Source organism: Petromyzon marinus, unplaced genomic scaffold, assembly GCF_048934315.1.
Source record: "Petromyzon marinus isolate PM22_M1 ecotype Great Lakes invasive population unplaced genomic scaffold, UKy_Petmar_22M1.pri1.0 PM_G_Scaffold_9, whole genome shotgun sequence".
Lineage (NCBI taxonomy): Eukaryota > Metazoa > Chordata > Hyperoartia > Petromyzontiformes > Petromyzontidae > Petromyzon > Petromyzon marinus.
In genome coordinates this window covers 5,156,519-5,228,607 of record NW_027423046.1, presented here as the reverse complement: position 1 = coordinate 5,228,607, position 72,089 = coordinate 5,156,519, and the positions used below count along the sequence as shown (strand labels likewise).

The window sequence follows — 72,089 nt, the reverse complement described above, 5'->3', positions numbered from 1 at the left end:
AGAATTTAGCATTGAAATGGCTCATTGAAATAGCTAAGTTAAAGGATACTCATTCGCAGAGGCACCCCTTAACAAAGGAATTAGCATAGAATTTAGCATTGAAATAGCTGAGTGATTAGCTTGTAACTGGTCACAGAAATAGCTATGTTAAAGTCAGATCATATACATTCACCGAGGCACTTAGTACAAATCAAACAGGAGAATTTAGCGAAATACAACCACGCTCAGACCGCGGACCTTTAAACTGTGTGCGAGCAAACAAGGTGTCCTGACAAAGAAATTAGCATAAAAATTAGCATTTGATTGGCCGATTTTAGAAAAGAGGTGTTGTACGTGCCGGTGGACTTGCCGTTTGGCGCGGGGGGGGGGGGGGGGGGGAGAGTTTACCTATTGATGGTGTGAAAAGGGAATTTATAAGAGCTGCGAAAGTTTGGGGTACCACTACTTGAAAAATATACTGTACCATTGAAATTAGTTTAATGTTTAGTTCGATTTAGAACATCTTTCCAATGGTTGCTAAATTTGAAACCATCTTCTCGGTTGAAATTGTGTCTGTGTTTGTAGATCTGAATTGCCTCGTGAACAAATCTCTGATAAAAACCCGTGGGTTTGCAAAGAACCTTGGTATCGGAGAAAATGATATCGTGATCCCCCACAGCGTTGTAACAGTGATCAGCCACGGCAGAAAAGAATTCGTTTTGCCGTGTTTCAAATCTGATTTGTGGTCGCGAATTCGGTCAGAGACATGTCAATTTGTCTCCCCGATATAGCAATCACCGCAGGTACAACTCAATTTGTAAACCCCGGGGTACTGTAAGTCAGGAATGACATCCTTCACGGATGGGATCAGATCACGAATTTTGTGTACTGTATTGAACCGGACCTGGATCTTGTGTTTGTTTAGAATTTTGGAAATCTTTTTAGTAATGCCTGCTATATATGGTAGTGTGATGGTTTTGACCGGAGTATCAAGTGGTTGTTTCTGTATGGAGGGAGAAACAGCTTGGCGGATGGTACGATCAGAGTAACCATTCCTTTTGAGGACCAGTTGTACATGTTTTAATTCACTGGTCAGGTGGTGTTGGTCCGAAATGCAATGAGCCCTATGGTATAAAGTTTTGATGAGAGAATTCTTTTGGGTTGGGTGGTGGTGGGAATCAGGTTTCAAGTAGGAATCTGTGTGGGTGGGTTTCCTGTAGACAGAATGCCCCAATGAGCCATCAGGTCTCCTCTCAAACAGAACATCTAAGAATGGTAGCTTGCCATCTTTCTCCACTTCCATGGTGAATTTGATGGCGGGATGTTTGGAATTGATGTAGTGTAGGAAAAGGTTCAGAGCTGGGAGGCCATGTGGCCAAATCACGAAAGTGTCATCCACATATCTCTTCCACAGGGAAGGTCTGAGGGTGGAAGTCTGGATGGCGTCTGATTCAAATTTCTCCATGAAAATATTGGCTATCACTGGTGATAAGGGGGATCCCATGGGGGTACCCTCATTTTGTTTGTAGAAGGAGCCATTCCAAGTAAAGTAGGTATTGTTGAGGCAGGCCTAACCAGTGCAGGTGTGTCGGGGTCTAGTCCATGTTGGACCAAATTTTCAATTATTTCAATGGTATCAGGTACTGGGACCTTGGTGAACAAAGAGACCACATCGAAGCTGACAAGGATATCGTCAGGGGCAGTACAACGTCTTTGACCTACGTGACTTTACCCAATAGAACCAAAGAGTATGGATCCTTGCAGTCACGAAAGCTTTAAATCTAGAAGTGTACACACACACACTGTACACACACACAGTGTACACACACACAGTGTACACACACACACAGTATACACACACACAGTGTACAAACACAGTGTACACACACAGTGTACACACACACACAGTGTACACACACAGTGTATACACAGTGTACACACACACGGTGTACACACACAGTGTACACACACACACAGTATACACAGACACACAGTGTATACACACAGTGTACACACACACAGAGTATACACAATAATGTCCACGTTGTTGTTGCTGAGCTCACGCACCCAAGGGAGGGAGCAATGGAAAATGAATCTAAATCAACTTGAACTCCAATCCCGCTCTGTGACGTCACCACCCTGCATTACTTCATCGGCGTGAAACGCCAGGGGGAGGAGTACCTCGCTAGTGACGTCATGTCACCAAGGTATTCCCCCGTCCACCACGCTCTTGAGCGTGACGTCACCTCCGCTTGGGTCACTGCCGTTATCGGTCCAGTGGCAATCCTTATTTGGGCAAAGCTACGCCCAGTGACTGGTGGCTCATTAACATAATGTTGCCGTTAAAGCCGTCGCGAGTTTATTTCGACGGGTTCAGCGCCCACGCCCCCATCCTTCGACATATGGGCCGGCTTCATTAACATAATTTATTCAGTTGGAGAGCCGCTCGTGGGGGGGAAGTGACGTCATACTACTTCCTGCTGTCGCGAGGTAACAGGAAGCTGCCGTGTGCGCGCTTGCACTGAAATCCGAGGTGAGAAATTCTCATCGTTGTGGTGGTGGTGGTGGTTGTGGTGGTGGTTGTTGTTGTTGTTGTTTACCAAGGTAGAGCCTCTCTCTCTCGTAGGGATGTCAGTTGAGTAGCAGCGAGCATGGGAATCGATGTCCAGGTTGGAACTTTACAACGCGGGGCCTAGCCACGCGGGGCCTTGCCTCCTGCCCTCGCCTGATTGCATTTACTTTAATTATCTCGCTTAAGTTTAATTTGTCTTCACCCGGCTCGCCACTTTGTAACTTTGTTTTATTGTCAATATTCACGCAGTTTTTATTTTCTTTTGTTAGCAGGCCAAGCCCGCTTGAGCTGCTATACCACTCTTGTTATCAGAAGCAACCTGCCTACAACAACACAAGGTGAGGCTTTGTCAACGTGTGCGAATGTTTTGACTTTAAACTTTGGTGACTGCAGGAATTAATATTCTTGGTTCTTTCGGTAAAGTCACGTAGATAGGAAATACAATTAAAATAACATAATGAAAATAAATAAAAATTGTAAATAAAGCAAATAAACTCACTTTTTGATCGCAACACAAGTGGTCTTTATTAAATGTAATTGTATAATCTGTTATTGTTATTTTCTATCTACGTAACTTTACCGAAAGAAACAAGAATACGTGTGTCAATCTCTATCGGTCAAAGATGCTCAGCGGAGAGACACGCAAACTCCAACTATACAGCAGGCATCAGGGTCGGGATCGAACCCACGACTTCCTGTATACCAGGTGAGGTAGTTAACATCTCACCACGGAGAGAGACACGCCAACTCCAGTTAGCCTCGGTTATGTTCGTTGATCCTCAATTACTTGGTGTAGTGAGGAAGCATTCATGCCAAGCAGATGAAGGTGGCCAGGCGTTATTCTAAACACGCCACCGCCTGTTTACCCGGTGACAGTGTACAGTTTGTGTTTGCAGTAACGTCTATTAACTCTGTTGAACACGGAGGTTATATCATAACAGTAGTTTACTTTTGTTTTCCTCTGGAACTCTTTGTAAGAATGGAAACAGGAAGTTAACACAGCACACACATTCAGCTGAAGTCGGAACTGTTCATCCCAGCATTTAAGGACATCTGAGCCTGGATTCGCACCTCTAAGTTGCGATTTAACATTAATTTATGAATTTCTGCATAACACAAATAGTATTGTTTTCAACACCCTCTGCTATGTCAGCTGAATTGAGCTTTCATAAATATTCCTTTTGCAGCCAGACAGCTTAAATTGTGTGCTCGGAGTTTTGGGTGAACATTCATTTTGAAGATACGAGGGCTTCCCGGCATGTTTATAACCATTTGCCCTCTCATTGTGTGCCATAACAGCCCTGTGATGAATTTGGGACACTTTTTCACTACATCATGAATATATGAATAAGTATAGACGTGTAAGTCACATGTGACTATATATGCATTCCTCTGTGCCTCGATACTGTCGTGTAGATGGTGGGGATATTATTTTTTTCTGTCTGCAGCTGACGCTTCCTCTGACGCTTCCTCTGACGCTTCCTCCGCAGAATTGGTCTGATGGAGCAAATGCACGCAGCGCAGCTCGGTAGGGCAAGGCTCCAATGCGACCGGTGTGCATACAGCACGGATCGTACTGGAGATTTCACACGGCACCAGAGAACTCACACAGGAGAGAAACCTTTCAAGTGCAGTGTGTGTGGGAAGGCGTTTTCACGGTCATCCGTTCTTAAAGAACACCAGAGAACACACACGGGAGAGAAACCCTTCAAGTGTACTGTGTGTGGGAAGGCATTTTCACAGTCAACTGTTCTTAAAAAACACCAGAGAACACACACAGGAGAGAAACCATTCAAGTGCACTGTGTGTGGGAAGGCATTTTCACTGTCATCTGTTCTTAAAAAACACCAGAGAATACACACAGGAGAGAAACCCTTCAGGTGCATTTTATGCGGGATGATGTTTGCACAGTCACCACATCTTCAAGTACACCAGAGAACACACACGGGAGAGAAACCCTTCAAGTGCACTCTGTGCGGGAAGGCGTTTTCACAGTCACCACATCTTAAAGTACACCAGAGAACACACACAGGAGAGAAACCCTTCAAGTGCAGTGTGTGTGGGAAGGCGTTTGCACAGTCATCTGCTCTTGTAACACACCAGAGAACACACACAGGAGAGAAACCCTTGAGGTACACTCTGTGTGGGATGATGTTTGCACAGTCATCACATCTTGAAGTACACCAGAGAACACACACGGGAGAGAAACCCTTCAGGTGCATTGTGCAGGAAGGCGTTTGCACATTCATAAAATCTTCAAGTACACCAGAGAACACGGACGCATCAGAAGATCTGCAAGGAGTGGAGTCTGAAATCAGCTTGTGAAAGTCAAAGTGCCACTATAAGCCCATCCCTCATGAAACACGAACCGGAAGAAAATCCCAGCTTGGACACTTTTCAAGGTATCAAGGTGAAATATGAAGAGGTGATGGTGAAGAGGGAAGAAGTGATGGTGAAGAAGGAAGAAGTGATGGTGAATAGCGAAGAAGTATAGGTGAAATGTGAAGATGAAGATTCAACTCTAAAATCGGACCTTCATATTGATGTCAAGCAGGGGGTGAATTCTGACTGTGAGGCAGAGCGAGGCAACTCCCAGCAGTTTGTGGAAGTGTGGGTGGAGTTTCTCCTAGACAATACAACGTCAAGTGGAGACCCGGTAGATGTGTAAGCCAGAGACGATGTCGCTACAATAGATGCACCTTTGTCACAGGCCTTTAATGACAAGAATTTGAAGTTGAACACTCAATTCTTAGATTCAACCTGCAGAGTAAGAGTGGCCAGTCTTTGTGGACCTGTGGGTTGGGTCAATCTCTCACCAGGAGCGAGAGCCAATAAGCTCCCAAGCATTCACGATGTTCTCATGATAATTGCTTTTACGCTTTGCTCGCTTAATCGCCTCGGCAACTCGGAGTTTTGTATCTCCTGTGAGACGCTCGAAGAGCATCCCCAAGTACCAGCTGCCCCTGTGCGGCTCGGAGTGGTGGCCCTGCACCGGCCTGCATGTGGGCAAGAGCCTGTCAGTAGGGGGCGATGATTGATGCGTCATCTAGGTTGTGTAGTATGTCGGCAATCTTGATTCGAAGCTTTTGTGACTGCAGGAATCCACACTCTCGTTATTTCTGTAAAGTCATCACGTGGGTAGAAACATAACAGACCATGGCGTTTAGATCACAACACAAGCAATCGTCATCAGGTGGGACAACCACAGCAAGAAGAAGACGCTGAAGTAGTAGGCGCCTATTTCAGCAGTTTTGTCTTCTTGCTGCTGTGGTTGTCCCACCTGATGACGATTGCTTGTGTTGCGATCTAAACTCCGTGATCTATTATTTGTAGCTAATGTTTAGAATTTGCTACATTTTGACCCAGATGCCAGCATGCAATGGCCTACTCGTTTTGAATGACACTGCAATAGTACGGTGTACATACACTGTTAAGCAGGCGGTGCGTATTTTTAAAATAACTTCTTGTTAATACGATGTAACCTGATGCAGTCAATTTCGCTGCAGTAATTCAATGTTAATATGCCCGTCAATGATTTAGAATGAATACTTGTCTGACTGTGCGCGTACATGTAACATTTTGTCTGAGGGTCACACATTGAATAAGTGATGTTAGGACAAAGTGTGTGTGTTTGGAAGTAACCTGTACAGAGAACTCAGGTGAGACCCGTTGTTCTTGTGATACAGGTCAAAGGGTACTTTTGTGTTTCACGAAGCGTCTGCCTCTGGAGCAACTCATCGTCTTTGAAATAGGGAGCACGCCCGGATCATTCATCAGTTACAAGGCATACCACTTGAAAGTTACACGTATAGGAGGAGGTACATTCTCTACAACACGAATTATAGTTTTGTCTTACGTGTTGACGTAGATTTTGTCTAACTAGGACTAGAAATGCTCCTTGCTGATTCACGTCTGGATGTTCGTAACCATCGGTTGAAGCAAACCCCACTGCTGTTGTTGAGACGCTGTGCACCAATAATGGTCCAACACATTGACGGCCTTCAGGCCAGGAAAGTCACAACATTTGCACACGAAGGACGCATTCACGCAAGTACCCCATGCTCCGTTTTGAAGTTTTAAAATGAAACATCTTTGACTTGTGTTGGGTTTTGAATTAGATGATTTTATTTCTTCATTAAAAGCTTGCATCAATTTACATCTGGATGACTCTATTGAAAAGGACATTTCGTGTGAATTTTCTCTCGTCATTAAGTAGATGGCCTTGCCGGGGATTCGGTTCAATGCGGACACACACAGTGTACACACACAGTGTGCACACACAGTATACACACAGTGTACACACACAGTGTACACACTGTACACACAGTGTACACACACTGTACACACAGTATACACACAGTGTACACACACAGTGTATACACACAGTGTGTACACACACACAGTGTACACACACACAGTGTACACACACAGTCTACACACACACAGTGTATACACAATAATGTCCACGTTGTTGTAGCTGGGCTCACACACCCAAGGAAGGGAGCAATGGAAAATGAATCTAAATCAACTTAAACTCCAACTCTGTGACGTCACCACTCTGCATTACCTCATCGGCGTGAAACGCCAGGGTGAGGTGTACCTCGCTAGTGACGTCATGTCACCAAGGTATTCAGCTCTCCCCCGTCCACCGTGCTCTTGAGCGTGACGTACCCTCCGCTTGGGTCACTGCCGATATCAATCCAGTGGCAATCCTTATTTGGGCAAAGCTACGCCCAGTGACTGGTGGCTCATTAACATAACGTATCCGTTGAAGCCGTCGCGAGTTTATTGCGACGGGTTCAGCGCCCACGCCCCCATCCCTCCACATATGGGCCAGCCTCATTAACATAATTTATTCAGTTACAGAGCCGCTCGTGGGAGGGAAGTGACGTCATGCTACTTCCTGCTGTCGCTAGGTAACAGGAAGCTGCCGTGTGCGCGCTTGCACTGAAATCCGAGGTGAGAAATTCTCATCGTTGTGGTGGTGGTCGTTGTGGTGGTGGTGGTTGTTGTTGTTTACCAAGGTAGAGCCTCGCTCTCTCGTAGCGATATCAGTTGAGTAGCAGCGAGCATGGGAATCGATGTCCAGGTTGGAACTTTACAACGCGGGGCCTAGCCACGCGGGGCCTTGCCTCCTGCCCTCGCCTGATTGCGTTTACTTTAATTATCTCGCTTAAGTTTAATTTGTCTTCACCCGGCTTGCCACTTTGTAACTTTGTTTTATTGTCAATATTCACGCAGTTTTTATTTTCTTTTGTTAGCAGGCCAAGCCCGCTTGAGCTGCTATACCGCTCTTGTTATCAGAAGCGACCTGCCCACAACACCACAAGGTGAGGCTTTGTCAACGTGTGTGAATGTTTTGACTTAAAACTTTGGTGACTGCAGGAATTAATATTCTTGGTTCTTTCGGTAAAGTCACGTAGATAGAAAATAAAATAAGATAATAAATTAAAATAAATGTTTTTTTTAAATAAAGCAAAAAACCCACGACGTTTCGATCGCAACACAAGTGGTCTTTATCTTATTGAATTTAATCTGTTATTTTTATTTTCTATCTACGTGACTTTACTGAAAGAACCAACAATACGTGCGTCAATGTATCTATCGGTCAAAGACGCTAAGCGCGTGCCGCTGTTGACTGAATGTGTGGAGGGGAACACCTTCACCACGGGGAGAGAGAGACAGAGACACGGATAGCCTCGGCTATGTTGATGATCCTCGATTCATTACTTGGTGAAGTGAGGAAGAATTAATGCTGAGCAGATGAAGGTGGCCAGGCATGGTGCTGGTCACACCACCACCTGTTTACTCATGGCAGTGTGTGACAGGTTATATCAAAACAATAGTTTATTTTTGTTTTACTCTGGAACTCTTTATAAGAATGGAAACAGGAGGTGAACACAGCACACACATTCAGCTGAAGTCGGAACCGTTCATCCCCAGCATTCAAGGACATCTGAGCCTGGATTCACACCTCTTAAGTTGCGATTGAACATTAATTCATGCATTTCTGCATAACACAAATAGTATTGTTTTCAAAACCCTTTGCTATGTCAGCTGAATATAGCTTTCATAAATATTCATTTTGTAGTCAGACAGCCGAAATTGTGTGCTTAGAGTTTTGGGTTAACATTCATCTTGGAAGATATGAAGGCTTCCATGCATATTAATGACATTTCCCCTCTCATTGTGTGCCATAGCAGCTCGTGGAGAGAAACCCTTCAGGTGCAGTGTGTGCGTGAAGGCGTTTGCACGTTCATCAAATCTGATGAATTTGGGAAACTTTTTCACTACATCATGAATATATTAATAAGTATAGACGTGTAAGTCACGTGTGCATTCCTCTGTACCTGACGTGTAGATGGTGTGGATATTATTTTTTTATGTCTCCAGCTGACGCTTCCTCTGCAGAATTGTTCTGATGGAGCAAAGGCAGTCAGCACGGCTCGGTACGACAAGCCAACAATGCGACCGGCGTGCATACAGCACGGACCGGACTGGAAATCTGACACGGCACCAGAGAAGTCACACAGGAGAGAAACCCTTCAAATGTACTGTGTGTAACAAGGCATTTGCATGGACATCAGTTTTTCAGAACCACCAGAGAACACACACGGGAGAGAAACCCTTCAGGTGCACGATGTGCGGGATGGCGTTTACACAGTCATATAATCTTGTAATACACCAGAGAACACACACGGGAGAGAAACCCTTCATGTGCACTGTGTGTGGGAAGGCGTTTGCACAGTCATCTGCTCTTAAAACACACCAGAGAACACACACGGGAGAGAAACCCTTCAAGTGCAGTGTTTGTGGGAAGACATTTTCAGGTTCATTTGCTCTTAAAACACACCAGAGAACACACACAGGAGAGAAACCCTTCAAGTGCAGTGTTTGTGGGATGGCATTTTCATGGTCATCTGCTCTTAAAAAACACCAGAGAACACACACGGGAGAGAAACCCTTCAGGTGCACTGTGTGCGGGATCGCGTTTGCACAGTCACCACATCTTCAAGTACACCAGAGAACACACACGGGAGAGAAACCCTTCAAGTGCAGTGTGTGCATGAAGGCATTTGCACAGTCATCTGCTCTTGTAACACACCAGAGAACACACACGGGAGAGAAACCCTTCAGGTGCACGATGTGCAGGATGGCGTTTGCACAGTCATATAATCTCGTAACACACCAGAGAACACACACGAGAGAGAAACTCTTCAAGTGCAGTGTTTGTGGGAAGGCATTTTCACGGTCATCTGCTCTTAAAAAACACCAGAGAACACACACGGGAGAGAAACCTTTCAGGTGCACTCTGTGCGGGAAGGCGTTTGCACATTCATCAAATCTTCAAGTACACCAGAGAACACACACGTGAGAGAAACCCTTCAAGTGTACTCTGTGCGGGAAGCCGTTTGCAGATTCATCAAATCTTCAAGTACACCAGAGAACACACACGGGAGAGAAACCCTTCAGGTGCACTCTGTGCAGGAAGGCGTTTGCACAGAAACTACATCTTCAAGTACACCAGAAAACACAAAAGCATCAGAAGATCCACAAGGAGTGGAGTCTGAAATCAGCTTGTGAAAGTCAAAGTGCCGCAATGAGCCCATCCCTCATGAAACAAGAACCGGGCGAAAATTCCAGCTTGGGCACTTTTAAAGGTATCAAGGTGAAATATGAAGAAATGATGGTGAAATGTGAAGAAGTGATGAGCGATGAAGTGAAGGTAAAATGTGAAGATTCAACTCCAAAATGGGACCTTCACATCGTGAAGCAGGAGGAGAATTCTGACTGTGAGGCAGAGCGAGGCAACTCCCAGCAGTTTGTGGAAGTGGAGGTGTGGGTGGACTTCCTCTGAGACAATACAAAGTCAAGTGGAGACCCGGTAGATGTGTAAGCCAGAGACGATGTCGCTCCAATAGATGCACCTTTGTCACAGGCCTTTAATGACAAGAACGTGAAGTTGAACACTTTGTGGGCCCATGGGTTGGGTAGATCTTTAACCAGGAGCGAGAGACAATAAGCTCCCAAGCATTCACTATGTTATAATATTTGCATTTACATGGTGCTTGCTTAATTGCCTTGGCAACTCGGAGTTTTGTGTCGTACCTCGTCTGAAACACTCGAAGAGCATCCCCAAGTAGCAGCTGCCCTTTTTTGGCACAAGGTGGTGGCCCTGCAGCAGCCTGCATGTGGACAAGAGCCTGTCAGTAGGGGGCGATGATTGATGCGTCATCTCAGTTGTGTAGTTTGTAGGCAATCTTGATTGCGAAGCTTTCGTGACTGCAGGAATCCACACTCTTGAGTTATTTCGGTAAAGTCACCACGTGGGTAGAAACAACAGATCACGGCGTTTAGATCACAACACGAACAATCGTCATCAGGTGGGACAACCACAGCAAGAGAAACTGCTGAAGTAGTAGGCGCCTACTCCAGCAGTTTCTTCTTCTTGCTGCTGTGCTTGTCCCACCTGATGACGATTGCTTGTGTTGCCATCGAAACGCCGTCATCTATTATTTGTAGCGTAATGTTTTAAATTTGCTACATTTTGACCCAGACGCCAGCATGCAACGGCCTACTCGTTTTGAATGACGCAACAATAGTACGTTGTACATACACTGTTAAGCAGACGGTGCGTATTTGTAAAATAACGTCTTGTTAATACGATGTAACGTGATGCAGTCAATTTCGCTGCAGTAATTCAATGTTGTTAATATGCCCGTCAATGATTTAGAATTAATACTTGTCTGATTGTGCGCGTGCATGTAACATTTTGTCTGAGGGTCAAACATTGAATAAGTGATGTTAGGACAACGTGTGTGTGTGTGTGTGTTTTGGAAGTAACCTGTACAGAGAACTCAGGTGAGACCCGTTGTTCTTGTGATACAGGTCAAAGGGTACTTTTGTGTTTCACGAAGCGTCTGCCTCTGGAGCAACTCATTGTCTTTGAAATAGGGAGCACGCTCGGATCATTCATCAGTTACAAGGCATACCACTTGAAAGTTACACGTATAGGAGGAGGTACATTCTCTACAACACGAATTGTAGTTTTGTCTTACGTGTTGATGTAGATTTTGTCTAACTGGGACTAGAAATGCTCCTTGTTGATTGACGTCTGGATGTTCGTACCTATCGGTTGAAGCAAACCCCACTGCTGTTGTTGAGACGCTGTGCACCAATAATGGTCCAACACATTGACGGCCTTCAGGCCAGGAAAGTCACAACATTTGCACACGAAGGACGCATTCACGCAAGTACACCATGCTCCGTTTTGAAGTTTTAAAATGAAACATCTTTGAATTGTGTTGTTTTGAATTAGATCATTTTATTTCTTCATTAAAAGCTTGTATCAATTTACATCTGGGAGACTTCATTGAAAAGGACATTTCGTGTGAATTTTCTCTCGTCGTTAAGTAGATGGCCTTGCCGGGGGTTCGGTTCAATGCGGACACAGTGTACACACACACTGTACACACACACAGTGTACACACACAGTGTACACACACACAGTGTACACACACAGTGACACACAGTGACACAGTGTACACACACACAGTGTACACACACAGTCCACGTTATTGCTGAGCTCACACACCCAAGGGAGGGAGCAATGGAAAATGAATCTAAATCAACTTAAACTCCAACCCCGCTCTGTGACATCACCACTCTGCATTGCCTCATTGGCGTGAAACGCCATGGGGAGGTGTACCTCGATAGTGACGTCATGTCACCAAGGTATTCATCCGTCCACCGTGCTCTTGAACGTGACGTCACCTCCGCTTGGGTCGCTGCCGATGTGTTTCCAGTGGCAATCCTTATTTGGGCAAAGCTACGCCCAGTGACTGGTGGCTCATTAACATAATGCAACCGTTTAAGCCGTTGCGAGTTCATTGCGACGGGTTCAGCGCCTACGACCCCATCCCTCGACATATGGGCCGGCCTCATTAACATAATTTATTCAGTTAGAGAGCCGCTCGTGGGAGGGAAGTGACGTCATACTACTTCCTGCTGTCGCCTGCGCTCTTGCACTGAAATCCGAGGTGAGAAATTCTCATCGTTGTGGTGGTGGTGGTCGTTGTGGTGGTGGTTGTTGTTGTTGTTTACCAAGGTAGAGCCTCTCTCTCGTAGGGATGTCAGTTGAGTAGCAGCGAGCATGGGAATCGATGTCCAGGTTGGAACTTTACAACGCGGGGCCTAGCCACGCGGGGCCTTGCCTCCTGCCCTCGCCTGATTGCATTCACTTTAATTATCTCGCTTAAGTTTAATTTGTCTTCACCCGGCTCGCCACTTTGTAACTTTGTTTTATTGTAAATATTCACGCAGTTTTTATTTTATTTTGTTACCAGGCCAAGCCCGCTTGAGCTGCTATACCGCTCTTGTTATCAGAAGCGACCTGCTCACAACAACACAAGGTGAGGCTTTGTCAACGTGTGTGAATGTTTTGAATTAAAACTTTGGTGACTGTAGGAATTAATATTCTTGGTTCTTTCGGTAAAGTCACGTAGATAGAAAATTAAATGAAACTAACAAAAAAATGTAAATAAAGGAAAAAAACTCACGTCGTTTTGATCGCAACACAAGTGGTCTTTATTTAATGTAATTGTATTATCTGTTATTGTTATTTTCTATCTACGTAACTTTACCGAAAGAACCAAGAATACGTGTGTCAATGTCTATCGGTCAAAGACGCTAAACGGAGTGACGCGCAAACTCCAAATATACAGCAGGTGTCAGGGTCGGGATCGAACCCACGACTTCCTGTACACCAGGTGATGTAGTTAACATCTCACCACGGAGAGAGACACGCAAACTCCAGTTAGCCTCAGATATGTTCGTTGATCCTCAATTAATTACTTGGTGGAGTGAGGAAGCATTCATGCCAAGCAGATGAAGGTGGCCAGGCGTGATTCTAGACACGCCACTGCCTGTTTACCCAGTGACAGTGTACAGTTTGTGTTTGCAGTAAAGTCTATTAACTCTGTTGAACACGGAGGTTATAGCGTAACAATAGTTTATTTTTGTTTTCCTCTGGAACTCTTTATATGAATGGAAACAGGAAGTTAACACAGCACACACATGCAGCTGAAGTCGGAACTGTTCATCCCAGCATTCAAGGACATCTGAGCCTGGATTCACACCTCTAAGTTGTGATTGAACGTTAATTTATGCATTTCTGCCTAACACAAATAGTATTGTTTTCAACACCCTTTGCTATGTCAGCTGAATTTAGCTCTCATAAATATTCCTTTTGTAGCCAGACAGCCGAAATTGTGTGCTCGGAGTTTTGGGTGAACATTCATTTTGAAGATTTGAGGGCTTCCAGGCATGTTTATGACCATTTGCCCTCTCATTGTGTGCCATAACAGCCCGTGTGATGAATTTGGGACACTTTTCCACTATATCATGAATATATGAATAAGTATAGACGTGTAAGTCATGTGTTACTGTGTATATATGCTTTCCTCTGTGCATCGATACTGATGTGTAGATGGTGTGGATATTATTTTTTTCTGTCTGCAGCTGACACTTCCTCTGACGCTTCCTCCGCAGAATTGGTCTGATGGAGCAAATGCACTCAGCGCAGCTCGGTAGGACAAGGCAACAATGCGACCGGTGTGCATACAGCACGGATTGTACTCGAGATTTGACACGGCACGAGAGATCTCACACGGGAGAGAAACCCTTCAAGTGCAGTGTGTGTGGGAAGGCGTTTGCACATTCATCTACTCTTGTAGAACACCAGAGAACACACACGGGAGATAAACCCTTCAGGTGCAGTGTGTGTGGGAAGGCGTTTGCACGTTCATCAAATCTTGAAGTACACCAGAGAACACACACGGGAGAGAAACCCTTCAAGTGCAGTGTGTGTGGGAAGGCGTTTGCACATTCATGTACTCTTGTAATACACCAGAGAACACACACGGGAGAGAAACCCTTCAAGTGCAGTGTGTGTGGAAAGGCGTTTGCACAGTCATCTGCTCTTGTAATACACCAGAGGACACACACAGGAGAGAAACCCTTCAGGTGCAGTGTGTGCGTGAAGGCGTTTGCACATTCATCTCTTCTTCAAGTACACCAGAGAACACAGAAGCATCAGAAGATCCACAAGGAGTGGAGTCTGAAATCAGCTTGTGAAAGTCAAAGTGCCACCATGAGCCCATCCCTCATGAAACACGAACTGGAAGAAAATCCCAGCTTGGACACTTTTAAAGGTAACGAGGTGAAATATGAAGAAGTGATGGTGAAGAGGGAAGAAGTGATGGTGAAGAGGGAAGAAGTGATGGTGAAGAGGGAAGAAGTGAAGGTGAAATGTGAGGAAGTGATGGTGAAGAGGGAAGAAGTGAAGGTGAAATGTGAAGCTGAAGATTCAACTCCAAAATGGGACCTTCACATCGATGGAGGCAACGTGAAGCAGGAGGAGAATTCTGATTGTGAGGCAGAGCGAGGCAACTCCCAGCAGTTTGTGGAAGTGGAGGTGTGGGTGGACTTCCTCCGAGACAATACAAAGTCAAGTGGAGACCCGGTAGATGTGTAAACTTTGCGTTTTAATAATTGTGTTTTTTAATTTTATTTTGGGCACCTTTATAATACACGCCACAGGACCCGCACGAGCTTAATCCGGCACTGTCCGGGATACCGTTCCAGTGGCCAACCAGGCTGTTGAAACCACCGCGGGTGGAGTTGAGGGTGACGGTGGAGGGCGCGAAGGGGGCGAGTGATGCCGATGGGCGGCGAGGGGGTCACCCGAGAGGATGCCCAGTGGGGAGACGAAACAATGAAATCGCTCCACGTGTCAGGTGATGTTGATATCGAAAACTGACATATAACTGGCATGCCATAAATAGGAAATTAACTCTGCTTATTCGAATCAATGTATTCATATATGTTGATAAACTGTTTTCAAGCAGATTGTCTCTAACGGCGACTACAGGGACCACGTGATTGTTTAAAAATGTCTTTGATTATAACTATAATTGCCTACAATTCGTCATGTGTAGCTTATTTAGACTATAATTTATTCACTACCCAAACTGTATTTACTTGAAAACATACAGCTGATATTTGTAAGCAGTCTTTTTTATTTATACGTTAAGTGGAATTGGTAAAAAAAATATTTGTACACGTAGAGGCGTTGTGGTCCATAAGTCTGGTGACACAGAGGCGTTGTGGTCCATAAGTCTGGTGACACAGAGGCGTTGTGGTCCATAAGTCTGGTGACAGGCATTGTGGTCCATAAGTCTGGTGACACAGGCGTTGTGGTCCATAAGTCTGGTGACAGAGGCGTTGTGGTCCATAAGTCTGGTGACAGAGGCGTTGTGGTCCATAAGTCTGGTGACACAGAGGCGTTGTGGTCCATAAGTCTGGTGACACAGGCGTTGTGGTCCATAAGTCTGGTGACACAGAGCCGTTGTGGTCCATAAGTCTGGTGACACAGGCGTTGTGGTCCATAAGTCTGGTGACACAGAGCCGTTGTGGTCCATAAGTCTGGTGACACAGAGGCGTTGTGGTCCATAAGTCTGGTGACACAGGCGTTGTGGTCCATAAGTCTATGGGCAGTGTTGAGTCTATGGCAGTGTTGAGTCTATGGAAGTGTTGAGTCTATGGGTAGTGCTGAGTGTGTAGACAGTGTTGAGTCTGTGGGTAGTGTTGAGTCTATGGCAGTGTTGAGTCTATGGGTGGTAGTGTTGAGTCCATGGGTAGTGCTGAGTCTATGGGTAGCAGTGTTGAGTCTATGGGTGGCAGTGTTGAGTCCATGGGTAGTGCTGAGTCTATGGGCAGTGCTGATTGTATGTGCAGTGTTGAGTCTATAATAGTGTTGTGTCTATAGTAGTGTTGAGTCTATGGGTGGTAGTGTTGAGTCTATGGTAGTGTTGAGTCTATAGTAGTGTTGAGTCTATGGTAGTGTTGAGTCTATGGGTGGTAGTGTTGTGTCTATGGTAGTGTTGTGTCTATGGTAGTGTTGAGTCTATGGTAGTGTTGAGTCTATGGGTGGTAGTGTTGTGTCTATGGTAGTGTTGTGTCTATGGTAGTGTTGAGTCTATGGGTGGTAGTGTTGAGTCTATGGGTGGTAGTGTTGAGTCTATGGTAGTGTTGTGTCTATGGTAGTGTTGAGTCTGTGGGTGGTAGTGTTGAGTCTATGGGTGGTAGTGTTGAGTCTATGGTAGTGTTGAGTCTGTGGTAGTGTTGAGTCTATGGTAGTGTTGAGTCTATGGTAGTGTTGAGTCTATGGTAGTGTTGTGTCTATGGTAGTGTTGAGTCTACAGTGAGGGAAAAAAGTATTTGGTCCCCTGCTGGTTTTGTACGTTAGCCCCATGACAAAGAAATGATCAGTCTATAATTTTAATGATACGTTTATTTGAACAGTGAGAGACAGAACAACAACAACAAAATTCAGAAAAACGCTTCGCTACGGTGCCACGAGTGACGGTGAAATATGAAGAAGGGGCGACCTTGAAGCGTGAAGGTCAGGAATCTTCTCCGGGTGCTCCTCCTCCCACGTTTGCAGGCGCCGATCAACGTCATCACAGCATCCCAATGGCAGTATTCTCGACACGAATATCTCGAGACTCAAGGAGGCTATTCTGGGAAAATCATTCGCGTTATTATTATGATTATTGTAATCCTCATGTGTGTATGTTGAACTTCTTTCGCACAGTACGTAGCCAACCTTGCTATACATCCTAAATAGAATAGGATAGTCATCCTATGCAGAGACCGGTGCCTGCCAATAAATGTGTAATTTTCCACCCTCGAGCTCAGATAAGAGCCGTCAAATGTATATTTGACAATGGTGACACTTTGATTTGTGTTTCTGGATAAGGTTAACATATAGGTTGCATTTTGCATTCAAACAGATGACTATACAGGAATACAGCTTCTGACCTTCAAGTGTGCATAACATTCATTTTATTTAAGCCGAGATGCCATTCATTAATGTGAATGGAAATAAGCTTAAATAAATGTTTTATGAAAGTATACCACATTGATGAAATTTATGGTGCGCATTATTGAAGGTCTGTGAACTTTCTAACAGTCTTCCCAGCAAGTGAAGAAATTTGTCAAGAATTTCTAAAACACTTTATATAAACAAGGTTAATGTTTTAATGGTATATGTGAAAGCAGAGGATGGAGCTCTTTTTTTTCATCAGCAGAGTACGGTGCCACACTCCTCTTACACAGCAACTCTTTGAGTTTATGGATCACGCAGAGATCGTAAAACTCTGCACGCCCGACTTGCAGGGCAGCACTGTGGTGTCTGTAAGAGCGTTCATTTTGATCTATGCACGTAGTCTTCAGTCTCGGTGGTGCTTTCCTGGGTAAATATTCTAATGAAATATGGATGATGAATGTTAGCAACTGCTCAATCTGCTGTGTGTGTGTATATATATTTACATTTCTGCTCTAATTTGATGCGTGAGAAGGGGAGATCCATTTTTCACTTAATGGGAACCAGTCTTTCCGAAAAAAGACTGCAGTATAGTGGCTGTACAAATATACTTACAGCTTTGTTGAACAGCACCGCTCATCTTCATTACAGTGGAGATAACCCATGTATATCGGTTCACCAACATTGATCTGTTGTTCACACGTTACTAAGGTTGTGGTTATGCTGGTGGAGACAGAAAAATACACTCTCATCCCCACAGTCCACAATTGTAATGCGAGCTTGTGATCTTTGCAGGTCTTTCTCCGGGTCAGACCACCTTGCCTTGCACATGAAGAGTGTTGTACGTGTAGAGGCGTTACGGGAGGGTGACACGCGGTTGTGTAACAGTGGCCACACAAACACGTGTAGAGGTGTTACGGGAGGGTGACACGCGGTTGTGTAACGGTGGCCACAAACATGTGTAGAGGCGTTACGGGAGGGTGACACGCGGTTGTGTAACAGTGGCCACACAAACACGTGTAGAGGTGTTACGGGAGGGTGACACGCGGTTGTGTAACGGTGGCCACACAAACACGTGTAGAGGCGTTACGGGAGGGTGACACGCGGTTGTGTAACGGTGGCCACAAACACGTGTAGAGGTGTTACGGGAGGGTGACACGCGGTTGTGTAACGGTGCCAACACAAACAACACACCTTGGGGTGCGACAGGGATGTCCTCTGGCTCCCAAGATGGCGCCGATGATGGCAGCCTCGGCCGGTTGGTGCGCCCTGTTTTGTCCAGTTTTGTCTTGTTTTGTCTTGAGAGGGGCTTGCTGTTCAACACACTCGTGCTGGTGAGAGAGGCCTGCTGTTCATCACACCCGTGCTGGTGAGAGAGGCCTGCTGTTTTGGGGCCTGTTGTTCATCACACCCGTGCTGGTGAGAGAGGCCTGCTGTTCAGTACACCCGTGTTGAGGGGCCTGCTGTTCAGCACACCCTTGCTGGTGAGAGAGGTTTCAGCACACCCGTGCTGGTGAGAGGGGCCTGCTGTTCAGCACACCCGTGCTGGTGAGAGAGGCCTGCTGTTCAGCTCACACGTGTTGAGGGGCCTGCTGTTCAGCACACCCGTGCTGGTGAGAGGGGCCTGCTGTTCATCACATCCGTGTTGGTGAGAGGGGCCTGCTGTTCAGCACACCGGTGCTGGTGAGAGAGGCCTGCTGTTCAGCACACCCGTGTTGAGGGGCCTGCTGTTCAGCACACCCGTGCTGGTGAGAGGGGCCTGCTGTTGAGGGGCCTACTGTTCAGCACACCCGTGTTGGTGAGAGAGGCCTGCTGTTCAGCACACCCGTGTTGAGGGGCCTACTGTTCAGCACACCCGTGCTGGTGAGAGGGGCCTGCTGTTCAACAGACCCGTGCTGGTGAGAGGGGCCTACTGTTCAGCACACCCGTGCTGGTGAGAGGGGCCTGCTGTTCAACACACCCGTGCTGGTGAGAGGGGCCTGCTGTTCAACACACCCGTGCTGGTGAGAGGGGCCTGCTGTTCAACACACCCGTGCTGGTGAGAGGGGCCTGCTGTTCACTCCCATGCTGGTGAGAGAGGCCTACTGTTCATCACACCTGTGTTGGTGAGAGGGGCCTGCTGTTCACCACTCCCATGCTGGTGAGAGGGGCCTACTGTTCAACACACCAGTGCTGGTGAGAGAGTCCTGCTGTTCAGCACACCCGTGCTGGTGCGAAGATGGCGCTGATGATGGTAGCCTCAGTCGGTCGGTGCGCCCTGTTTTGTCTTGTTTTGTCTGTCAATTCAGTGTTTTGCCAAGATTTTCGGAGTTCTCTAACAAGAGACGAACTTTTAAATATCAGGGAAACAACTCCTGTGGATTTAATTCCTACTTTTCTGCTTCCAGCGGCAGAATTAGTAGGCATTCTAGTCAATGCCGCGCTAGGCTTTGCTCAAGCAACGAAACGCCGCCCAAGGGGTAAACGGTCGGGGGCTCTAGTACGGCTACGCAGACGCGGGATCCGAACAGTGCTTCCGAGCTTTTTCCTCTCCAACGTACGTTCACTGTACAACAAAATGGATGAACTTCAGCTACTGATGGTAAAAAACAAAGTCTTTCTTTCAGCTTCTGCATTGTGCTTCACGGAAACATGGCTGTGTGATTTGATTCCGAACACTTCGCTACAACTAGCAGGATTCCATCTTGTAAGATCGGATCGTGACATAGCACTCTCCGGCAAGACGAAAGGCGGTGGTATTTGTTTTTACATTAACAGTGGCTGGTGTGTAGATGTCACAGTGATTCTGCAACATTGTTCTCCACTCCTTGAATCAATTTTTATAACCTGTAAACCGTTTTACTCGCCTCGCGAGTTCGCGTCGCTCATTTTGGTCGGAGTTTATTTGCCGCCTTGTCCTCAGGTTAAAGAGGCCCAACGCATGCTCGCCGATCAGATTCTGAGTGTGGAGCGAGCAAATCCAGATTCGTTGGTTATCGTACTTGGCGACTTTAACAAAGGTAATCTCAGCAAAGAACTCCCCAAATACATACAATTCATTAATTGCCCAACCAGAGAAGGGAACACTCTGGATCACTGCTACACTACAGTCAGTAGAGCCTACCACGCCGTCCCCCGAGCAGCACTAGGACACTCTGACCATGCCATGGTCCACCTGATTCCTGCATACAGGCAGAAACTAAAACTCTGTAAACCTGCTGTGAGGACATCTAAACAGTGGACCAGTGAGGCTGTGGAAGATTTGCGGGCGTGCTTAGACTGTACTGACTGGGATATGTTCACGACTGCTACCAATAGTCTGGATGAACTCACAGAGGCTGTGACGTCCTACATCAGCTTCTGTGAGGACTGCTGTATCCCAACACGTACCAGGGTGAACTTTAACAACAATAAGCCCTGGTTCTCAGCAAAGCTCAGAAGGTTGAGGTTGGAGAAGGAGGAAGCGTTTAGGAGTGGAGATAGAGACAGATTCAAGGAGTCGAAGAACAGGTTTAGCAAAGCGGTGAGAGAGGCTAAACGACTGTACTCAGAGAGACTAAAACACCAGTTCTCTACAAACGACGCTGCTTCTGTCTGGAGAGGGCTCAGGCAGATCACCAACTACAAACCCAGAGCCCCCCACACCACTAACGACTCCCGCCTAGCCAACGACCTGAACGAGTTCTACTGTAGATTTGAAAGACAATTGGACTGTCCTGAACCACCCCTTCCCACCCAAGAGGCCCCACCCCCCACCCATACTACAGAGACGACTCTCTCCTTTCAGGAGGGAGAAGTTAATAGACTTTTCAAGAGGCTGAATCCACGCAAAGCAGCCGGGCCGGACTCTGTCTCTCCAGCCACCCTCAGGCACTGTGCTGACTAGCTGTCTCCGGTGTTCACCAACATCTTTAACACCTCCCTGGAGACATGCCATGTACCAGCCTGTCTCAAGTCCTCCACCATCATCCCTGTGCCCAAAAAGCTAAGGCCAACAGGACTAAATGATTACAGACCGGTCGCCCTTACATCTGTGGTAATGAAGTCTTTTGAGCGCCTGGTCCTGGCACACCTCAAAGCCATCACAGACCCTCTCCTGGACCCCCTTCAGTTTGCCTACAGAGCCAACAGGTCTGTGGACGATGCAGTTAACATGGCCCTCCACTTCACCCTACAGCATCTGGACGCCCCAGCATCCTACGCCAGGATCCTGTTTGTGGACTTCAGCTCTGCCTTCAACACCATCATCCCTGCCCTGCTTCAGGACAAGCTCTTCCAGCTGAACGTGCCATACACCACCTGTAAATGGATCACAGACTTCCTGTCTGACAGGAAGCAGTGCGTTAAGCTGGGAACACAAGTCTCTGGCTCCAGGTCCATCAGCACCGGAACTCCTCAGGGCTGCGTCCTTTCCCCTCTGCTCTTCTCCCTGTATACCAACAGCTGCACCTCCAATCATCTGTCCGTCAAACTATTGAAGTTTGCGGATGACACCACCCTCATTGGGCTGATCTCTGGTGGGGATGAGTCTGACTATAGGTGGGAAGCTGACAATCTGGTGACCTGGTGTAGCCAGAACAACTTAGAGCTAAATGCTCTAAAGACAGTTGAGATGGTTGTGGACTTCAGGAAGAATACAGCACCACTCACCCCCATCACCCTGTTAGACTCCCCAGTCAAAATTGTAGAGTCCTTCCGCTTCCTGGGCACTATTCTCTCCCGGGACCTCAAGTGGGAATTGAACATCAGCTCCCTCACCAAGAAAGCTCAACAGAGGATGTACTTTCTACGGCAGCTGAAGAAATTCAACCTGCCAAAGACAATGATGGTGCAATTCTATACAGCGATCATTGAATCCATCCTCACCTCCTCCATAACCGTCTGGTACGCTGCTGCCACTGCCAAGGACAAGAGCAGACTGCAGCGTATCATCCACACTGCTGAGAAGGTAATTGCCTGCAATCTACCGACCCTCGAGGACCTGCACACGACAAGGTCTATGAGGCGAGCGAGGAAGATTATGGCCGATTTCTCCCACCCTGGACACTCTCTGTTTCAGCTACTCCCCTCCGGCAGAAGGCTTCGGTCCATCAGGACCAAAACCTCACGCCATAAAAACAGTTTCTTCCCATCTGCTGCTGGCCTGTTAAACAAGGCCAAGGGCTAACACTGTTTTTAACATTTGATCTACATAACGACACGTTGCTGATATTAACTATGTTTCACTATTTGTATTTTTAAATTATATCTTAAAGCTATTTTATATTCGATATTTATTTAATTTTATATACTTCAGCCCCTTAGTGTTAGACTTTTAACCCTTATTATAGTAAGACTTGTTTAAAACTTATTTAAGATTTTAGATTCCTATATGTTGAATGTATGCACCATCCTGCCAAAGTAAATTCCGTGTCGGTGTGAACTTACATGGCGAATAAAACCCTTTCTGATTCTGATTCTAGAGGTGTTACGGGAGGGTGACACGCGGTTGTGTAACGGTGGCCACAAACACGTCCGCTACGGCCACCACCCTGAGTGACTGGGGGACGCTGTGATCACTCCCAGCCCCGCCCCTCAGTGAGGGACAGTATAAAAGGTGGGACCCGGGGAGCCGAGGTTTAGTTCGACTCAAGCAAGATGAAGAGCCAGTGAAGAACGAAGATCGACTAGCCAGACCCTGGAACTCCTTTGGCCCGCTGCCCTTCTGAGGGCTGGGCACAGCAAGCCAGGGTGTGACCCCAGAGCCAAGAGGGCCGATGTCCTTCCGAGGGCCGGACTCGTGTGGCTGGTGGTCGGGACCTGCGCTGAAGTTGGGCCAGGTCAGACAGCCTCCTGAGAGAGGACCAGGATAGAGAGAACCAGGGAGCTAGCGTGGGCTAAGGCTCGGGGAAACGTTCCCTCTGTAGAGTACGGGTGAAGAGGCCATTACCTCTTCAAGTATCAGATTAGCCACTGCAGAGTGAAGTGTCTGTAATAAATACGTGTTGCCTCCGAAGAATAAGTCTCCGTCGTCAATAAGGCCACTACACTTGCACAGCTGCTTCTGGAGTTGCTTGAAACAGCCATTCTTACCAAATAGACAGTTCTTCACCTTAACACAGGGGGTTATTTTTGGAGGTTATATATAAATGTTGTGTCGTTAAATCTGCCACCACCCGGCGCAGCCAACTAGTAAGGTTTGTCACGTAAACAGAAGACGCCAATTCGTCACTAGTACAGCTGACGCCGGTGTGTTGCGGAGCGAAGCCACAACGTTAACGATCTGAGTACGACTTGGCATGTTCTGTTTGTGACGAACCTTACAATTTGGCTGTCGGACGGTGGCAGGTTTCATGACACAGTTACGTATTCACGCGAGCTAACCCAATAAAACCTACGAGGATGATGTTTTGATTTAAAGCTTTCGTGACTGCAGGGATTCATATTCTTGGCTCTTTCGGTAAAGTCACCACCACGTAGAAGGGAAACAATAAAACCAAGAATAAGGATATTGGTCGCGAAAGCCGACGTGTTAAACAGTTCTTCACCACATTTCAATAATTCAGCAATGTATTTTAATCTCTCAAAGGAAAAGTACCATATGTGTAAATGCAGAAATAAATGTTTTACAAGACTGATTGTTTGAGCTCTTGTTGGTGATTTGGCTAAGATCTTCATCTTGGCTACACTTGAGAATCTGGTTTAATTTTCCACGCTCGCCTGGGTTTGAATCCAGGATCTGCGGTGCTGGGCTCAGTCATTTGATGCAGCATTACACCTCCAAACCACCTGTCGACTTTCTCATTTATTTTTCTTTATTTTTCAACCTGCGTGGTGACTTTACCGAACAAAACCAAAGAGTATGAATCCTTGCAGTCACGAAAGCTTCAAATCTAGAAGAAAAAAAGTCTACTTTCTCTATGAGAAACGTCAGGTGGGGCTTAAACTTCTGCGACGAGGAGGAAGCAAAGCCCTTGCGTGATGCCGTGGAGGATAAGCTGCGACCTGAGGCACCAGAAGAGCCGTGAGGGCACTTTTGTTGCCGAGTTGGGGACGGGGGTGCTCACGTTGACAAGTCAGCGGTGGACGTTCATGTGGTCTGAGCAGGTTAGAGTAGGTAGCATGTAAAACATCGCATCCCGTGCTTTATTAAAATACTTATTATTAAAATACTCAAATGCTACCATGTAACATTTTATAAGCGAAAAACTTTTCATCATTCTTGAGCTGACTTGTGTTCAGAATGACGTGACGGGTTGTGCATATGAGTGAAATGGCCGGCATCTGTAAATAGCACTGGGGGGGGGGGGGGGATATGAGAGACTGATAAAAATGACAATGATGTAACTGCAGATACAGATAAAGGAGGCTGTGAAAGAAGAATCACATTTGTACATTACGTGTTACATGCCTAAAGTCGTGTTCTAGGATGGACCACCGAAGTGGGATTGAGAAAGACACTCACACACCGCTTTAAGGGATGCTCAAGGCTGCTGATGGAATGGTAGCCAAAGCAGAAATGACTCCCTCAAGGATGATCACCATGGACGTGGAGTAATGTGAAACTATAACGCGCAGGCATCAGATGGATGGTATTAGCATCATCGAAAGACCATGTGGAATTGTATTGGCGTGGGAATGCTTTCATTCAGCGGTGGATATTTCTGAGCTGATGATGGCCTCATACTTGTTAATATTGCTCTGATATTTAGTGCATGAATATGCACTTATAAAACAGTCTGCCTCAGCAGCAGGCCATGCTTTCCCACCTGATGATGGACGCTTGTGTTGCGCCCGAAACGTCGTGATTTATTTTATTTTACCTACTACGTGACTTTACCGAAAGAACCAAAGCGTATGGCTCCCATAGACTTCAATGTTAAAGGCTCCCATAGACTTCAATGTTAAAGTCTCACATAGACTTCAATGTTAAAGTCTCCCATAGACTTCAATGTTAAAGTCTCCCATAGACTTGAATGTTAAAGTCTCCCATAGACTTCAATGTTAAAGTCTCCCATAGACTTCAATGTTAAAGTCTTCCATAGACTTCAATGCTAAAGTCTCCCATAGACTTCAATGTTAAAGTCTCCCATAGACTTCAATGCTAAAGTCTCCCATAGACTTCAATGTTAAAGTCTTCCATAGACTTCAATGTTAAAGTCTCCCATAGACTTCAATGTTTAAGGCTCCCATAGACTTCAATGTTAAAGTCTCCCATAGACTTCAATGTTAAAGTCTCCCATTGACTTCAATGTTAAAGTCTCCCATAGACTTCAATGTTAAAGTCTCCCATAGACTTCAATGTTTAAGGCTCCCATAGACTTCAATGTTAAAGTCTCCCATAGACTTCAATGTTAAAGTCTCCCATTGACTTCAATGTTAAAGTCTCCCATAGACTTCAATGTTAAAGTCTCCCATAGACTTCAATGTTAAAGTCTCCCATAGACTTCAATGTTAAAGTCTCCCATAGACTTCAAAGAATATGGACACAGTAACCAACGTTATTTATTCACTCTAAGCCCTGCGCAGTTTTAATGAAGGTTATACCTGATTGTAAATCAAATGCTACTTCATTTAATTTCAAAGGCACAAACCAATAATGCTAATAAATAACAATGCGGGAATATAGATGAGTTCAAAATGAAAATGTGTTTTTTATTTGCAAGCTAACTGTATGAAAAATTACATCTGTTGAAGAAATAAATTACTTGCTCAAAGGATTAAATCACCTTCCATTACTCAATGCGCATCTCAGATTACTGTTTCTATGACTAAAGACAATGCAAGTGATCATTGCTGAGATTTTTTGCCAAGATTTGTTCCACTTGCTTGTGTACAGTCTATATATATTACTTTCATGTTACTGTTTAAATAGAACGAAGACGTCGTAATGACCCAACACCACCTATTTCACGGCGTGACTCCACAGGTGAGCCAGGCGATAGGTTTAGGTTGTGCGTCTTCTCGACGATTGCCTTGACCTTTTCTAAGATTAGCCAAATAAGCGGATTCTTTACTCATCCATCCCTCGAAGTTGGCTGTATCACTTGGGGTAGCTAATGCCCACATTAGAATGAGCCAGCACCGTTTTTTTATGACAGTAAAATAGAATGATGGATTGATCCATTGATATCAATATCGATTTCGCATTTAATTAAGCATGCATTGAATAGAATATGAAAACAATGGATTATTTGTATCTGAATGTTTATGCAATGGGCCCAAATTCACTACAATGTTATAAAAAACGGATAGATGATTTTATTTAAATTGCGGCAATTCATCTAATCACGAGGTGCAACTAGTGACATCATTGTTACACCTACATCAGAGAGCTACCTTGCATTTTCACTTAATTTGGATTCGACCAACTCTGAGAGTGAGATATAAGTAGCACATGTCAGATGACTGACACGCATTGAACTGCTCTAATGGAGCACAGGAATGTGCTGGTTAAGTGTGACCTCTTGAAGAGATGCCAGAAGATATTCTAGTGGTGTTTCTTGTGGCATCTTTACTAATTGAGACATCGATCTGCTGCCAGTAGGAATTTCCCTGCCTTGTGTATTGGCTTCGATATTACAATTCGGAACATAAATAGTTAAGCATTCAGAAAAATAGTAAAATAAAAAATACAACTGCACATTAAACATGTGCTCAGACACATTTGGCTAATCAGGGTGGAGTCTAAGGTGAAACTGGCTGTTTGCTACTGGAAAATTGATTAAGTAACTGTACTCTTTGATTTACTGTAACCATCTCTGCGTAAAAACAAATTGCATTGTCTAAGGGTATCAGCTTTCCCTGTTCCTTGGCTGTTTGCTCACGGTTCTTCAAAATGTCACGGTTAGATCCGTGTTTAAACAAATAAGAGACACTGACCTTCAAAATGTCACGGTTAGATCCGTGTTTAAACAAATAAGAGACACTGACCTTCAAAATGTCACGGTTAGATCCGTGTTTAAACAAATAAGAGACACTGACCTTCAAAATGTCACGGTTAGATTCGTGTTTAAACAAATAAGAGACACTTACCTTCAAAATGTCACGGTTAGATCCGTGTTTAAACAAATAAGAGACACTGATCTTGAAAATGTCACGGTTAGATTCGTGTTTAAACAAATAAGAGACACTGATCTACAAAATGTCAGTTAGATTCGTGTTTAAACAAATAAGAGACACTGATCTTCAAAATGTCACGGCTCGATCCGTGTTTGCGACCTGAGCTCAAAACACAAAAGACACAAGGTGATGATGATGGTGGTGATGATGGTGGTGGTGACGATGGTTGTGATGTTGACGACGGCGGTGTTGGCGCTGACGATAGCGATGGCGGCGGCGGCGGTGGCGAGGAGCCTGCTTGCAGGCCTGCCTCACGGCTCCGTGTGTCTTGGAGGCAGCGGCAGGCCGTCAACACCGCTGCTGCCTCGTCAGTGACGACCGCACATCTCGGCCAGCGACCTGCGGCCGTGCCTGGTGGCCGCGCCCATGGCCCTGTGCAGCGCCAGCGTGTGGCCACCGCCCTCCTCCTCCTCGCTCGCGACGAAGCCGACCGCGATCGCCGCCTCTCCTCCTCCCGATCCCTCCTCTTCCGACTCTCCCGAGCAAACGTGATGAAGGGCCGAAATGATGACGACGAGGAGGGGGACGATCACGAAGATGATGGTGAGGATGATGATGATCCACGGTAGACCACGTCCCGACTCCTCCGCTTCCTCCGCTCCTCCTGCGAGTGGAGAGAGACGGTGTGGGCAGAGAGCGCGGAGAGAGAGCAGAGAGAGAGGAGAGAGTGGTGAGTGGAGAGAGATAGAGAGGAGAGAACGTGGAGAGTGGAGAGAGAGAGGACAGAGTGGAGACAGATAGAGAGGAGAGAGATAGAGAGGAGAGAACGTGGAGAGAGTGGAGAGAGAGAGAGAGAGGACAGAGTGGAGACAGAGAGGAGAGAGATAGAGAGGAGAGAACGTGGAGAGAGGAGAGAGGAGAGAGAAAGGAAAGAGTGGAGACAGAGAGGAGAGCGAGTGGAGAGAGAGAGAGTGGTGAGTGGAGAGAGAGAGTGGTGAGTGGAGACAGAGAGGAGAGAGAGTGGAGAGAGAGTGGTGAGTGGAGAGAGATAGAGAGGAGAGAGAGTGGAGAGAGATAGAGGAGAGAGTGGTGAGTGGAGAGAGAGTGGTGAGTGGAGAGAGTGGAGAGAGAGTGGAGAGAGAGTGGTGAGTGGAGAGAGATAGAGAGGAGAGAGAGTGGAGAGAGAGTGGTGAGTGGAGAGAGATAGAGGAGAGAATGGTGAGAAGAGAGAGAGTGGAGAGAGAGGACAGAGTGGAGGGAGACGGCGTGGGCAGAGAGCGTGGAGAGAGAGCAGAGAGAGGAGAGAACAACATAGAGAGTGGAGAGAGAGAGGACAGAGTGGAGACAGATAGAGAGGAGAGAGTGGAGAGAGTGGAGAGAGAGTGGTGAGTGGAGAGAGAGTAGAGAGAGAGTGGAGAGAGTGGTGAGTGGAGAGAGAGTGGAGAGAGTGGAGAGAGTGGAGAGAGTAGAGAGTGGAGAGAGTAGAGAGAGTGGAGAGAGAGTAGAGAGAGTGGAGAGAGAGTGGAGAGAGAGTGGAGAGTGTGGAGAGAGTGGAGAGAGAGAGTGGCGTCTCTGCTAGTGGTATGTGAGAGAGAGAGAGAGAGACTCAGCGTCATCGCTGAGTCTCTCTCTCTCCTGCCGCCCCGGTTACCTTCCACTGTGACCTTGACGGGTCGCGACCTCACCAGGCCCCGGCACGGAGTGCGGCGAGGTGACGCACCGGGAGCGGCCGTCGCCGCCGCTCCCCCCGGACGGCCTCGCGTGTCGCGGGGCCGGCGTGGCCCCGCCGGACACCGCCTCCCCGGCCTGAGGCACGCAGAGTGCCGGGGAGGCGACGGCCGTGAGGCTCCATGAAGCGTCGGGCGCTCTCTCTGCTACACCACCCCCCCCCCCCCCCCCCGGAACGCTCACCGACACGCGAACGCTCACCGACACGCAACGACGCGCCCACACGCGTCACCGCCGAGCGGCGGTGACGTCACCGCGGCGCTCGCGCCAGGCCGTGTGCACGTCGAGGCCACCACGTGAAGTGTCGAACGCCCGCGGGCAGGAGGTTCACGAGGCAGACCCAGCAGGTGCCACGGTGCCATGGGTCGACTGAGATGCCTGGCACGGTGCACCACCTGTACCCCCTACTGTGCCACTCACCTCATTCTCATCTTCGTAAATGTCACGCACCACCATCACCACCGTCACCACCGTCACCCCCACCGTCACCACCACCGTCACCACCACCACCACCGTCACCACCACCGTCACCACCACCGTCACCACCACCGTCACCACCACCGTCACCACCATCGTCACCACCACCATCACCACCGTCACCACCACCACCACCGTCACCACCACCGTCACCACCAGCGTCTTTGTCTCCCCCGTGCTAGCGATGTTTACTACAAGTACTCATTAGAGGTTGAGTAGACCTAAGGGAGGCCCAGGACCGGTTCAGATAATCGCTATCACTGCTGTTGGCTGTGAGCGGGAATCAAACTCAGGTGGTGGTGGTGGTGGCACGGTAGTGGTGGCACGGTGGTTATGGTGGTGACACGGTGGTGGTGGTGGCACGCTGGTGGTGGTGGTGGCACGGTGGTGGTGGTGGCACGGTGGTGGTGGTGGTGGTGACGGTGGTGGTGGTGGTGACGGTGGTGGTGGTGACGGTGGTGACGGTGGTGGTGGTGGTGGCACGCTGGTGGTGGTGGCACGGTGGTGGTGGTGGTGACGGTGGTGGTGGTGGTGGCACGCTGGTGGTGGTGGTGGCACGGTGGTGGTGGTGGCACGGTGGTGGTGGTGGTGGCACGGTGGTGGTGGTGGTACGCTGGTGGTGGTGGTGGTGACGGTGGTGGTGGCACGGTGGTGGTACGCTGGTGGTGGTGGTGACGGTGGTGGCACGGTGGTGGTGGCACGGTGGTGGTGGTGGCACGGTGGTGGTGGCACGGTGGTGGTGGTGGCACGGTGGTGGCACGGTGGTTGTGGTGGCACGCTGGTGGTGGTGGTACGCTGGTGGTGGTGCTGGTGGTGATCGTGACGCAGCGACTGGGTACCTCTGCGCACTTGTAGTCGGGTATCCCGGACGACGAGGGCGTGACCTGGGTCGCCCCGGCCATGACCTGGGTCGCCCCGGCCGTGACCTGGGTCGCCGCGGTGGGGCCAAGCCTCACGTCTTCCGGGTCTGGCGAGGAGGACAGACGACAACCCCCCGCTGAAATCTCGATTTGAAGCTTTCGTGACTGCAAGGATTCATCTCCTTTGGTTCTTTCGGTAAAGTCACCACCACGTAGAATGAGAATAAAATAATAAATTGATAAAATAAAATAACGCGATAAAATTCTCACGACGTTTCAGGCACGACACAAGCGGCCTTCGTCAGGTGAAGGGACGAGACTGTCTGGACTGATGCTCCTGTTGTTTGTGGAGTGACTCATGCAGCTGGAGCTCCAGCGCTGTCCTCCAGACAGTCTCGTCCCTTCACCTGACGAAGGCCGCTTGCGTCGTGGCCGAAACGTCGTGAGAATTTTCATCGCGTCATTTTATTTCATCGATTTATTATTTTCATTCTCATTCTACGCGGCGGCGGCGACTTTTACCGAAAGGACCGAAGAAGACGACCGCCCGCTCACTCGCGGCCAAGCGGCGCCGTCCGCTCGCGACTTCCCCCCGAGGAGCCGCCGGCGGAGGAATCCGCGGAGCCGCGGGGCTCTCGGCGTGTCCCAGACGTCCAAGTCGGGGTCGCCTCCACCTCGTCTCGCGGTGACGACGACGACGACGATACAACGAGGTGGAACGGGTGGCACGAGGTGGGATGGGGTGGAACGACGATACAACGAGGTGGAACAAGGTGGAACGACGATACGAGGTGGAACGGGGTGGACGGGGTGGAACGAGCCGTCGCGCCCACCCCCACCGGGATTCCCCCAACGCGCGACGCGCAAGAGGCGACGGTTCAGCGCGAGGAAAGTCGTCCCCAGGCGACGTGGGTTCGACGCCTGGGCCAGGGCATCTCTCCCGCCTCGTAGCAGCAACAACAACAACAAAACAACAACAAAACAACAACACAAGAACAACACAACAACAACACAACAACAACAACAACAAAACAATAACAACACAACAACAAAACAACAACAACAACTCAAATAGTACAACACGCCATTCCGTCCCGGGATGCCGCCTATTGTAGGTGCCACTGGTTCTTCACGTTCTGCAGCTATATATGCCACTGGTTCTTCACGTTCTGTAGATGTAGATGTCACTGGTTTTAAACGTTCTGCAGATGTAGATGCCACTGGTTCTTCACGTTCAGTAGATGTAGATGTCACTGGTTCTTCACGTTCTGCAGATGTAGATGCCACTGGTTCTTCACGTTCTGCGGATGTAGATGCCACTGGTTCTTCACGTTCTGTAGATGTAGATGCCACTGGTTCTTCACGTTCTGTAGATGTAGATGCCACTGGTTCTCCACGTTCTGCAGCTATAGATGCCACTGGTTCTTCACGTTCTGTAGATGTAGATGTCACTGGTTCTTCACGATCTGTAGATGTAGATGCCACTGGTTCTTCACGTTCTGTAGATGTAGATGTCACTGGTTCTTCACGTTCTGCAGATGTAAATGCCACTGGTTCTTCACGTTCTGTAGATGTAGATACCACTGGTTCTTCACGTTCTGTAGATGTAGATGCCACTGGTTCTTCACGTTCTACAGATGTAGATGCCACTGGTTCTTCACGTTCTGCAGATGTAGAAGCCACTGGTTCTTCACGTTCTGTAGATGTAGATGCCACTGGTTCTTCACGTTCTGTAGATGTAGATGCCACTGGTTCTTCACGTTCTGCAGCTATAGATGCCACTGGTTCTTCACGTTCTTTAGATGTAGATGTCACTGGTTCTTCACGTTCTGCAGATGTAGATGCCACTGGTTCTTCACGTTCAGTAGATGTAGATGTCACTGGTTCTTCACGTTCTGCAGATGTAGATGCCACTGGTTCTTCACGTTCTGTAGATGTAGATGCCACTGGTTCTTCACATTCTGCAGATGTAGATGCCACTGGTTCTTCACCTTCTTCAGATGTAGATACCACTGGTTCTTCACGTTCTGCAGATGTAGATGCCACTGGTTCTTCGTGTTCTGCAGATGTAGATGCCACTGGTTCTTCGCGTTCTGCAGATGTAGATGCCACTGGTTCTTCATGTTCTACAGGTGTAGATGCCACTGGTTCTTCACGTTCTACAGATGTAGATGCCACTGGTTCTTCACGTTCTGCAGATGTAGATGCCACTGGTTCTTCACGCTCTGCAGGTGTAGATGCCACTGGTTCTTCACGTTCTCCAGATGTAGATGCCACTGGTTCTTCATGTTCTGTAGATGCCACTGGATCTTCACTATCTGTAGATGTAGATGTCACTGGTTCTTCACGTTCTGCAGATGTAGAAGCCAGTGGTTTTTCACGTTCTGCAGATATAGATGTCACTGGTTTTTCACGTTCTGCAGGTGTAGATGCCACTGGTTGTTCACGTTCTGCAGATGTAGATGCCACTGGTTCTTCACGTTCGGCAGATGTAGATGTCACTGGTTCTACACGTTCTGCAGATGTAGATGCCACTGGTTCTTCATGTTCTGCAAATGTAGATGCCACTGGTTCTTCACGTTCTTCAGATGTAGATGCCACTGGTTCTTCACGTTCTGCAGATGTAGATGCCTCTGGTTCTTCACGTTCTGTAGATGTAGATGCCACTGGTTCTTCACGTTCTGTAGATGTAGATGCCACTGGTCTTCACATTCTACAGATGTAGATGCCACTGATTCTTCACATTCTGCAGATGTAGATGCCTCTGGTTCTTCACGTTCTGTAGATGTAGATGCCACTGGTTGTTCATGTTCTACAGATGTAAAAGCCACCACCGCCATCTATTGCGTGGCGGTTGAACTTACAACTCTCGTTCCGAACAGGCAACTGGACTTACAAACAGGTTTGAGCGTCTCTCTGAACGTTCAAAAGTCAAATGTTCATAGGCAGTGGTAGTCTCTGTGTTTAATTTGACCTTAACCCAATAAGATGGTCCGTCAGGCATGTATTTTCTGTTGTGCACGTCACACACATTTGTCTGTTGTGCACGTCACACGCGTTCGTTGTGCACCGGCGTCTGCCTGGTGTCCCGTGTACTCACAATGCAGCCCCACGTGGATCGTCTCCGAGGCAAAGGCCTCGCTCCTGCCGCCCGGCATCGTGTAGTTCACCACGCAGCGGTACCCGGCTCCCACATCCCGCTCCTCCGGTTTGTAGCTCAGGATGGATGTCACGGCGAAGGTGCCGTTGGCCTCCGTCGCTACCGTCCGCGTCACTTTCACGTCTAGCCACGCGCACGCATGCAAAGACAAAGATCCCCCGTGTGGACTTCAACAGACCGTTGGGACAAGTGCTGTTAGCGAGTGGCAGCCCGGCACGACACGCGAGGGGGTGGGCGGCCATCACCACGCCCCGCCAGCTTTGTCCCCGCGGCGCTAGCGATGTTTACTCACTGCACCACGTAATAGTGTACACTATGCAATACACGGCACTATAGCAGACGTATTCACCAACAGATACATTAACCGACAGATACATTCACCAGCAGATACATTCACCAGCAGATACACTAACCAACAGATATATTCACCAACAGATACATTAACCAACAGATACATTCACCAGCAGATATATTCACCGGCAGATACATTAACCAACAGATATATTCACCAGCAGATATACTTACCAGGTGATGGCAACAGGGGCAGGGAAGCCTTGTACCAGGTGATGTGGGGCTCTGGGTAAGCGTTGTGCACGAAACATTTACCAATCTGCACGAGAGGGAAACAGACCAACACACACAACAAAGAACCCCTGTATAGCCTTAACAGACTGTAGGGGCAAGTGCTGTTAGCGAGCACCTATAAAGGCCGGAACGGTACACGAGGGGGTGGGTGGCCAGCACCACGCCCGACCGCCTTTGTCTCCCTAGTGGCAATGTTTACACACCGCACCAGGTACTCATTTGAGGCTGAGTCGACCTAGAGGAGGTCCAGGACCGGTTCAGATAATCGTCACTGGTGTTGGCCGTGAGCGGGAATCGAACCCGGATCGCCAGGTTCATAGCGCAGCGCGCTAACCGCTACACTACCGCTCCTCACTCACACATAGACACTCACACAGAGACACACACAAACACTCACACACAGAGACACTCACACAGAGACACACAGACACTCACACACAGAGACACTCACACAGGGAGACACACACAGAGACACTCACACACAGAAACACACACAGACCAACACACACAACAAAGACAAAGAACCCATGTATAGCCTTAACAGACTGTAGGGGCAAGTGCTGTTAGCGAGCACCTTTGAAGGCCAGAACGGCACACGAGGGGGTGGGTGGCCAGCACCACGCCCGGTCGCCTTTGTCTCCCCGGTGCTGGCGATGTTTTTACGCACCGCACCCGGTATTTGAGGCCGAGTCGACCTAGGGGAGGCACAGGAACCGGTTCAGATCATCGTCACCGGTATTGGCCGTGAGCGGGAATCGAACCCGGGTTGCCAGGGTAGTAGCGTTGTCCACGTCGGGATCGAACCCACGACCTCCTGCGTACCAGGCGAGGTAGTCGACATCCCCCTAACCAAAACTAAACCACGTTTGAATCTACGCACGAATCGGTGGCGTCTACAGCACAGCTGTTGGCGTGCGGCCGTTTTCGCGAAGGGGACGCCGTGAAGGTAAAAAAAAAAACAACCCTTAAATGACCGTCAGCGGACGGTGCAACAGGAATTTGAAATAAAAAAATGTCAACGTATTCTAGATTTAAAGCTTTCGTGACTGCAAGGATCTCCATACTCTTTGGTTCTATTCGGTAAAGTCACCACGTAGGTAAAAAAGTAAAACAACAAAAAATCACGACGTTTCGGCCACAACACAAGCGGCCTTCATCAGGTGAAGGGATCAGGCTGTCTCGAGGACAGTGCTGGAGTGAAACACAGCCACGCTCAGACCGCGACCTTTAAGCGTGGCTGTGTTTCACTCCAGCACTGTCCTCGAGACAGCCTGATCCCTTCACCTGACGAAGGCCGCTTGTGTTGTGGCCGAAACGTCGTGATTTTTGTTGTTTTATTTTTTACCTACGTGGTGACTTTACCGAATAGAACCAAAGAGAATGTCAACGTAGGCCAAGGGCTCACCTCGTGGCGCTGTCCGTTGAACAGCACGGGCCGCTTGCTCGCCGTCACGGCCGCCGTGGGGGCCGCTGGAAGGGAAGCGAGGGGAGGGGCCGTCCCGTGCGTCAATTTGTCGCGGGGCCGTCATCGGCCACTTGCTCCTGAGTCCGACCTCACTCCGAAATGTGGCCGGGTAGTGCGTCATGTATAGTAGCAGCAGTGTGCACGCCGTGCAACGCGTGTGGAATCGACGGGAGTGAAGTTGGACTTACGGGCAAAATAGACTAACGAACGTGGACCCTCTGGATCCCGGCTTGTTCGTATGTGGGTAACGTTCGTAAGAAGTAACGTCGGTAAGTAGTAGAGACCACGCAAAAATATTCGCGAGTGAGTCACTGTGGTAACGTTCGTAAGTAGAGACGTCACGCAGTAACGTTCGTAAGCAGGGGAGCCCTCGTAATGTCCACTAAGGAGTCTCCGTAGCAACGTCCGTAAGTAAGGGGAGCCCTCGTAATGTCCACTAAGGAGTCTCCGTAGCAACGTCCGTAAGTAAGGGGAGTCCTCGTAATATCCACTAAGGAGTCTCCGTAGCAACGTCCGTAAGTAAGGGGAGTCCTCGTAATGTCCAATAAGGAGTCTCCGTAGCAACGTCCGTAAGTAAGGGGAGTCCTCGTAATGTCCACTAAGGAGTCTCCGTAGCAACGTCCGTAAGTAAGGGGAGTCCTCGTAATGTCCACTAAGGAGTCTCCGTAGCAACGTCCGTAAGTAAGGGGAGTCCTCGTAATGTCCACTAAGGAGTCTCCGTAGCAACGTCCGTAAGAAAGGGGAGTCCTTGTAATGTCCACTAAGAGGTCTCCGTAGCAACATCCGTAAGTAAGGGGAGTCCTCGCAATGTCCACTAAGGAGTCTCCGTAGCAACGTCCGTAAGAAAGGGGAGTCCTTGTAATGTCCACTAAGAGGTCTCCGTAGCAACATCCGTAAGTAAGGGGAGTCCTCGCAATGTCCACTAAGGAGTCTCCGTAGCAACGTCCGTAAGTAAGGGGAGTCCTCGCAATGTCCACTAAGGAGTCTCCGTAGCAACGTCCGTAAGTAAGGGGAGTCCTCGCAATGTCTACTAAGGAGTCTCCGTAGCAACGTCCGTAAGTAAGGGGAGTCCTCGTAATATCCACTAAGGAGTCTCCGTAGCAACGTCCGTAAGTAAGGGGAGTCCTCGTAATAGCCACTAAGGAGTCTCCGTAGCAATGTCCGTAAGTAAGGGGAGTCCTCGTAATGTCCACTAAGGAGTCTCCGTAGCAACGTCCGTAAGTAAGGGGGGTCCTCGTAATGTCCACTAAGGAGTCTCCGTAGCAACGTCCGTAAGTAAGGGGGGTCCACGTCGTAGGGGACGTCCCCCCCCCCCCCCCACTGCGCGTCATTCTAAAGTGAGTAGCCCCGACCGTGAGCTCGCTTACAAAACAGCCGCACTCTTGTGGTCGCCTCTGCCACACCGGCCCGCCCCGCAAACACCTGGCAGATGAAGTCTCGCTCATCCGCGACCACCGTCGCGTCCAGCGCCAGGGCGGAATCGTCACGTTGGGCATCAATGCGGTCCGTGTAGCCGGTGTCCCCGTCGGCCACGAAGCGACGTAAGTCGCGGTACGATATCCTCACTCGCGAAGTTGTCGAAATCTGCGCCGGGGGGGGTTTTGGCGACGGCGGTCGGGCGGATGACAGCGTGGTGAGTCTATGGGTAGCAGTGGTGAGTCTATGGGTGGTGGTGAGTCTATGGGTGGCAGTGCTGAGTCTATGGGTAGTGTTGAGTCTATGGGTGGCAGTGTTGAGTCTATGGGCAGCAGTGTTGAGTCTATGGGTGGCAGTGCTGAGTCTATGGGTAGCAGTGTTGAGTCTATGGGTAGCAGTGTTGAGTCTATGGGTAGCAGTGTTGAGTCTATGGGTGGCGGTGTTGAGTCTATGGGCAGCAGTGTTGAGTTTACGGGCAGTGTTGAGTCTATGGGTAGCAGTGCTGAGTCTATGGGTGGCAGTGTTGAGTCTATGGGTGGCAGTGTTGAGTCTATGGGTAGCAGTGTTGACTCTATGGGTGGCAGTGTTGAGTCTATGGGTGGCAGTGTTGAGTCTATGGGCAGCAGTGTTGAGTTTACGGGCAGTGTTGAGTCTATGGGTAGCAGTGCTGAGTCTATGGGTGGCAGTGTTGAGTCTACGGCAGTGTTGAGTCTATGGGTAGCAGTGCTGAGTCTATGGTGCAGTGTTGAGTCTATGGTGCGGTGTTGAGTCTATGGGCAGTGTTGAGTCTATGGTGCAGTGTTGAGTCTATGGTGCAGTGTTGAGTCTATGGTGCAGTATTGAGTCTATGGGCAGTGTTGAGTCTATGGTGCAGTGTTGAGTCTATGGGCAGTGTTGAGTTAACGGTGCAGTGTTGAGTCTATGGTGCAGTGTTGAGTCTATGGTACAGTGTTGAGTCTATGGTGCAGTGTTGAGTCTATGGGTGGCAGTGTTGAGTCTATGGGCAGCAGTGTTGAGTCTATGGGTGGCAGTGCTGAGTCTATGGGTAGCAGTGTTGAGTCTATGGGTAGCAGTGTTGAGTCTATGGGTGGCAGTGTTGAGTCTATGGGCAGCAGTGTTGAGTTTACGGGCAGTGTTGAGTCTATGGGTAGCAGTGCTGAGTCTATGGGTGGCAGTGTTGAGTCTACGGGCAGTGTTGAGTCTATGGGTAGCAGTGCTGAGTCTATGGTGCAGTGTTGAGTCTATGGTGCGGTGTTGAGTCTATGGGCAGTGTTGAGTCTATGGTGCAGTGTTGAGTCAATGGTGCAGTGTTGAGTCTATGGTGCAGTGTTGAGTCTATGGGCAGTGTTGAGTCTATGGTGCAGTGTTGAGTCTATGGGCAGTGTTGAGTTTACGGTGCAGTGTTGAGTCTATGGTGCAGTGTTGAGTCTATGGTACAGTGTTGAGTCTATGGTGCAGTGTTGAGTCTATGGGTAGCAGTGTTGAGTCTATGGGTGGCAGTGTTGTGTCTATGGGTAGCAGTGCTGAGTCTTTTGCTCACCGTACGTATCTGCCCGTGACAAGTGGCGGTGTGCGGGGGGGTGGGTGGGGGTGGCGGTACTCACGATGAACCACTGGGTGACCACGCCGCTAGCCACGGAGACGTTGTACGTGCAGGGGACCACCAGAGGGCGTCCCAGTTCCACCTCGACCAGCGGCCTCACGGAGATGGAGATCGCCGCATGGCCACCTGCCACGATCACCGCACGCAGACTCCTAGTGTAGTGTATAGTGTATAGTAGTGTAGTGTATAATGTAGTGTATAGTGTAGTGTATAGTGTAGTGTACAGTGTAGTGTATAGTGTAGTGTATAGTGTAGTGTACAGTGTAGTGTACAGTGTAGTGTAGTGTATAGTGTAGTGTACAGTGTAGTGTACAGTGTAGTGTATAGTGTAGTGTATAGTGTAGTGTACAGTGTAGTGTGTAGTGTAGTGTATAGTGTACAGTGTAGTGTACAGTGTAGTGTACAGTGTAGTGTATAGTGTAGTAGTGTAGTGTATAGTAGTGTAGTGTATAGTGTAGTGTATAGTGTAGTGTATAGTAGTGTAGTGTATAGTAGTGTAGTGTATAGTGTAGTGTATAATGTATAGTAGTGTAGTGTGTAGTGTAGTGTATAGTGTATAGTGTAGTGTATAGTAGTGCAGTGTATAGTGTAGTATACAGTAGCGATGCCCCCGCTGTGTGCTGCGGTGTGACGACGTACACGATGGCGATCATCACCTTGCAAGGAGGAGAAGGAGGAGAGGAGGAGGAGCAGCACCACCAGACACCGTGGCAACATTTTGTCGGCACCGTCCTCGCCGCAGATTGTGGAGCCGTCAAACCACCGTGGCCTTCCCGTCGCTAGTCCTAGTGTAAGTATTAAACGCGACGCATTTCACGATACCCGTCGAGCGGTCCTCCACTCACGACGGAGATGCGTTACGACGACCCTCACCGCAGGTCTAAAATATCGTTAAGTCTTAGCCTACCTATGTGAACTGCAATTTAATAGAAAGTTTCTTCAGGAAACAAACCTATCCGCTGTAAAAACTTTTAACGCGCATTTAACGTACAGTATCGTGCTAACCCTAACATGAAATCGCTAAACCTACGTACCGTACTCTACGTACCGTACTCTACGTACCGTACTCTACGTACCGTACTGTACATACCGTACTGTACGTACCGTACTCTATGTACCGTACTCCACGTACCGTACTCCACGTACCGTACTGTACGTACCGTACTCTACGTACAGTACTCTACGTACCGTACTCCACGTACCGCACTCCACGTACCGTACTCTACGTACCGTACTCTACGTACCGTACTCCACGTACCGTACTCTACGTACCGTACTCCACGTACCGTACGGTACGTACCGTACTCCACGTACCGTACTCTACGTACTGTACTCTACGTACCGTACTCTACGTACCGTACTCTACGTACCGTACTCCACGTACCGTACTCTACGTACCGTACTCTACGTACCGTACTCTACGTACCGTACTCTACGTACAGTACTCTACGTACCGTACTCTACGTACCGTACTGTATGTACCGTACTCTACGTACAGTACTCTACGTACCGTACTCTACGTACCGTACTCCACGTACCGTACTCCACGTACAGTACTCTACGTACCGTACTCTACGTACCGTACTCTACGTACCGTACTCTACGTACCGTACTCCACGTACCGTACTCTACGTACTGTACACACACTGAACGTATCGTAACGTATCGTATTGTGCTGCACTCGCCAAGATTCGTACCTCGTAGTACGCTGCTGCGTTTGCCTGCCGCGCGAAGGTGAAAAAAAAATGAAAAAAAAAATCTTCTTTGGTTCTTTCGGTAAAGTCACCGCCACGTAGAATGAGAATAAAATAATAAATTGTTATAACCTGTCGTCCCGACAGGTTTGTTCCTTTCACCTGAAGAAGGCCACTTGTGTTGTGGCTGAAACGTCGTGAGAATTTAATCGTGTTAATTTATTACTTTATTCTCATTCTACGCGGTGGTGACTTTACCGAAAGAACCAAAGAGGATGAACTCTCGCGGTCATGAAAGCTTTAAATTGAAACGCAAAAAAAAGTAATAAAAGTAAATCACGACGTTTGACGGAAGCAACGCGAAGTGTGGTTCCATTGCTGGGGAGCAAATGGGCCGGCGGTCCCCTCTCGTCACACCCCCCCCCACGAACTCACACACGCCCCACTAGACACCCACACACACGCCCCACTAAACACCCACACACACGCCCAACTAGACACCCACACGCACGCCCCACTAAACACCCACACGCACGCCCCACTAAACACCCGCACGCACGCCCCACTAAACACCCACACGCACGCCCCACTAAACACCCGCACGCACGCCCCACTAAACACCCGCACGCACGCCCCACTAAACACCCGCACGCACCCCCGTAGGGTCTCGAGGAGGGATCTACCCGGCACGGTGGGTCTTCACCCGAGGGCCCCCGCTAGCGGGGACGTCCCGCGGTTTCCCCGGACCGGGAAATTGGCCGAGCCCCTCCCAGACCGGATTAAACGGCGGGCCCCCCCTAAAAGGGGGCATAGAGCTTGACAGGACCGGCGGCGACGAAGCCCGCGCGGCACGGGGGACGGTGCCCCCGAGGCGAGCTCCCTGCGGCAGGGCGCACGGCGGCATGGGAGGGAACAGCCCCTAGGCGGACAGGAGGAGGATCTGAGAGAGCGAGGGACCGAGGGGATTGTCGGCGAGTCGGCGGCGGCGGGGGAACGCAGAGCGTTCAAAACGTCCGCGGGAAGGATTCGAGCGGACGCGCGGGATGACGTCACGTGACACGGGGATTGACGGGCTTTGAGAACGTAATGGGGGGGGGAAATTGGGATCGGCGTTCTTCTGGAGCGGCGAGAGAGAAGACCGGCCGCCCTCGGCGGTCCGCGGCGGACGCCCCCGGGGCCGGGTTCGGCCGACAACGACCGCCCGGAGCAAAGTCTCCGAGGCGAGCGTCTTCCCCCCCAACAACGCCCCTCCCGCCGCCGCGCAGCTGGAAAGACGAGCGAGCACGGGCGGCCGATCCGGGCCCAGTTCGCGGCGAGCCCCGGCCGGGGGGACGGTCGCTCTCCGCCGAGGGGAGGCGGCAAGAGGTCAGGGCGCGGTCCGCAGGGAGCTGGCTGGAGGGGAGGCCCGCAAGCCAAGGGGTCGCCATTCATGCCGGGAGTAAAAACCTTGGCGCCGGACTGGCCGGCCGACGCGTTGCGCGTTAAGAGGGCTCAAAGGAGCGGTGGGACAGCAATCGGCGTCACCGCTGTGTGTGTGGGTGACTCCGATCAGTGCGGGTACCGCGTGATCCCACGTACTAAATAAATAATTAAATAGACGACCGCTCCCGCGCAGAGATTAATTGATTGATTCCGGGCGCTGGGCGGCTTGTTTTGTACGACGGCTTAGTGAAATAATTAATTGGTTCATTCATACCAGCTGCGAGCGGGCGATTTAAACATCACGTTTAAACATATTTAAACGACATGTCACATTTAAACAACGTCATCACATTTAAACAACGACATGACGTCATCCGCGCGGTTAGGACGCGCGCCAAATTAACCCCTAGGCTTCCGTCAAACGGCACAAAAAAAACTAAAAAATTACTGTGTCGTAGAATATTTTGTTCTGTTCAATTTATTTCAAAGCCGTCGTATGATGAGACGAAGAAGCAATTTGTAAGTATCACGGTATAATAATAATTATTATTTTACGCGGCATATCTCACAAAAACTCGTGGTCAAACTCGATTATTTCGTGAAAGTCCACGTAGAAACGAGAAAATAATACATTAAATAATGGCAACACGACGTTTCGATCATGATCAGGTTTAAATGAAAGAGAAAACGAACCTAGTAAAGTTAATAATATTAATATAATTCAATAAAACACACACAGAGACGTCTCACACAACAGTCAACACCCAACCTGGTTGATTGACGTTGGGAGACCACGCCCACACACGTGATCGTCTAACACGGTCGATTCCCACGTATTCACAGTAAGAATCGATTAATGAAGGTTCATTTTAGACCACTGTTTAGTCCCATGTTATCACAACGGAAATCGATTTTATTAGCCTAATCCACTATAAATCGATTCCCATGTTATACCAAAGGAAATCGACGCCATACATCCATAACTCTACTATAATCGATTCCTAATTGCATCCCATTGGGAATCGACGCGTGTATATTTAATCGAACGTTAAATCGATTTTCTCTGCACGTGACTTGGCGTGTTGTGAATGGCGATGCGGAAACTCTTCGTCCTCCACCTCGTCACGTGGTGCAGCAGCCACGGTGAGCCGAGCCAATCGATACATCGGTGGAACGGTGGTGCAGTGATTAGCGCACTGTGTGTGTGGGGAGCGGTGGTGCAGTGGTTAGCGCACTGTGTGAGTGGTGTGTCTGTGTGTTGTGTGTGTGTGGTGTGTGTGTGTGGTGTGTCTGTGTGTGGTGTGTGTGTGTGGTGTGTGTGGTGTGTCTGTGTGTGGTGTGTGTGATGTGTGTGGTGTGTGTGTGGTGTGTGTGGTGTGTGTGTGACTGTGTGTGTGGTGTGTGTGTAGTGTGTGTGTGGTGTGTGTGTGACTGTGTGTGTGGTGTGTCTGTGTGTTGTGTGGTGTGTCTGTGTGTGGTGTGTGTGTGTGGTGTGTGTGTGGTGTGTGTGTCTGTGTGTGGAGTGTGTGTGTGGTGTGTGTGTGGTGTGTGTGTCTGTGTGTGGAGTGTGTGGTGTGTCTGTGTGTGGTGTGTCTGTGTGTGGTGTGTGTGTGTGGTGTGTGTGGTGTGTCTGTTTGCGGTGTGTCTGTGTGTGGTGTGTCTGTGTGTGGTGTGTGTGGTGTGTCTGTGTGTGGTGTGTGTGGTGTATCTGGTGTGGTGTATCTGGTGTGGTGTGTGGCGTGTGTGGTGTGTCTGTGTGTGGTGTGTGTGTGGTGTGTGTGGTGTGTCTGTGTGTGGTGTGTGTGTGGTGTGTCTGTGTGTGGTGTGTCTATGTGTGGTGTGTCTGTGTGTGGTGTGTGTGTGGTGTGTGTGGTGTGTCTGTGTGTGGTGTGTGTGGTGTATCTGGTGTGGTGTATCTGGTGTGGTGTGTGGCGTGTGTGGTGTGTCTGTGTGTGGTGTGTGTGTGGTGTGTGTGGTGTGTCTGTGTGTGGTGTGTGTGTGGTGTGTCTGTGTGTGGTGTGTCTATGTGTGGTGTGTCTGTGTGTGGTGTGTCTGTGTGTGGTGTGTGTGGTGTGTCTGTGTGTGGTGTGTCTATGTGTGGTGTGTCTGTGTGTGGTGTGTCTGTGTGTGTGTCTGTGTGTGGTGTGTGTGGTGTGTCTGTGTGTGGTGTGTGGTGTATCTGGTGTGGTGTGTGGCGTGTGTGGTGTGTCTGTGTGTGGTGTGTCTGTATGTGGTGTGTCTGTGTGTGATGTGTGGTGTGTCTGTATGTGGTGTGTGGTGTGTGTGGTGTTTGTGTGTGTGGTGTGTCTATGTGTGGTGTGTGGTGTTTGTGTGTGTGGTGTGTCTGTGTGTGGTGTGTGTGGTGTTTGTGTGTGTGGTGTGTGACTGTGTGTGTGTGGTGTGTGTGTGGTGTGTGTGGTGTGTGTGACTCTGTGTGTGTGGTGTGTGCGACTGTGTGGTGTGTCTGTGTGTGTGACTGTGTGTGTTGGTGTGTGTGACTGTGTGGTGTGTCTGTGTCCGGCAAAACAACCCCCTACCTCCTCGCGGTGCCGGACGGGCAACTCTGTCGTGGACAGCGCTGTGGGGGGAGATCCAATTTTGATTGGCTCCTCCCCTCATGGCATATGTGTCCACCACAGGGGCTAAACGGGGGCTCTGGACGGGTGCGAGGGGCTGGTAACCCCTCCACCTTCAATTAATTACCACGAAACTACGAATTAAACTGAAATATGTAACAACTAAGCTTGTGCCGGAGGCCCCGGGGGGCCAGGCGTCTATGACGTCTCCTGGCCAAACCCCAATTGGCGGAGCCAGGAGATTGAATACCTACCCTCGGGGCTACTCCAGAAACAACGAAAAGCCACTACGGTTGGCCACGTGGAATGTTCGAACGCTCACTGCAGAGGAGAGGCTGCCACTCCTCTGTCGGGAGCTGGACCGGTACCGCCTGGATCTATGCGGCATTCAGGAGGTCCGGTGGACCGGCTCTGGCTCCTGCCACCATGAGGGGTGGACAGTCCTCTACTCGGGGCAGCAGACTGCCAAACAACAGGGTGTGGATCTTCTTTTGAACAAAAGAATGAAGGGGGCGTGGGAGCGTGGCGGTGAGGTGTGGGAAGCTGTAAGCCCCAGGCTACTTTGGGCTCGCCTTCCCATCAACCGGAGGCGAGGAATGGTGGTCGTGGTTACTTATGCCCCCACCGAAGATGAACATCCGTGGAGGGATGCAGGCAAAGCCGATGAGTCAGATGCCTTCTATGACCTCCTGTCACAGGTGCTGGCTAAAGTGGCCCCTCGGGATAGAGTCATCATGTTGGGTGACTTCAATGCCCGAGTTGGTCATGATACTGGCACCTGGTCTGGAGTGATTGGAGGGCATGGGCCAGATCAGCTCAATAACAACGGTAGGAGGCTGCTAGATTTTTGTGCAGCCCATGGGCTTGTAATTACCAACACGCTGTTCCGGCATCGGCGCATCCACACAACATCATGGATGCATGCCGGGTCCAAGCAAGAACATCTGCTGGACTACATAGTGACGGACCAGCAAATGCGAGCCCATGTCCTTGACACCAGGACCTACCGTGGAGCTGATCTGCCCTCTGACCATCGACTAGTCATCTGTAAGATGCGCCTGCCATTCTTCCACTCCGGTGGTGGGTGTACACCCAGGACCCCATTCCAACCTAAAGTGGCCTGGTCTCAGTTATCTGATGAAAGTTGCAAGCGAGAATTTCTTCATCGCTTGCGGCTGGGATTGGTATCGTCCCCGACTCCTCCTGATGTCGAGGGTAAATGGGCGAGGTTTAGGACTGTGACTCATGCAGCTGCAATGGCTGCTTTGGGTACGCGGTCCAGACCTCCCCAGACACCCTGGATGACAGAGGAGTTGTTCACGATGGTTGAGAAAAAGCGACAGGCCCACTGTCATCGGCTACAGAATCGCCCCGTCAGAGAATGAGGAGGCTTACCGCAGCCTTCGCTCGGAGGTTCGGAGAGCCGTGAGGCGCTGCAAGGATGGGTGGTGGTCGCGGGTTGCTGAGGAGATGGAGTCTGCCTCAGTGGCCCGTGATCACAAATCTCTATTTAACTCCATCAAAAAAGTAACCTGCAGCGCCACACCTATTACCATCATTAGGGGAAAAAACGGTGATCCAATTTCCGACCCCCAGGAACAGGTTCACAGATTTGCTGAGCATTTCTGTGAGGTCCTGGGGGAGGGAAAATCCCTCAGCCAGGAAAACATCGTGGCACAAAGTGAGGATGACCCTGCTGAGGCTGCGGTGCCTCAAATATTGGATGAAGTCACCCCCTGTGAGTGGCTGGCTGAGGTGCCATCTGCTGAGGAAGTATTGAAGGCGATCTGGAGTCTGAGACCAGGAAAGGCAGCGGGCAGAGATGATCTCCCAAGCGAAATGCTGAGGGAGGGTGGCGTTTGTGCACAGACTGCCCTATATGACATCATAACAACAGTCTGGACCACTGGACGGGTTCCGCAGGATTGGAAGGATGCCCTGGTGGTCCCCCTTTTTAAGAAGGGGGACCACCGGCGGGCAAGGCTGCAATGGCTGGGTCATGTAGCCCTCATGCCCAGCCACTGCATGCCGAAACAGCTTTTGTTCGGCCGGATCGAGGGGGCTAAACGGGCGCAGCCCGGGCTAGAGAAGAGATGGAGTGATGTGGTATGGGAGGACGTGGAGCTGAGTGGACTTGCCGATGACTGGTACCAGCGGTGTCAAGATCGGCCTCTGTGGAGGAGGCTCGTGAAGGACGCTAGTGGGCAGTTGGAGGTAGTCGCCCTCCAACAACAACGGAGGGTGGAGGAATGACGCTCACCACAATGAGCGGAGCGCCGGGTGGCTAAAGCACAGCAGGTTGGCACAGTAGGGGGCACAGGTGGTGCATCAGCCAGTCATCTCAGTCAGTCGGTTCAACCGACGGCTCCGCCCTCGGCCACTCCCCTCCTTCTAGAAGCTACCAGAAGGTTCCCGGGCTTTCCCTCTGTCACCTTTGCCCCACTTCCCTCTCTCCGGCTTATCACGTGACCTGCTGGCGGACAGGGTTGCTACAACGGCGGATCCCCTTCTCTGCCAGCAGCCAGCGCTACGCGCCATGGCGGCCTGTTCCATGTCACCACACTTGTAACAAGGACTTGTCAGCAAGTAAAAAATGTTGAATTCCACTGTAGCGACATGGCGGGATGTCAGTGTGTGGTGCCGGCCCTAGAGAGGCGTGCGGTGTAGCGACATCGCGGACACCACCTGGGTGTGGGTGCGGCACCGGCCCTAGAGCACGCTGGATGGCACCACGCTCGGTGTGCAGCGCCGGCCCCTACAGGATAGGGTCTGCGGGAGTGCCGGCCGCGGAGAGACGGGGTCACTGTAGACCGTGGCACTCTCGGTTGACCCCAGGGGACACCGAAGTCTACGCGGGGGCCCCGAGTGGGGGGGGGGGGGGGCTAGGGGCGGTCACGTGTCAGGGTTGAGATTCCGCCGGAGGATTCTGGGAAGGCGGTCGTGGCTGAGGGGCGTAGGGGATGTCGGCCGCGTCCCCCGGAGGGACCGGCGCTGTTTTGTTCGTCCTGAAGAAAGCTTCGTCCACGTCGCCGCGGAGTCTCCTGCACGTGGACCGGGACCACCCGGGCTGTGGTCCGGTGCGTTGTAGCTAGTGGCGGAGTAATTAGTGTAGTTAGCCCGGTGGTCGCCACCACAGGTTGTTGTCCTGCTAAGGGGCAGTCACCATCGCGTGTGATTGGCGTTAATAAAAGCGTTGCCTCCAAAGGGTACGTCTGCGACTGGGTCGAACTCGCCGCACTATTACCAATTATCTTTTGTCATTTTATTTTGGCAATCCGGTGTTTGGGAAATACTTTCCAGTGTCGCTGATTAGAAGGAATCTAATAGCTGGGGGTCCCTTTGATTAGGGGTAGGCAATGAAATATTTGATTGTGTTTACTTCTGCTTTGGATTTTTTTTAAAGTTGACCTTCATTAGGAGTTGGAATTGCCATTAACCCCCCCCCCCCACCCTGTTTCTACTCATATCCTTAATTGTGTTACTGAGGGCATTCTTCCCTCGGCAGTGGTGCCTCAGGAAGTATCTATAGCTACAACTTAAAACGTATTGAAATATCCTCTGCATATCATAGCATAAACGTGATTCATCGAGAAAATATGAATATCGAATATGCACAAACGCTTTTTTTTGTAACTTTCTGTGTATCCCTCCAACAATGTGTGCGTGCGTGTCCATGAGATACGCCAAATGCAGCGCAGGAGAATAACGTGCGGTATATATGTGTGTGTGGTCACAGGCGATGGCGACGGCGTGAAGTGCTTCCACTGTGACTGCGGTTTACGCAACTGGGAACGAGGTGACGACCCTTGGCATGAACATGCCACGTGGTTTCCCAGGTAATGCATTTGGGCACCTGCTATGTGGTGAAACCAACACCAGGTGGGTGGACATCTCGATTTGAAGCTTTCGCGACTGCAAGGGTTTATCTTCTTTGGTTCTTTCGGTAAAGTCACCACCTAGAATGAGAATAAAGTAATAAATTAACACCATAAAATTCTCACGTCGTCCCGACAGTTCTGTACCTTTCACCTGAAGATGGCCGCTTGCGTTGTGGCCGAAACGTCGTGAGAATTTTATTGTTTTATATTTTTATTTTTCTATTTAAAGCTTTCGCGACTGCAAGGGTTCATCTTCTTTGGTTCTTTCTTGCCGTTGGTTTTTCACACCTGATGACCACCGTTTGTGTTATGGTTGAAACGTCGTGAGAATTTTTATTGTTTTATATATATTTTATTGTTTTATTGTTTCCCTTCAACGTGGTGACTTTACCGAAAGAGCTAAGAATATGAATTACCGCAGTCACGAAAGCTTTAAATCAAAAGATAATTTTATTGTTTTATATTTGTATTTTTCGATTTAAAGCTTTCGCGACTGCAAGGGTTCATCTTCTTTGGTTCTTTCGGTAAAGTCACCACCACGTAGAACGAGAATAAAAATAATAAAATAAAACGAAACGTCGTGAGAATTTTATTGTTTTATTTGCATTCTTTTATTCTCATTCCACGTGGTGACTTTACCGAAAGAACCAAAGAAGACCGGATGGGCACTTCAAATACCCGAGCAACGCGATGTTCTATCAAGAGCTCTGACAAAGGGCTTGAAGTGAACGCACTTGAATGTTGAATCTGCAAATGACAGCTGCGGCACTGACACCTGCGCTGTTTTTCTCTACAGATGTTAATTTCTTTTGCAACAGAAGGCTGAAGCTTTCGTGAATGAAATAATGATGCAACATCCACAATTGATAGGACTTAGGGTAATGCGCACTCGTTTTGTTGGGTATTATATAATGTGCATACTGACATTGAAAAACACAGTTCCCGTTTGTCTTAAATGTAGTGAAAAATACAATTGTCCGAGCCGACTTTCGTTTCATGTAGTTGATATAGATTTATGTTTATAGAGTATTTAACAAAAATGTTTTACGTGATTGGGTTTGCTCTGAATTCTGTTTGGTATTTTGAAGCTTTTGTGTGGCATTGTTTTGGCGCTGATTTTATTAATTCTGTTCTATTTGCTTCGATGTATGTACTTCTACGTTATTGCTTTTGTCATTTTGGTGACCTACGTCAATGAGTTCTCAGCTGTTAAACAAAACAGACCAATGTTAAACTAAGCATGCGACAGAAATGCTGTAAATCATTCAGTGTAATAATCTAGAGTATTTGGCTGGTCACCAATATGCTTCGTTGTAAATAGAGCCTAGACTTAACAGGGCCTAGGCCCTCTTCCACTCGATACAAACATTGCCCCGGACCAATGCAGATGTCACTCCCCCGCTAATATTAGCCATGGCTCATCTGTGTACTGGACGTCTGTGAAAAAGAGCTTCATAGCTCATCAGATTCGCCCAGTATATTCTGATTGCAACGCGCCAAAGTCTGGACCAAATAACTAACCCAACGGCAAAAAAACCCAGTTTGAATAGCTGCCATTTAAATATTGAATGCACAAGTTGTTAAAATGCAATTCTTTTATTTAGATTTAAAAGCTTTGTTGACTGCAGGGATTAATATTCTTGGTGCTTTCGGTAAAGTCACCACCACGTAGAAGGGAAACGATAAAATAATAAAAATAAAACGATTAAATTCTCACGACGTTTCGACTGCAACACAAGAAGCAATCATCATCAGGTGTGAGAACCACAGCAAGAAAATTTTTGGAATTTTTTTCTCTTGCTCACTCACAAAGACAAAGGTCCCCCGTGTAGCCTTAACAGACTGTAGGGGCAAGTGCTGTTAGCGAGTAGCAGCGCCTATGAAGGCCGGCACGGCACACGAGGGGGTGGGTGGCCAGCACCACGCCCGGCCGCCTTTGTCTCCCCAGTGCTAGCGATGTTGACTACTACACACCGCTACACCAGCTACCCATTTGAGTCTGAGTCGACCTAGGGGAGGCCCAGGACCGGTTCAGATAATCGTCACTGACGGTGTTTGACCGTGAGCGGGAATCGAACCCGGGTCGCCAATTTCGTAGCAAAGCGCAGCGCTAACCACTACACCCACCACTCCCCCACACCACAACATAATTGATCGTCGATTCATAGCATCGACCATCGATTCCACCGCCCCCTTTGTTGAAATGGTGGAAGAATCGATTCGCAATTTTTGATACGAAGCGAGTATCAATTACTATGCGCGTGCTGGTTCAGTTTCAGTTTATTTTGGTGTATAGCCCTGTGAGCCATTCGGCTCTTGAATCGGAGTGCAACCACAACAAACAAAAACACGAACAAGAAAAACATCTTACAGTGACTTTGTGTGACTGTGCAAACAGCACTCCCCCTGCTCTAAGCCACTCCCCCACGCTCTAAGCCACTCCCCCTGCTCTAAGCCACTCCCCCACGCTCTAAGCCACTCCCCCCGCTCTAAGCCACTAGTCCCCCCGCTCTAAGCCACTCCTGCCGTCATAAGCCACTCCGCCCCGCTCTAAGCCACTCCCGCCGTCCTAAGCCACTTCCCCCGCCGCCGTGGCCCCTCCCCTGGAGGCGGGGCTAGTGGCTTCGAACCGCCTCATTCCTGTTTGGCGCCAGCAAGCGCGACCGCCATTGTTTTCACGGGTCTCAGGTAAATGTTTACTTTAAAACTTTCGTGGCTGAGGTAGCAGCAGCAGCCTCCTCCTCACAACCTCCTCCTCCTCACTCTCACCTCCTCCTCCTCACTCTCACCACCTCCTCCTCACTCTCACCACCTCCTCACTCTCACTACCTCCTCACCTCCTCCTCACTCTCACCACCTCCTCACCACCTCCTCCTCCTCACCACCTCCTCCTCCTCACTCTCACCACCTCCTCCTCACTCTCACCTCACCACCTCCTCACTCTCACCTCCTCACCACCTCCTCACTCTTACCTCCTCTCTCTGAGGGGAAGGCGCCAAGCTCTCACCACACTCACGGTGTGCGCCCTTCCCTCTCTCTGTTACTCACCACCTCCTCACCACCTCCTCACCACCTCCTCCTCCTCACTCTCACCATCTCCTCCTCACTCTCACCACCTCCTCCTCACCACCTCCTCACCACCACCTCCTCCTCACTCTCACCGCCTCCTCACCACCTCCTCGCCACCTCCTCACCACCTCCTCACCCTCGCCTCTCTCACCGAGGGGAAGGCGCCAAACTCTCTCTCACGAACACTCTCTCTCTGTGTTCCTGACGTGGTGTACTCTGTGTGTGTGTAGATACAGTCTGTGTGTGTACATACAGTCTGTCTCTACACACAGTCTGTCTCTACACACAGTCTGTCTCTACACACAGTCTGTCTCTACACACAGTCTGTCTCTACATACAGTCTGTGTGTACACACAGTCTGTCTCTACACACAGTCTGTCTCTACACACAGTCTGTCTCTACATACAGTCTGTCTCTACACACAGTCTGTCTCTACATACAGTCTGTCTCTACACACAGTCTGTCTCTACATACAGTCTGTCTCTACACACAGTCTGTCTCTACATACAGTCTGTCTCTACACACAGTCTGTCTCTACACACAGTTTGTCTCTACATACAGTCTGTCTCTACACACAGTCTGTCTCTACACACAGTCTGTCTCTACATACAGTCTGTCTCTACATACAGTCTGTCTCTACACACAGTCTGTCTCTACACACAGTCTGTCTCTACATACAGTCTGTCTCTACACACAGTCTGTCTCTACACACAGTCTGTCTCTACATACAGTCTATCTCTACACACAGTCTGTCTCTACACACAGTCTGTCTCTACACACAGTCTGTCTCTACACACAGTCTGTGTGTGTACACACAGTCTGTCTCTACACACAGTCTGTCTCTACACACAGACTGTATCTACATACAGTCTGTCTCTACACACAGTCTGTCTCTACACACAGTCTGTCTCTACATGCAGTCTGTGTGTGTACACACAGTCTGTCTCTACACACAGTCTGTGTGTAGAGACAGTCTGTCTCTACACACAGTCTGTCTCTACATACACACAGTCTGTCTCTACACACAGTCTGTCTCTACATAAGTCTGTCTCTACATACAGTCTGTCTCTACACACAGTCTGTCTCTACATACAGTCTGTCTCTACATACAGTCTGTCTCTACACACAGTCTGTCTCTACACACAGTCTGTCTCTACATACAGTCTGTCTCTACATACAGTCTGTCTCTACACACAGTCTGTCTCTACACACAGTCTGTCTCTACATACAGTCTGTCTCTACATACAGTCTGTCTCTACACACAGTCTGTCTCTACACACAGTCTGTCTCTACACACAGTCTGTCTCTACATACAGTCTGTCTCTACACACAGTCTGTCTCTACACACAGTCTGTCTCTACATACACAGTCTGTCTCTACATAGAGTCTGTCTCTACACACAGTCTGTCTCTACATACAGTCTGTCTGTACACACAGTCTGTCTCTACATACAGTCTGTCTCTACATACAGTCTGTCTCTACACACAGTCTGTCTCTACACACAGTCTGTCTATACACACAGTCTGTCTCTACACACAGTCTGTCTCTACATACAGTCTGTCTCTACACACAGTCTGTCTCTACACACAGTCTGTCTCTACACACAGTCTGTCTCTACACACAGTCTGTCTCTACATACAGTCTGTCTCTACATACACACAGTCTGTTTCTACACGCAGTCTGTCTCTACATACAGTCTGTCTCTACACACAGTCTGTCTCTACACACAGTCTGTCTCTACACACAGTCTGTCTCTACACACAGTCTGTCTCTACACACAGTCTGTCTCTACACACAGTCTGTCTCTACATACAGTCTGTCTCTACACACAGTCTGTCTCTACATACAGTCTGTCTCTACATACAGTCTGTCTCTACACACAGTCTGTCTCTACATACAGTCTGTCTCTACACACAGTCTGTCTCTACACACACTCTGTCTCTCTGTGTACAGTGTGTACAGTGTCTGTGTACAGTGTCTGTGTACAGTATCAGTCTGTTTACAGAGAGACCCATAGACTCCCATAAACCCACAGAGACCCACAGACACCCATAGAGTCCCACAGACCCACAGAGACCCATAGAGTCCTATGGAGTCCCATAGACCCACAGAGACTCACAGAGACCCATAGACCCACAGAGACGCACAGAGACCCACAGAGACCCATAGAGTCCCTTAGACCCACAGAGACCCATAGAGTCCCATAGACCCACAGAGACCCACAGAGACCCATAGAGTGCCATAGACCCACAGAGACTCACAGAGACCCACAGAGACCCATAGACCCACAGAGACCCACAGAGACCCATAGAGTGCCTTAGACCCACAGAGACCCACAGAGACCCATAGAGTCCCATAGACCCACAGAGACCCACAGAGACCCATAGAGTCCCATAGACCCACAGAAACCCACATAGACGCACAGACACCCATAGAGTCCCACAGACCCACAGAGACCCATAGAGTCCTATGGAGTCCCATAGACCCACAGAGACTCACAGAGACCCATAGACCCACAGAGACGCACAGAGACCCACAGAGACCCATAGAGTGCCATAGACCCACAGAGACTCACAGAGACCCACAGAGACCCATAGACCCACAGAGACCCACAGAGACCCATAGAGTCCCTTAGACCCACAGAGACCCACAGAGACCCATAGAGTCCCATAGACCCACAGAGACTCACAGAGACCCATATAGTCCCATAGACCCACAGAGACCAATAGAGACCCATGGAGACCCATAGACCCACAGAGACCCACAGACACCCATAGAGTCCCATAGACCCACAGACACCCACAGACACCCATATAGTCCCATAGACCCACAGAGACCCATAGAGTCCCATAGACCCACAGAGACCCACAGAGACCCACAGAGACCCATAGAGTCCCATAGACCCACAGAGACCCACAGAGACCCACAGAGACCCATAGAGTCCCATAGACCCACAGAGACCAATAGAGACCCATAGAGTCCCATAGACCCACAGAGACCCACAGACACCCATAGAGTCCCATAGATCCACAGAGACTCACAGAGAACCATAGACCCACAGAGACTCACAGAGACTCACAGAAACCCATAGAGTCCCATAGACCCACAGAGACCCACAGAGACTCATAGAGACCCACAGAGACCCACAGAGACCCATAGAGTCCCATAGACCCACAGAGACCCACAGAGTCCCATAGACCCACAGAGACTCACAGAGACCCATAGAGTCCCATAGACTCACAGAGACCCACAGAGTCCCATAGAGTCCCATAGACCCACAGAGACCCATAGAGACCCATAGAGTCCCATAGACCCACAGATACCCATAGAGACCCATAGAGTCCCATAGACCCAGAGAGACCCACAGAGACCCACAGAATCCCATAGAGTCCCATAGACCCACAGAGACCCACAGAGACCCACAGAGACCCATAGAGTCCCATAGACCCACAGAGACCCACAGAGACCCACAGCGACCCACAGCGACCCACAGAGACCCACAGAGACCCATAGACCCACAGACATCCATAGAGTCCCATAGACCCACAGAGACCCACAGAGACCCATAGAGTCCCATAGACCCACAGAGACCCACAGACACCCATAGAGTCCCATAGACCCACAGAGACCCACAGAGACTCACAGAGACTCACAGAGACCCATAGACCCACAGAGACTCACAGAAACCCATAGAGTCCCATAGACCCAGAGACCCACAGAGACCCATAGAGTCCCATAGACCCACAGAGACCCACAGAGACTCACAGAGACTCACAGAGACCCATAGACCCACAGAGACTCACAGAGACTCACAGAAACCCATAGAGTCCCATAGACCCAGAGACCCACAGAGACCCATAGAGTGCCATAGACCCACAGAGACTCACAGAGACCCACAGAGACCCATAGACCCACAGAGACCCACAGAGACCCATAGAGTCCTATGGAGTCCCATAGACCCACAGAGACTCACAGAGACCCATAGACCCACAGAGACGCACAGAGACCCACAGAGACCCATAGAGTGCCATAGACCCACAGAGACTCACAGAGACCCACAGAGACCCATAGACCCACAGAGACCCACAGAGACCCATAGAGTCCCTTAGACCCACAGAGACCCACAGAGACACATAGAGTCCCATAGACCCACAGAGACTCACAGAGACCCATATAGTCCCATAGACCCACAGAGACCAATAGAGACCCATGGAGACCCATAGACCCACAGAGACCCACAGACACCCATAGAGTCCCATAGACCCACAGACACCCACAGACACCCATATAGTCCCATAGACCCACAGAGACCCATAGAGTCCCATAGACCCACAGAGACCCACAGAGACCCACAGAGACCCATAGAGTCCCATAGACCCACAGAGACCCACAGAGACCCACAGAGACCCATAGAGTCCCATAGACCCACAGAGACCAATAGAGACCCATAGAGTCCCATAGACCCACAGAGACCCACAGACACCCATAGAGTCCCATAGATCCACAGAGACTCACAGAGAACCATAGACCCACAGAGACTCACAGAGACTCACAGAAACCCATAGAGTCCCATAGACCCACAGAGACCCACAGAGACTCATAGAGACCCACAGAGACCCACAGAGACCCATAGAGTCCCATAGACCCACAGAGACCCACAGAGTCCCATAGACCCACAGAGACTCACAGAGACCCATAGAGTCCCATAGACTCACAGAGACCCACAGAGTCCCATAGAGTCCCATAGACCCACAGAGACCCATAGAGACCCATAGAGTCCCATAGACCCACAGATACCCATAGAGACCCATAGAGTCCCATAGACCCAGAGAGACCCACAGAGACCCACAGAATCCCATAGAGTCCCATAGACCCACAGAGACCCACAGAGACCCACAGAGACCCATAGAGTCCCATAGACCCACAGAGACCCACAGAGACCCACAGCGACCCACAGCGACCCACAGAGACCCACAGAGACCCATAGACCCACAGACATCCATAGAGTCCCATAGACCCACAGAGACCCACAGAGACCCATAGAGTCCCATAGACCCACAGAGACCCACAGACACCCATAGAGTCCCATAGACCCACAGAGACCCACAGAGACTCACAGAGACTCACAGAGACCCATAGACCCACAGAGACTCACAGAAACCCATAGAGTCCCATAGACCCAGAGACCCACAGAGACCCATAGAGTCCCATAGACCCACAGAGACCCACAGAGACTCACAGAGACTCACAGAGACCCATAGACCCACAGAGACTCACAGAGACTCACAGAAACCCATAGAGTCCCATAGACCCAGAGACCCACAGAGACCCATAGAGTGCCATAGACCCACAGAGACTCACAGAGACCCACAGAGACCCATAGACCCACAGAGACCCACAGAGACCCATAGAGTCCCTTAGACCCACAGAGACCCACAGAGACCCATAGAGTCCCATAGACCCACAGAGACCCACAGAGACCCATAGAGTCCCTTAGTCCCACAGAGACCCACAGAGACCCATAGAGTCCCATAGACCCACAGAGAACCATAGAGACCCATAGAGTCCCATAGACCCACAGAGACTCATAGAGTCCCATAGACCCACAGAGACTCACAGAGACCCATAGAGTCCCATAGACCCACAGACACCCACAGACACCCATACAGTCCCATAGACCCACAGAGACCCATAGAGTCCCATAGACCCACAGAGACCCACAGAGACCCATAGAGTCCCATAGAGTCCCATAGACCCACAGAGACCCACAGAGACCCACAGAGACCCATAGAGTCCCATAGACCCACAGAGACCCACAGAGACCCACAGAGACCCATAGAGTCCCATAGACCCACAGAGACCAATAGAGACCCATAGAGTCCCATAGACCCACAGAGACCCACAGACACCCATAGAGTCCCATAGACCCACAGAGACCCACAGAGACTCACAGAGAACCATGGACCCACAGAGACTCACAGAGACTCACAGAAACCCATAGAGTCCCATAGACCCACAGAGACCCACAGAGACCCACAGAGTCCCATAGACCCACAGAGACTCACAGAGACCCATAGAGTCCCATAGACTCACAGAGACCCACAGAGTCCCATAGAGTCCCATAGACCCACAGAGACCCATAGAGTCCCATAGACCCACAGATACCCATAGAGACCCATAGAGTCCCATACACCCAGAGAGACCCACAGAGACCCATAGAGTCCCATAGACCCACAGAGACCCATAGAGTCCCATAGACCCACAGAGAACCATAGAGACCCATAGAGTCCCATAGACCCACAGAGACCCACAGAGACCCACAGAGACCCATAGAGTCCCATAGACCCACAGAGACCCACAGAGACCCACAGAGACCCATAGAGTCCCATAGACCCACAGAGACCAATAGAGACCCATAGAGTCCCATAGACCCACAGAGACCCACAGACACCCATAGAGTCCCATAGACCCACAGAGACCCACAGAGACTCACAGAGAACCATGGACCCACAGAGACTCACAGAGACTCACAGAAACCCATAGAGTCCCATAGACCCACAGAGACCCACAGAGACCCACAGAGTCCCATAGACCCACAGAGACTCACAGAGACCCATAGAGTCCCATAGACTCACAGAGACCCACAGAGTCCCATAGAGTCCCATAGACCCACAGAGACCCATAGAGTCCCATAGACCCACAGATACCCATAGAGACCCATAGAGTCCCATACACCCAGAGAGACCCACAGAGACCCATAGAGTCCCATAGACCCACAGAGACCCATAGAGTCCCATAGACCCACAGAGAACCATAGAGACCCATAGAGTCCCATAGACCCACAGAGACTCACAGAGACTCATAGAATCCCATAGACCCACAGAGACTCACAGAGACCCATAGAGTCCCATAGACCCACAGACACCCACAGACACCCATATAGTCCCATAGACCCACAGAGACCCATAGAGTCCCATAGACCCACAAAGACCCACAGAGACCCATAGAGTCCCATAGAGTCCCATAGACCCACAGAGACCCACAGAGACCCACAGAGACCCATAGAGTCCCATAGACCCACAGAGACCCACAGAGACCCATAGAGTCCCATAGACCCACAGAGACCAATAGAGACCCATAGAGTCCCATAGACCCACAGAGACCCACAGACACCCATAGAGTCCCATAGACCCACAGAGACCCACAGAGACTCACAGAGAACCATAGACCCACAGAGACTCACAGAGACTCACAGAAACCCATAGAGTCCCATAGACCCACAGAGACCCACAGAGACTCACAGAGACCCACAGAGACCCACAGAGACTCACAGAGACCCACAGAGACCCATAGAGACCCACAGAGACCCACAGAGACTCACAGAGTCCCATAGACCCACAGAGACCCACAGAGACCCATAGAGTCCCATAGACCCACAGAGACCCACAGAGACCCACAGAGTCCCATAGACCCACAGAGACTCACAGAGACCCATAGAGTCCCATACACCCAGAGAGACCCACAGAGACCCATAGAGTCCCATAGACCCACAGAGAACCATAGAGACCCATAGAGTCCCATAGACCCACAGAGACTCATAGAGTCCCATAGACCCACAGAGACTCACAGAGACCCATAGAGTCCCATAGACCCACAGACACCCACAGACACCCATACAGTCCCATAGACCCACAGAGACCCATAGAGTCCCATAGACCCACAGAGACCCACAGAGACCCATAGAGTCCCATAGAGTCCCATAGACCCACAGAGACCCACAGAGACCCACAGAGACCCATAGAGTCCCATAGACCCACAGAGACCCACAGAGACCCACAGAGACCCATAGAGTCCCATAGACCCACAGAGACCAATAGAGACCCATAGAGTCCCATAGACCCACAGAGACCCACAGACACCCATAGAGTCCCATAGACCCACAGAGACCCACAGAGACTCACAGAGAACCATGGACCCACAGAGACTCACAGAGACTCACAGAAACCCATAGAGTCCCATAGACCCACAGAGACCCACAGAGACCCACAGAGTCCCATAGACCCACAGAGACTCACAGAGACCCATAGAGTCCCATAGACTCACAGAGACCCACAGAGTCCCATAGAGTCCCATAGACCCACAGAGACCCATAGAGTCCCATAGACCCACAGATACCCATAGAGACCCATAGAGTCCCATACACCCAGAGAGACCCACAGAGACCCATAGAGTCCCATAGACCCACAGAGACCCATAGAGTCCCATAGACCCACAGAGAACCATAGAGACCCATAGAGTCCCATAGACCCACAGAGACCCACAGAGACCCACAGAGACCCATAGAGTCCCATAGACCCACAGAGACCCACAGAGACCCACAGAGACCCATAGAGTCCCATAGACCCACAGAGACCAATAGAGACCCATAGAGTCCCATAGACCCACAGAGACCCACAGACACCCATAGAGTCCCATAGACCCACAGAGACCCACAGAGACTCACAGAGACCCATAGACCCACAGAGACTCACAGAGACTCACAGAAACCCATAGAGTCCCATAGACCCAGAGACCCACAGAGACCCATAGAGTGCCATAGACCCACAGAGACTCACAGAGACCCACAGAGACCCATAGACCCACAGAGACCCACAGAGACCCATAGAGTCCCTTAGACCCACAGAGACCCACAGAGACCCATAGAGTCCCATAGACCCACAGAGACCCACAGAGACCCATAGAGTCCCTTAGTCCCACAGAGACCCACAGAGACCCATAGAGTCCCATAGACCCACAGAGAACCATAGAGACCCATAGAGTCCCATAGACCCACAGAGACTCATAGAGTCCCATAGACCCACAGAGACTCACAGAGACCCATAGAGTCCCATAGACCCACAGACACCCACAGACACCCATACAGTCCCATAGACCCACAGAGACCCATAGAGTCCCATAGACCCACAGAGACCCACAGAGACCCATAGAGTCCCATAGAGTCCCATAGACCCACAGAGACCCACAGAGACCCACAGAGACCCATAGAGTCCCATAGACCCACAGAGACCCACAGAGACCCACAGAGACCCATAGAGTCCCATAGACCCACAGAGACCAATAGAGACCCATAGAGTCCCATAGACCCACAGAGACCCACAGACACCCATAGAGTCCCATAGACCCACAGAGACCCACAGAGACTCACAGAGAACCATGGACCCACAGAGACTCACAGAGACTCACAGAAACCCATAGAGTCCCATAGACCCACAGAGACCCACAGAGACCCACAGAGTCCCATAGACCCACAGAGACTCACAGAGACCCATAGAGTCCCATAGACTCACAGAGACCCACAGAGTCCCATAGAGTCCCATAGACCCACAGAGACCCATAGAGTCCCATAGACCCACAGATACCCATAGAGACCCATAGAGTCCCATACACCCAGAGAGACCCACAGAGACCCATAGAGTCCCATAGACCCACAGAGACCCATAGAGTCCCATAGACCCACAGAGAACCATAGAGACCCATAGAGTCCCATAGACCCACAGAGACCCACAGAGACCCACAGAGACCCATAGAGTCCCATAGACCCACAGAGACCCACAGAGACCCACAGAGACCCATAGAGTCCCATAGACCCACAGAGACCAATAGAGACCCATAGAGTCCCATAGACCCACAGAGACCCACAGACACCCATAGAGTCCCATAGACCCACAGAGACCCACAGAGACTCACAGAGAACCATGGACCCACAGAGACTCACAGAGACTCACAGAAACCCATAGAGTCCCATAGAGTCCCATAGACCCACAGAGACCCATAGAGTCCCATAGACCCACAGATACCCATAGAGACCCATAGAGTCCCATAGACTCACAGAGACCCACAGAGTCCCATAGAGTCCCATAGACCCACAGAGACCCATAGAGTCCCATAGACCCACAGATACCCATAGAGACCCATAGAGTCCCATACACCCAGAGAGACCCACAGAGACCCATAGAGTCCCATAGACCCACAGAGACCCATAGAGTCCCATAGACCCACAGAGACCCACAGAGACTCACAGAGAACCATGGACCCACAGAGACTCACAGAGACTCACAGAAACCCATAGAGTCCCATAGAGTCCCATAGACCCACAGAGACCCATAGAGTCCCATAGACCCACAGATACCCATAGAGACCCATAGAGTCCCATAGACTCACAGAGACCCACAGAGTCCCATAGAGTCCCATAGACCCACAGAGACCCATAGAGTCCCATAGACCCACAGATACCCATAGAGACCCATAGAGTCCCATACACCCAGAGAGACCCACAGAGACCCATAGAGTCCCATAGACCCACAGAGACCCATAGAGTCCCATAGACCCACAGAGAACCATAGAGACCCATAGAGTCCCATAGACCCACAGAGACTCACAGAGACTCATAGAATCCCATAGACCCACAGAGACTCACAGAGACCCATAGAGTCCCATAGACCCACAGACACCCACAGACACCCATATAGTCCCATAGACCCACAGAGACCCATAGAGTCCCATAGACCCACAAAGACCCACAGAGACCCATAGAGTCCCATAGAGTCCCATAGACCCACAGAGACCCACAGAGACCCACAGAGACCCATAGAGTCCCATAGACCCACAGAGACCCACAGAGACCCATAGAGTCCCATAGACCCACAGAGACCAATAGAGACCCATAGAGTCCCATAGACCCACAGAGACCCACAGACACCCATAGAGTCCCATAGACCCACAGAGACCCACAGAGACTCACAGAGAACCATAGACCCACAGAGACTCACAGAGACTCACAGAAACCCATAGAGTCCCATAGACCCACAGAGACCCACAGAGACTCACAGAGACCCACAGAGACCCACAGAGACTCACAGAGACCCACAGAGACCCATAGAGACCCACAGAGACCCACAGAGACTCACAGAGTCCCATAGACCCACAGAGACCCACAGAGACCCATAGAGTCCCATAGACCCACAGAGACCCACAGAGACCCACAGAGTCCCATAGACCCACAGAGACTCACAGAGACCCATAGAGTCCCATACACCCAGAGAGACCCACAGAGACCCATAGAGTCCCATAGACCCACAGAGACCCATAGAGTCCCATAGACCCACAGAGACCCACAGAGACCCATAGAGTCCCATAGAGTCCCATAGACCCACAGAGACCCACAGAGTCCCATAGAGTCCCATAGACCCACAGAGACCCACAGAGACCCATAGAGTCCCATAGACCCACAGAGACCCACAGAGACCCACAGCGACCCACAGAGACCCACAGAGACCCATAGACCCACAGACATCCATAGAGTCCCATAGACCCACAGAGACCCACAGAGACCCATAGAGTCCCATAGACCCACAGAGACCCACAGACACCCATAGAGTCCCATAGACCCACAGAGACCCACAGAGACTCACAGAGACTCACAGAGACCCATAGACCCACAGAGACTCACAGAAACCCATAGAGTCCCATAGACCCAGAGACCCACAGAGACCCATAGAGTCCCATAGACCCACAGAGACCCATAGAGACCCATAGAGTCCCATAGACCCACAGATACCCATAGAGACCCATAGAGTCCCATAGACCCAGAGAGACCCACAGAGACCCACAGAGTCCCATAGAGTCCCATAGACCCACAGAGACCCACAGAGACCCACAGAGACCCATAGAGTCCCATAGACCCACAGAGACCCACAGAGACCCACAGCGACCCACAGCGACCCACAGAGACCCACAGAGACCCATAGACCCACAGACATCCATAGAGTCCCATAGACCCACAGAGACCCACAGAGACCCATAGAGTCCCATAGACCCACAGAGACCCACAGACACCCATAGAGTCCCATAGACCCACAGAGACCCACAGAGACTCACAGAGACTCACAGAGACCCATAGACCCACAGAGACTCACAGAAACCCATAGAGTCCCATAGACCCAGAGACCCACAGAGACCCATAGAGTCCCATAGACCCACAGAGACCCACAGAGACTCACAGAGACCCATAGACCCACAGAGACTCACAGAGACTCACAGAAACCCATAGAGTCCCATAGACCCAGAGACCCACAGAGACCCATAGAGTGCCATAGACCCACAGAGACTCACAGAGACCCACAGAGACCCATAGACCCACAGAGACCCACAGAGACCCATAGAGTCCCTTAGACCCACAGAGACCCACAGAGACCCATAGAGTCCCATAGACCCACAGAGACCCACAGAGACCCATAGAGTCCCTTAGTCCCACAGAGACCCACAGAGACCCATAGAGTCCCATAGACCCACAGAGAACCATAGAGACCCATAGAGTCCCATAGACCCACAGAGACCCATAGAGTCCCATAGACCCACAGAGACCCACAGAGACCCACAGAGACCCATAGAGTCCCATAGACCCACAGAGACCAATAGAGACCCATAGAGTCCCATAGACCCACAGAGACCCACAGACACCCATAGAGTCCCATAGATCCACAGAGACTCACAGAGAACCATAGACCCACAGAGACTCACAGAGACTCACAGAAACCCATAGAGTCCCATAGACCCACAGAGACCCACAGAGACTCATAGAGACCCACAGAGACCCACAGAGACCCATAGAGTCCCATAGACCCACAGAGACCCACAGAGTCCCATAGACCCACAGAGACTCACAGAGACCCATAGAGTCCCATAGACTCACAGAGACCCACAGAGTCCCATAGAGTCCCATAGACCCACAGAGACCCATAGAGACCCATAGAGTCCCATAGACCCACAGATACCCATAGAGACCCATAGAGTCCCATAGACCCAGAGAGACCCACAGAGACCCACAGAATCCCATAGAGTCCCATAGACCCACAGAGACCCACAGAGACCCACAGAGACCCATAGAGTCCCATAGACCCACAGAGACCCACAGAGACCCACAGCGACCCACAGCGACCCACAGAGACCCACAGAGACCCATAGACCCACAGACATCCATAGAGTCCCATAGACCCACAGAGACCCACAGAGACCCATAGAGTCCCATAGACCCACAGAGACCCACAGACACCCATAGAGTCCCATAGACCCACAGAGACCCACAGAGACTCACAGAGACTCACAGAGACCCATAGACCCACAGAGACTCACAGAAACCCATAGAGTCCCATAGACCCAGAGACCCACAGAGACCCATAGAGTCCCATAGACCCACAGAGACCCACAGAGACTCACAGAGACTCACAGAGACCCATAGACCCACAGAGACTCACAGAGACTCACAGAAACCCATAGAGTCCCATAGACCCAGAGACCCACAGAGACCCATAGAGTGCCATAGACCCACAGAGACTCACAGAGACCCACAGAGACCCATAGACCCACAGAGACCCACAGAGACCCATAGAGTCCCTTAGACCCACAGAGACCCACAGAGACCCATAGAGTCCCATAGACCCACAGAGACCCACAGAGACCCATAGAGTCCCTTAGTCCCACAGAGACCCACAGAGACCCATAGAGTCCCATAGACCCACAGAGAACCATAGAGACCCATAGAGTCCCATAGACCCACAGAGACTCATAGAGTCCCATAGACCCACAGAGACTCACAGAGACCCATAGAGTCCCATAGACCCACAGACACCCACAGACACCCATACAGTCCCATAGACCCACAGAGACCCATAGAGTCCCATAGACCCACAGAGACCCACAGAGACCCATAGAGTCCCATAGAGTCCCATAGACCCACAGAGACCCACAGAGACCCACAGAGACCCATAGAGTCCCATAGACCCACAGAGACCCACAGAGACCCACAGAGACCCATAGAGTCCCATAGACCCACAGAGACCAATAGAGACCCATAGAGTCCCATAGACCCACAGAGACCCACAGACACCCATAGAGTCCCATAGACCCACAGAGACCCACAGAGACTCACAGAGAACCATGGACCCACAGAGACTCACAGAGACTCACAGAAACCCATAGAGTCCCATAGACCCACAGAGACCCACAGAGACCCACAGAGTCCCATAGACCCACAGAGACTCACAGAGACCCATAGAGTCCCATAGACTCACAGAGACCCACAGAGTCCCATAGAGTCCCATAGACCCACAGAGACCCATAGAGTCCCATAGACCCACAGATACCCATAGAGACCCATAGAGTCCCATACACCCAGAGAGACCCACAGAGACCCATAGAGTCCCATAGACCCACAGAGACCCATAGAGTCCCATAGACCCACAGAGAACCATAGAGACCCATAGAGTCCCATAGACCCACAGAGACCCACAGAGACCCACAGAGACCCATAGAGTCCCATAGACCCACAGAGACCCACAGAGACCCACAGAGACCCATAGAGTCCCATAGACCCACAGAGACCAATAGAGACCCATAGAGTCCCATAGACCCACAGAGACCCACAGACACCCATAGAGTCCCATAGACCCACAGAGACCCACAGAGACTCACAGAGAACCATGGACCCACAGAGACTCACAGAGACTCACAGAAACCCATAGAGTCCCATAGAGTCCCATAGACCCACAGAGACCCATAGAGTCCCATAGACCCACAGATACCCATAGAGACCCATAGAGTCCCATAGACTCACAGAGACCCACAGAGTCCCATAGAGTCCCATAGACCCACAGAGACCCATAGAGTCCCATAGACCCACAGATACCCATAGAGACCCATAGAGTCCCATACACCCAGAGAGACCCACAGAGACCCATAGAGTCCCATAGACCCACAGAGACCCATAGAGTCCCATAGACCCACAGAGACCCACAGAGACTCACAGAGAACCATGGACCCACAGAGACTCACAGAGACTCACAGAAACCCATAGAGTCCCATAGAGTCCCATAGACCCACAGAGACCCATAGAGTCCCATAGACCCACAGATACCCATAGAGACCCATAGAGTCCCATAGACTCACAGAGACCCACAGAGTCCCATAGAGTCCCATAGACCCACAGAGACCCATAGAGTCCCATAGACCCACAGATACCCATAGAGACCCATAGAGTCCCATACACCCAGAGAGACCCACAGAGACCCATAGAGTCCCATAGACCCACAGAGACCCATAGAGTCCCATAGACCCACAGAGAACCATAGAGACCCATAGAGTCCCATAGACCCACAGAGACTCACAGAGACTCATAGAATCCCATAGACCCACAGAGACTCACAGAGACCCATAGAGTCCCATAGACCCACAGACACCCACAGACACCCATATAGTCCCATAGACCCACAGAGACCCATAGAGTCCCATAGACCCACAAAGACCCACAGAGACCCATAGAGTCCCATAGAGTCCCATAGACCCACAGAGACCCACAGAGACCCACAGAGACCCATAGAGTCCCATAGACCCACAGAGACCCACAGAGACCCATAGAGTCCCATAGACCCACAGAGACCAATAGAGACCCATAGAGTCCCATAGACCCACAGAGACCCACAGACACCCATAGAGTCCCATAGACCCACAGAGACCCACAGAGACTCACAGAGAACCATAGACCCACAGAGACTCACAGAGACTCACAGAAACCCATAGAGTCCCATAGACCCACAGAGACCCACAGAGACTCACAGAGACCCACAGAGACCCACAGAGACTCACAGAGACCCACAGAGACCCATAGAGACCCACAGAGACCCACAGAGACTCACAGAGTCCCATAGACCCACAGAGACCCACAGAGACCCATAGAGTCCCATAGACCCACAGAGACCCACAGAGACCCACAGAGTCCCATAGACCCACAGAGACTCACAGAGACCCATAGAGTCCCATACACCCAGAGAGACCCACAGAGACCCATAGAGTCCCATAGACCCACAGAGACCCATAGAGTCCCATAGACCCACAGAGACCCACAGAGACCCATAGAGTCCCATAGAGTCCCATAGACCCACAGAGACCCACAGAGTCCCATAGAGTCCCATAGACCCACAGAGACCCACAGAGACCCATAGAGTCCCATAGACCCACAGAGACCCACAGAGACCCACAGCGACCCACAGAGACCCACAGAGACCCATAGACCCACAGACATCCATAGAGTCCCATAGACCCACAGAGACCCACAGAGACCCATAGAGTCCCATAGACCCACAGAGACCCACAGACACCCATAGAGTCCCATAGACCCACAGAGACCCACAGAGACTCACAGAGACTCACAGAGACCCATAGACCCACAGAGACTCACAGAAACCCATAGAGTCCCATAGACCCAGAGACCCACAGAGACCCATAGAGTCCCATAGACCCACAGAGACCCATAGAGACCCATAGAGTCCCATAGACCCACAGATACCCATAGAGACCCATAGAGTCCCATAGACCCAGAGAGACCCACAGAGACCCACAGAGTCCCATAGAGTCCCATAGACCCACAGAGACCCACAGAGACCCACAGAGACCCATAGAGTCCCATAGACCCACAGAGACCCACAGAGACCCACAGCGACCCACAGCGACCCACAGAGACCCACAGAGACCCATAGACCCACAGACATCCATAGAGTCCCATAGACCCACAGAGACCCACAGAGACCCATAGAGTCCCATAGACCCACAGAGACCCACAGACACCCATAGAGTCCCATAGACCCACAGAGACCCACAGAGACTCACAGAGACTCACAGAGACCCATAGACCCACAGAGACTCACAGAAACCCATAGAGTCCCATAGACCCAGAGACCCACAGAGACCCATAGAGTCCCATAGACCCACAGAGACCCACAGAGACTCACAGAGACCCATAGACCCACAGAGACTCACAGAGACTCACAGAAACCCATAGAGTCCCATAGACCCAGAGACCCACAGAGACCCATAGAGTGCCATAGACCCACAGAGACTCACAGAGACCCACAGAGACCCATAGACCCACAGAGACCCACAGAGACCCATAGAGTCCCTTAGACCCACAGAGACCCACAGAGACCCATAGAGTCCCATAGACCCACAGAGACCCACAGAGACCCATAGAGTCCCTTAGTCCCACAGAGACCCACAGAGACCCATAGAGTCCCATAGACCCACAGAGAACCATAGAGACCCATAGAGTCCCATAGACCCACAGAGACTCATAGAGTCCCATAGACCCACAGAGACTCACAGAGACCCATAGAGTCCCATAGACCCACAGACACCCACAGACACCCATATAGTCCCATAGACCCACAGAGACCCATAGAGTCCCATAGACCCACAGAGACCCACAGAGACCCATAGAGTCCCATAGAGTCCCATAGACCCACAGAGACCCACAGAGACCCACAGAGACCCATAGAGTCCCATAGACCCACAGAGACCAATAGAGACCCATAGAGTCCCATAGACCCACAGAGACCCACAGACACCCATAGAGTCCCATAGACCCACAGAGACCCACAGAGACTCACAGAGAACCATAGACCCACAGAGACTCACAGAGACTCACAGAAACCCATAGAGTCCCATAGACCCACAGAGACCCACAGAGACCCACAGAGTCCCATAGACCCACAGAGACTCACAGAGACCCATAGAGTCCCATAGACTCACAGAGACCCACAGAGTCCCATAGAGTCCCATAGACCCACAGAGACCCATAGAGTCCCATAGACCCACAGATACCCATAGAGACCCATAGAGTCCCATACACCCAGAGAGACCCACAGAGACCCATAGAGTCCCATAGACCCACAGAGACCCATAGAGTCCCATAGACCCACAGAGAACCATAGAGACCCATAGAGTCCCATAGACCCACAGAGACTCACAGAGACTCATAGAATCCCATAGACCCACAGAGACTCACAGAGACCCATAGAGTCCCATAGACCCACAGACACCCACAGACACCCATATAGTCCCATAGACCCACAGAGACCCATAGAGTCCCATAGACCCACAGAGACCCACAGAGACCCATAGAGTCCCATAGAGTCCCATAGACCCACAGAGACCCACAGAGACCCACAGAGACCCATAGAGTCCCATAGACCCACAGAGACCCACAGAGACCCATAGAGTCCCATAGACCCACAGAGACCAATAGAGACCCATAGAGTCCCATAGACCCACAGAGACCCACAGACACCCATAGAGTCCCATAGACCCACAGAGACTCACAGAGAACCATAGACCCACAGAGACTCACAGAGACTCACAGAAACCCATAGAGTCCCATAGACCCACAGAGACCCACAGAGACCCACAGAGACCCACAGAGACTCACAGAGACCCACAGAGACCCATAGAGACCCACAGAGACCCACAGAGACTCACAGAGTCCCATAGACCCACAGAGACCCACAGAGACCCATAGAGTCCCATAGACCCACAGAGACCCACAGAGACCCACAGAGTCCCATAGACCCACAGAGACTCACAGAGACCCATAGAGTCCCATACACCCAGAGAGACCCACAGAGACCCATAGAGTCCCATAGACCCACAGAGACCCATAGAGTCCCATAGACCCACAGAGACCCACAGAGACCCATAGAGTCCCATAGAGTCCCATAGACCCACAGAGACCCACAGAGTCCCATAGAGTCCCATAGACCCACAGAGACCCACAGAGACCCATAGAGTCCCATAGACCCACAGAGACCCACAGAGACCCACAGCGACCCACAGAGACCCACAGAGACCCATAGACCCACAGACATCCATAGAGTCCCATAGACCCACAGAGACCCACAGAGACCCATAGAGTCCCATAGACCCACAGAGACCCACAGACACCCATAGAGTCTCATAGACCCACAGATACCCACAGAGACTCACAGAGACTCACAGAGACCCATAGACCCACAGAGACTCACAGAAACCCATAGAGTCCCATAGACCCAGAGACCCACAGAGACCCATAGAGTCCCATAGACCCACAGAGACCCACAGAGACTCACAGAGACCCCTAGAGACCCACAGAGACCCACAGAGACCCATGAAGACCTAAATGACAGCCCTTTAGATCGCTCGCGGGTGGTGGTGGTGGTGGTGGTGTGCAGTGAGGGGTGTGCAGTGAGGGGTGTACAGTGAGGGGGGTGTACAGTGAGGGGTGTACAGTGAGGGGTGTACAGTGAGGGGTGTACAGTGAGGGGTGTACAGTGAGGGTGTGTGTACAGTGAGGTGTACAGTGAGGGTGTGTGTACAGTGAGGGTGGTGCAGTGAGGGTGTGTGTACAGTGAGGGGTGGTGGTGTGTGGGTGTGTGCAATGAGGGGTGTGCAGTGAGAGGGGTGGTGGTGTACAATGAGGGGTGTACAGTGAGGGATGTACAGTGAGGGGTGTGTACAGTGAGGTGTGTACAGTGAGGGGTGTGTGCAGTGAGGGTGGTGGTGTGTGGGTGTGTACAGTGAGGGGTGTACAGTGAGGGGTGTACAGGGAGGTGTGTACAGTGAGGGGTGTGTACAGTGAGGGGTGTGTACAGGGAGGGGTGTACAGTGAGGGTGTGTACAGGGAGGGGTGTACAGTGAGGGTGTGTACAGGGAGGGGTGTGCAGTGAGGGTGTGTGTACAGTGAGGGGTGTGTACAGTGAGAGGGGTGGTGGTGTACAGTGAGGGGTGTGTACAGTGAGAGGGGTGGTGGTGTACAGTGAGGGGGGTGTGCAGTGAGGGGTGTGCAGTGAGGGGTGGCGCAGGCCGGAGTCTGTGTGGTCCTGTGGGCGATGTGCGGAGTGCCGCTCCCTCGCGTGGCAGCAGGAGCCACCACGGCGGTGACCCTCGGCATGCCGGGTGTCACGTGGTACGGGCGTGTGTCACGTGGTACGGGCGTGTGTCACGTGGTACGGGCGTGTGTCACGTGGTACGGGCGTGTGTCACGTGGTACGGACACGCCCGGGGTGACGGCTTCTGCCGTCGGAGCTTGGGCTCGGAGGGATCCGGATGAGGGTACGGCGTCATCCCCGATGTTTCTGTCACAGCCAACGAGCGCTCCTCATCCTCCTCCTCATCCTCATCCTCCTCCTCATCATCCTGCTCCTGCTCCTCCTCATCCTCCTCCTCATCCTCCTCATCCTCCTCCTCATCCTCATCTTCCTCCTCCTCCTCCTCGTCGTCTTCTTCTCACCAACGCAATCCGTTCCCGAGGCTGCCGTTCGTCAGCCAATCGGCCGGTGTTGAAACTCTCCGTTGCTGGCGATGTTCACGACGCCGCACCGCCACACCGGGTACTCATTTGAGGCTGAGTCGACCTAGGGGAGGCCCAGGACTGCAACAACAACGGCGATTCGCCACTAAGTGGGCGGTGATGTCACCACGACGCTTGTGCCAGGCTATGTGCACCCTGAGGCCACGTGAAGTGTTGAACGCCCGCTGGCAGGAGGTCACGGGGCAGACCCAGCGGGTGCCACGGGTGACTGACTGAGATGACTGAGATGATGCACCACCTGTGCCCCCTACTGTGCCAACCCACACTCACTTTCACCCACACACACGCCGGTGCACACACACGCACACACACACGCATGCACACACACACGCACACACACACGAACACGCACGCACACACACACGAACACACACGCACACGAACACGCACGCACACACACACGCACACACACGCACGCACACACACACGCACACACACGCACGTACACACACACGCACACGCACGTAC

General features: G+C 50.4%; 2 protein-coding genes across 3 annotated transcripts in view; one reads left to right on the top strand and one right to left on the bottom strand.

Moving 5' to 3' along the window:
• The window catches only part of LOC142921763 (uncharacterized), a 9,827-nt gene extending 3,430 nt beyond the window's left edge, over positions 1–6,397 (top strand). The window contains exons 2-3 of one of the 2 annotated variants that reach the window (XR_012939648.1): positions 2,824–2,889; positions 4,042–6,397. Coding sequence is in view for 1 of the 2 variants with exons in the window: in XM_076063079.1 (XP_075919194.1) it covers positions 3,175–3,257; positions 4,042–4,876 (918 nt within the window). In the remaining variant the exon portion in view is untranslated. Of the gene's footprint in view, positions 1–2,823; positions 2,890–3,146; positions 3,258–4,041 lie in introns of those variants that run through there. The other variant, XM_076063079.1, reaches the window with a different exon arrangement.
• A 19,629-nt stretch (positions 6,398–26,026) lies between these two features.
• LOC142921854 (basal cell adhesion molecule-like) lies at positions 26,027–42,716 on the bottom strand. Its single transcript, XM_076063189.1, has 10 exons — positions 42,638–42,716; positions 39,409–39,537; positions 38,754–38,878; positions 37,101–37,317; positions 35,674–35,738; positions 34,209–34,293; positions 33,624–33,806; positions 30,441–30,630; positions 29,110–29,264; positions 26,027–28,122 (listed from the first exon to the last, which is right to left on the bottom strand). Exons 2-10 carry the CDS (start codon positions 39,467–39,469, stop codon positions 27,827–27,829), a joined length of 1,377 nt encoding a protein of 458 aa, XP_075919304.1. The 5' UTR covers positions 39,470–39,537; positions 42,638–42,716; the 3' UTR covers positions 26,027–27,826.
• Between the last annotated feature and the right edge of the window lie 29,373 nt (positions 42,717–72,089).

Bases quoted from the DNA above. Each gene is read 5' to 3' on its own strand.
- LOC142921854 (XM_076063189.1), bottom strand. From the start codon at position 39,469: ATGTTGCCACGGTGTCTGGTGGTGCTGCTCCTCCTCCTCTCCTCCTTC. The intron at 35,739-37,100 runs GTAAGCGAGCTC...CTTCCCTTCCAG, and splicing joins CACAAGAGTGCGGCTGTTTT to CGGCCCCCACGGCGGCCGTG. The intron at 28,123-29,109 runs GTAACCGGGGCG...CTCCACTCGCAG, and splicing joins CGTCAAGGTCACAGTGGAAG to GAGGAGCGGAGGAAGCGGAG.